The sequence below is a fragment of the Protomyctophum parallelum genome (assembly GCF_964188405.1).
Source record: "Protomyctophum parallelum genome assembly, chromosome: 23".
Classification (NCBI taxonomy): domain Eukaryota; kingdom Metazoa; phylum Chordata; class Actinopteri; order Myctophiformes; family Myctophidae; genus Protomyctophum; species Protomyctophum parallelum.
This window is the reverse complement of record NC_139715.1, coordinates 2,691,269-2,763,357: the sequence shown is the minus strand read 5'-3', so window position 1 is coordinate 2,763,357 and position 72,089 is coordinate 2,691,269.

Genomic DNA, 72,089 nt, shown 5'->3' with positions numbered 1-72,089 from the left:
CAATTTCTGGTAGTGGGGGACTGCGTTCGCGCTCTCCCCTGATTAAGTGTTGAAAACATGTGGATAGTGCTGGAGAGGAGCCCTGCGGGCTGCTGCTTACGACCATACCACCCTGGAAATGACCGATCTTGTAATATAAGCAGGGCAAGCGCACAGGCCACGCCTTCATCATTAAACCACCCCCAGTCCGACAGGCCCCGCTTTCGACCCGGACACCCGCTCTTAGCCACCCACCCAAGACGCCCTAAACCCAGCCGCGGGAGCACAGAGCCACCTCGGACTGTGAAATAACGCACGTGCTGTGTCGCGGGGCTGCCCACGCCAAGTGTGTGCGTGCACACGCGCCGTCAAGGGCTTGACCGGCGCGGCTAGAGGCTTCGCCGGCCGCCGTAGCAAGCGGGCAGAATTACTCGGGTCTCTCTTCATGACGAATAAGCCTTTCGCCTTTTACTAAAGACTTCCGTGGAGAGGGACGTTGATGAGTTATGGCTATTTTTGGAAGGCCTTGCCCATCGGACAAGGCCAGCTCAGCTGTTGAAGAAAATGACAGGGAGCACAGTGGTGCACTTGGCCGTCTGAGTGCAAATAGGTGTGAGCGCTTTAACTAATAGTATCGAAGGTTTTCAAAATGTGTCAAAGTTTTAAGATCTACAAGCTCACATACTGCCACTGTGTCTTGTTATGTGTGCTTAAGACATGGCTGTTGGGTACCGCAAAGGGGCCATTGTTACGCCCACGTGGAGGGGACTAGTCGTTGTCTGACCGGCAGGGGACTGGTATGTGGAGGAGTGCTTTCCTCTATGGCCAGCATGTACAACTCATACTTACCTGGCAGGGGAGACACCATGATCACGAAGGTCGGTTCACCCTCGGCGAGGCTCAGCCATTGCACGCCGTGCTTTGCTGACCCGGGCGAATTCCCCAAATGTGGGAATCTCGACTGCACAATTTCTGGTAGTGGGGGACTGCGTTCGCGCTCTCCCCTGATTAAGTGTTGAAAACATGTGGATAGTGCTGGAGAGGAGCCCTGCGGGCTGCTGCTTACGACCATACCACCCTGGAAATGACCGATCTTGTAATATAAGCAGGGCAAGCGCACAGGCCACGCCTTCATCATTAAACCACCCCCAGTCCGACAGGCCCCGCTTTCGACCCGGACACCCGCTCTTAGCCACCCACCCAAGACGCCCTAAACCCAGCCGCGGGAGCACAGAGCCACCTCGGACTGTGAAATAACGCACGTGCTGTGTCGCGGGGCTGCCCACGCCAAGTGTGTGCGTGCACACGCGCCGTCAAGGGCTTGACCGGCGCGGCTAGAGGCTTCGCCGGCCGCCGTAGCAAGCGGGCAGAATTACTCGGGTCTCTCTTCATGACGAATAAGCCTTTCGCCTTTTACTAAAGACTTCCGTGGAGAGGGACGTTGATGAGTTATGGCTATTTTTGGAAGGCCTTGCCCATCGGACAAGGCCAGCTCAGCTGTTGAAGAAAATGACAGGGAGCACAGTGGTGCACTTGGCCGTCTGAGTGCAAATAGGTGTGAGCGCTTTAACTAATAGTATCGAAGGTTTTCAAAATGTGTCAAAGTGTTAAGATCTACAAGCTCACATACTGCCACTGTGTCTTGTTATGTGTGCTTAAGACATGGCTGTTGGGTACCGCAAAGGGGCCATTGTTACGCCCACGTGGAGGGGACTAGTCGTTGTCTGACCGGCAGGGGACTGGTATGTGGAGGAGTGCTTTCCTCTATGGCCAGCATGTACAACTCATACTTACCTGGCAGGGGAGACACCATGATCACGAAGGTCGGTTCACCCTCGGCGAGGCTCAGCCATTGCACGCCGTGCTTTGCTGACCCGGGCGAATTCCCCAAATGTGGGAATCTCGACTGCACAATTTCTGGTAGTGGGGGACTGCGTTCGCGCTCTCCCCTGATTAAGTGTTGAAAACATGTGGATAGTGCTGGAGAGGAGCCCTGCGGGCTGCTGCTTACGACCATACCACCCTGGAAATGACCGATCTTGTAATATAAGCAGGGCAAGCGCACAGGCCACGCCTTCATCATTAAACCACCCCCAGTCCGACAGGCCCCGCTTTCGACCCGGACACCCGCTCTTAGCCACCCACCCAAGACGCCCTAAACCCAGCCGCGGGAGCACAGAGCCACCTCGGACTGTGAAATAACGCACGTGCTGTGTCGCGGGGCTGCCCACGCCAAGTGTGTGCGTGCACACGCGCCGTCAAGGGCTTGACCGGCGCGGCTAGAGGCTTCGCCGGCCGCCGTAGCAAGCGGGCAGAATTACTCGGGTCTCTCTTCATGACGAATAAGCCTTTCGCCTTTTACTAAAGACTTCCGTGGAGAGGGACGTTGATGAGTTATGGCTATTTTTGGAAGGCCTTGCCCATCGGACAAGGCCAGCTCAGCTGTTGAAGAAAATGACAGGGAGCACAGTGGTGCGCTTGGCCGTCTGAGTGCAAATAGGTGTGAGCGCTTTAACTAATAGTATCGAAGGTTTTCAAAATGTGTCAAAGTGTTAAGATCTACAAGCTCACATACTGCCACTGTGTCTTGTTATGTGTGCTTAAGACATGGCTGTTGGGTACCGCAAAGGGGCCATTGTTACGCCCACGTGGAGGGGACTAGTCGTTGTCTGACCGGCAGGGGACTGGTATGTGGAGGAGTGCTTTCCTCTATGGCCAGCATGTACAACTCATACTTACCTGGCAGGGGAGACACCATGATCACGAAGGTCGGTTCACCCTCGGCGAGGCTCAGCCATTGCACGCCGTGCTTTGCTGACCCGGGCGAATTCCCCAAATGTGGGAATCTCGACTGCACAATTTCTGGTAGTGGGGGACTGCGTTCGCGCTCTCCCCTGATTAAGTGTTGAAAACATGTGGATAGTGCTGGAGAGGAGCCCTGCGGGCTGCTGCTTACGACCATACCACCCTGGAAATGACCGATCTTGTAATATAAGCAGGGCAAGCGCACAGGCCACGCCTTCATCATTAAACCACCCCCAGTCCGACAGGCCCCGCTTTCGACCCGGACACCCGCTCTTAGCCACCCACCCAAGACGCCCTAAACCCAGCCGCGGGAGCACAGAGCCACCTCGGACTGTGAAATAACGCACGTGCTGTGTCGCGGGGCTGCCCACGCCAAGTGTGTGCGTGCACACGCGCCGTCAAGGGCTTGACCGGCGCGGCTAGAGGCTTCGCCGGCCGCCGTAGCAAGCGGGCAGAATTACTCGGGTCTCTCTTCATGACGAATAAGCCTTTCGCCTTTTACTAAAGACTTCCGTGGAGAGGGACGTTGATGAGTTATGGCTATTTTTGGAAGGCCTTGCCCATCGGACAAGGCCAGCTCAGCTGTTGAAGAAAATGACAGGGAGCACAGTGGTGCGCTTGGCCGTCTGAGTGCAAATAGGTGTGAGCGCTTTAACTAATAGTATCGAAGGTTTTCAAAATGTGTCAAAGTGTTAAGATCTACAAGCTCACATACTGCCACTGTGTCTTGTTATGTGTGCTTAAGACATGGCTGTTGGGTACCGCAAAGGGGCCATTGTTACGCCCACGTGGAGGGGACTAGTCGTTGTCTGACCGGCAGGGGACTGGTATGTGGAGGAGTGCTTTCCTCTATGGCCAGCATGTACAACTCATACTTACCTGGCAGGGGAGACACCATGATCACGAAGGTCGGTTCACCCTCGGCGAGGCTCAGCCATTGCACGCCGTGCTTTGCTGACCCGGGCGAATTCCCCAAATGTGGGAATCTCGACTGCACAATTTCTGGTAGTGGGGGACTGCGTTCGCGCTCTCCCCTGATTAAGTGTTGAAAACATGTGGATAGTGCTGGAGAGGAGCCCTGCGGGCTGCTGCTTACGACCATACCACCCTGGAAATGACCGATCTTGTAATATAAGCAGGGCAAGCGCACAGGCCACGCCTTCATCATTAAACCACCCCCAGTCCGACAGGCCCCGCTTTCGACCCGGACACCCGCTCTTAGCCACCCACCCAAGACGCCCTAAACCCAGCCGCGGGAGCACAGAGCCACCTCGGACTGTGAAATAACGCACGTGCTGTGTCGCGGGGCTGCCCACGCCAAGTGTGTGCGTGCACACGCGCCGTCAAGGGCTTGACCGGCGCGGCTAGAGGCTTCGCCGGCCGCCGTAGCAAGCGGGCAGAATTACTCGGGTCTCTCTTCATGACGAATAAGCCTTTCGCCTTTTACTAAAGACTTCCGTGGAGAGGGACGTTGATGAGTTATGGCTATTTTTGGAAGGCCTTGCCCATCGGACAAGGCCAGCTCAGCTGTTGAAGAAAATGACAGGGAGCACAGTGGTGCACTTGGCCGTCTGAGTGCAAATAGGTGTGAGCGCTTTAACTAATAGTATCGAAGGTTTTCAAAATGTGTCAAAGTGTTAAGATCTACAAGCTCACATACTGCCACTGTGTCTTGTTATGTGTGCTTAAGACATGGCTGTTGGGTACCGCAAAGGGGCCATTGTTACGCCCACGTGGAGGGGACTAGTCGTTGTCTGACCGGCAGGGGACTGGTATGTGGAGGAGTGCTTTCCTCTATGGCCAGCATGTACAACTCATACTTACCTGGCAGGGGAGACACCATGATCACGAAGGTCGGTTCACCCTCGGCGAGGCTCAGCCATTGCACGCCGTGCTTTGCTGACCCGGGCGAATTCCCCAAATGTGGGAATCTCGACTGCACAATTTCTGGTAGTGGGGGACTGCGTTCGCGCTCTCCCCTGATTAAGTGTTGAAAACATGTGGATAGTGCTGGAGAGGAGCCCTGCGGGCTGCTGCTTACGACCATACCACCCTGGAAATGACCGATCTTGTAATATAAGCAGGGCAAGCGCACAGGCCACGCCTTCATCATTAAACCACCCCCAGTCCGACAGGCCCCGCTTTCGACCCGGACACCCGCTCTTAGCCACCCACCCAAGACGCCCTAAACCCAGCCGCGGGAGCACAGAGCCACCTCGGACTGTGAAATAACGCACGTGCTGTGTCGCGGGGCTGCCCACGCCAAGTGTGTGCGTGCACACGCGCCGTCAAGGGCTTGACCGGCGCGGCTAGAGGCTTCGCCGGCCGCCGTAGCAAGCGGGCAGAATTACTCGGGTCTCTCTTCATGACGAATAAGCCTTTCGCCTTTTACTAAAGACTTCCGTGGAGAGGGACGTTGATGAGTTATGGCTATTTTTGGAAGGCCTTGCCCATCGGACAAGGCCGGCTCAGCTGTTGAAGAAAATGACAGGGAGCACAGTGGTGCACTTGGCCGTCTGAGTGCAAATAGGTGTGAGCGCTTTAACTAATAGTATCGAAGGTTTTCAAAATGTGTCAAAGTGTTAAGATCTACAAGCTCACATACTGCCACTGTGTCTTGTTATGTGTGCTTAAGACATGGCTGTTGGGTACCGCAAAGGGGCCATTGTTACGCCCACGTGGAGGGGACTAGTCGTTGTCTGACCGGCAGGGGACTGGTATGTGGAGGAGTGCTTTCCTCTATGGCCAGCATGTACAACTCATACTTACCTGGCAGGGGAGACACCATGATCACGAAGGTCGGTTCACCCTCGGCGAGGCTCAGCCATTGCACGCCGTGCTTTGCTGACCCGGGCGAATTCCCCAAATGTGGGAATCTCGACTGCACAATTTCTGGTAGTGGGGGACTGCGTTCGCGCTCTCCCCTGATTAAGTGTTGAAAACATGTGGATAGTGCTGGAGAGGAGCCCTGCGGGCTGCTGCTTACGACCATACCACCCTGGAAATGACCGATCTTGTAATATAAGCAGGGCAAGCGCACAGGCCACGCCTTCATCATTAAACCACCCCCAGTCCGACAGGCCCCGCTTTCGACCCGGACACCCGCTCTTAGCCACCCACCCAAGACGCCCTAAACCCAGCCGCGGGAGCACAGAGCCACCTCGGACTGTGAAATAACGCACGTGCTGTGTCGCGGGGCTGCCCACGCCAAGTGTGTGCGTGCACACGCGCCGTCAAGGGCTTGACCGGCGCGGCTAGAGGCTTCGCCGGCCGCCGTAGCAAGCGGGCAGAATTACTCGGGTCTCTCTTCATGACGAATAAGCCTTTCGCCTTTTACTAAAGACTTCCGTGGAGAGGGACGTTGATGAGTTATGGCTATTTTTGGAAGGCCTTGCCCATCGGACAAGGCCGGCTCAGCTGTTGAAGAAAATGACAGGGAGCACAGTGGTGCACTTGGCCGTCTGAGTGCAAATAGGTGTGAGCGCTTTAACTAATAGTATCGAAGGTTTTCAAAATGTGTCAAAGTGTTAAGATCTACAAGCTCACATACTGCCACTGTGTCTTGTTATGTGTGCTTAAGACATGGCTGTTGGGTACCGCAAAGGGGCCATTGTTACGCCCACGTGGAGGGGACTAGTCGTTGTCTGACCGGCAGGGGACTGGTATGTGGAGGAGTGCTTTCCTCTATGGCCAGCATGTACAACTCATACTTACCTGGCAGGGGAGACACCATGATCACGAAGGTCGGTTCACCCTCGGCGAGGCTCAGCCATTGCACGCCGTGCTTTGCTGACCCGGGCGAATTCCCCAAATGTGGGAATCTCGACTGCACAATTTCTGGTAGTGGGGGACTGCGTTCGCGCTCTCCCCTGATTAAGTGTTGAAAACATGTGGATAGTGCTGGAGAGGAGCCCTGCGGGCTGCTGCTTACGACCATACCACCCTGGAAATGACCGATCTTGTAATATAAGCAGGGCAAGCGCACAGGCCACGCCTTCATCATTAAACCACCCCCAGTCCGACAGGCCCCGCTTTCGACCCGGACACCCGCTCTTAGCCACCCACCCAAGACGCCCTAAACCCAGCCGCGGGAGCACAGAGCCACCTCGGACTGTGAAATAACGCACGTGCTGTGTCGCGGGGCTGCCCACGCCAAGTGTGTGCGTGCACACGCGCCGTCAAGGGCTTGACCGGCGCGGCTAGAGGCTTCGCCGGCCGCCGTAGCAAGCGGGCAGAATTACTCGGGTCTCTCTTCATGACGAATAAGCCTTTCGCCTTTTACTAAAGACTTCCGTGGAGAGGGACGTTGATGAGTTATGGCTATTTTTGGAAGGCCTTGCCCATCGGACAAGGCCGGCTCAGCTGTTGAAGAAAATGACAGGGAGCACAGTGGTGCACTTGGCCGTCTGAGTGCAAATAGGTGTGAGCGCTTTAACTAATAGTATCGAAGGTTTTCAAAATGTGTCAAAGTGTTAAGATATACAAGCTCACATACTGCCACTGTGTCTTGTTATGTGTGCTTAAGACATGGCTGTTGGGTACCGCAAAGGGGCCATTGTTACGCCCACGTGGAGGGGACTAGTCGTTGTCTGACCGGCAGGGGACTGGTATGTGGAGGAGTGCTTTCCTCTATGGCCAGCATGTACAACTCATACTTACCTGGCAGGGGAGACACCATGATCACGAAGGTCGGTTCACCCTCGGCGAGGCTCAGCCATTGCACGCCGTGCTTTGCTGACCCGGGCGAATTCCCCAAATGTGGGAATCTCGACTGCACAATTTCTGGTAGTGGGGGACTGCGTTCGCGCTCTCCCCTGATTAAGTGTTGAAAACATGTGGATAGTGCTGGAGAGGAGCCCTGCGGGCTGCTGCTTACGACCATACCACCCTGGAAATGACCGATCTTGTAATATAAGCAGGGCAAGCGCACAGGCCACGCCTTCATCATTAAACCACCCCCAGTCCGACAGGCCCCGCTTTCGACCCGGACACCCGCTCTTAGCCACCCACCCAAGACGCCCTAAACCCAGCCGCGGGAGCACAGAGCCACCTCGGACTGTGAAATAACGCACGTGCTGTGTCGCGGGGCTGCCCACGCCAAGTGTGTGCGTGCACACGCGCCGTCAAGGGCTTGACCGGCGCGGCTAGAGGCTTCGCCGGCCGCCGTAGCAAGCGGGCAGAATTACTCGGGTCTCTCTTCATGACGAATAAGCCTTTCGCCTTTTACTAAAGACTTCCGTGGAGAGGGACGTTGATGATTTATGGCTATTTTTGGAAGGCCTTGCCCATCGGACAAGGCCAGCTCAGCTGTTGAAGAAAATGACAGGGAGCACAGTGGTGCACTTGGCCGTCTGAGTGCAAATAGGTGTGAGCGCTTTAACTAATAGTATCGAAGGTTTTCAAAATGTGTCAAAGTGTTAAGATCTACAAGCTCACATACTGCCACTGTGTCTTGTTATGTGTGCTTAAGACATGGCTGTTGGGTACCGCAAAGGGGCCATTGTTACGCCCACGTGGAGGGGACTAGTCGTTGTCTGACCGGCAGGGGACTGGTATGTGGAGGAGTGCTTTCCTCTATGGCCAGCATGTACAACTCATACTTACCTGGCAGGGGAGACACCATGATCACGAAGGTCGGTTCACCCTCGGCGAGGCTCAGCCATTGCACGCCGTGCTTTGCTGACCCGGGCGAATTCCCCAAATGTGGGAATCTCGACTGCACAATTTCTGGTAGTGGGGGACTGCGTTCGCGCTCTCCCCTGATTAAGTGTTGAAAACATGTGGATAGTGCTGGAGAGGAGCCCTGCGGGCTGCTGCTTACGACCATACCACCCTGGAAATGACCGATCTTGTAATATAAGCAGGGCAAGCGCACAGGCCACGCCTTCATCATTAAACCACCCCCAGTCCGACAGGCCCCGCTTTCGACCCGGACACCCGCTCTTAGCCACCCACCCAAGACGCCCTAAACCCAGCCGCGGGAGCACAGAGCCACCTCGGACTGTGAAATAACGCACGTGCTGTGTCGCGGGGCTGCCCACGCCAAGTGTGTGCGTGCACACGCGCCGTCAAGGGCTTGACCGGCGCGGCTAGAGGCTTCGCCGGCCGCCGTAGCAAGCGGGCAGAATTACTCGGGTCTCTCTTCATGACGAATAAGCCTTTCGCCTTTTACTAAAGACTTCCGTGGAGAGGGACGTTGATGAGTTATGGCTATTTTTGGAAGGCCTTGCCCATCGGACAAGGCCAGCTCAGCTGTTGAAGAAAATGACAGGGAGCACAGTGGTGCACTTGGCCGTCTGAGTGCAAATAGGTGTGAGCGCTTTAACTAATAGTATCGAAGGTTTTCAAAATGTGTCAAAGTGTTAAGATCTACAAGCTCACATACTGCCACTGTGTCTTGTTATGTGTGCTTAAGACATGGCTGTTGGGTACCACAAAGGGGCCATTGTTACGCCCACGTGGAGGGGACTAGTCGTTGTCTGACCGGCAGGGGACTGGTATGTGGAGGAGTGCTTTCCTCTATGGCCAGCATGTACAACTCATACTTACCTGGCAGGGGAGACACCATGATCACGAAGGTCGGTTCACCCTCGGCGAGGCTCAGCCATTGCACGCCGTGCTTTGCTGACCCGGGCGAATTCCCCAAATGTGGGAATCTCGACTGCACAATTTCTGGTAGTGGGGGACTGCGTTCGCGCTCTCCCCTGATTAAGTGTTGAAAACATGTGGATAGTGCTGGAGAGGAGCCCTGCGGGCTGCTGCTTACGACCATACCACCCTGGAAATGACCGATCTTGTAATATAAGCAGGGCAAGCGCACAGGCCACGCCTTCATCATTAAACCACCCCCAGTCCGACAGGCCCCGCTTTCGACCCGGACACCCGCTCTTAGCCACCCACCCAAGACGCCCTAAACCCAGCCGCGGGAGCACAGAGCCACCTCGGACTGTGAAATAACGCACGTGCTGTGTCGCGGGGCTGCCCACGCCAAGTGTGTGCGTGCACACGCGCCGTCAAGGGCTTGACCGGCGCGGCTAGAGGCTTCGCCGGCCGCCGTAGCAAGCGGGCAGAATTACTCGGGTCTCTCTTCATGACGAATAAGCCTTTCGCCTTTTACTAAAGACTTCCGTGGAGAGGGACGTTGATGAGTTATGGCTATTTTTGGAAGGCCTTGCCCATCGGACAAGGCCAGCTCAGCTGTTGAAGAAAATGACAGGGAGCACAGTGGTGCACTTGGCCGTCTGAGTGCAAATAGGTGTGAGCGCTTTAACTAATAGTATCGAAGGTTTTCAAAATGTGTCAAAGTGTTAAGATCTACAAGCTCACATACTGCCACTGTGTCTTGTTATGTGTGCTTAAGACATGGCTGTTGGGTACCGCAAAGGGGCCATTGTTACGCCCACGTGGAGGGGACTAGTCGTTGTCTGACCGGCAGGGGACTGGTATGTGGAGGAGTGCTTTCCTCTATGGCCAGCATGTACAACTCATACTTACCTGGCAGGGGAGACACCATGATCACGAAGGTCGGTTCACCCTCGGCGAGGCTCAGCCATTGCACACCGTGCTTTGCTGACCCGGGCGAATTCCCCAAATGTGGGAATCTCGACTGCACAATTTCTGGTAGTGGGGGACTGCGTTCGCGCTCTCCCCTGATTAAGTGTTGAAAACATGTGGATAGTGCTGGAGAGGAGCCCTGCGGGCTGCTGCTTACGACCATACCACCCTGGAAATGACCGATCTTGTAATATAAGCAGGGCAAGCGCACAGGCCACGCCTTCATCATTAAACCACCCCCAGTCCGACAGGCCCCGCTTTCGACCCGGACACCCGCTCTTAGCCACCCACCCAAGACGCCCTAAACCCAGCCGCGGGAGCACAGAGCCACCTCGGACTGTGAAATAACGCACGTGCTGTGTCGCGGGGCTGCCCACGCCAAGTGTGTGCGTGCACACGCGCCGTCAAGGGCTTGACCGGCGCGGCTAGAGGCTTCGCCGGCCGCCGTAGCAAGCGGGCAGAATTACTCGGGTCTCTCTTCATGACGAATAAGCCTTTCGCCTTTTACTAAAGACTTCCGTGGAGAGGGACGTTGATGAGTTATGGCTATTTTTGGAAGGCCTTGCCCATCGGACAAGGCCAGCTCAGCTGTTGAAGAAAATGACAGGGAGCACAGTGGTGCACTTGGCCGTCTGAGTGCAAATAGGTGTGAGCGCTTTAACTAATAGTATCGAAGGTTTTCAAAATGTGTCAAAGTGTTAAGATCTACAAGCTCACATACTGCCACTGTGTCTTGTTATGTGTGCTTAAGACATGGCTGTTGGGTACCGCAAAGGGGCCATTGTTACGCCCACGTGGAGGGGACTAGTCGTTGTCTGACCGGCAGGGGACTGGTATGTGGAGGAGTGCTTTCCTCTATGGCCAGCATGTACAACTCATACTTACCTGGCAGGGGAGACACCATGATCACGAAGGTCGGTTCACCCTCGGCGAGGCTCAGCCATTGCACACCGTGCTTTGCTGACCCGGGCGAATTCCCCAAATGTGGGAATCTCGACTGCACAATTTCTGGTAGTGGGGGACTGCGTTCGCGCTCTCCCCTGATTAAGTGTTGAAAACATGTGGATAGTGCTGGAGAGGAGCCCTGCGGGCTGCTGCTTACGACCATACCACCCTGGAAATGACCGATCTTGTAATATAAGCAGGGCAAGCGCACAGGCCACGCCTTCATCATTAAACCACCCCCAGTCCGACAGGCCCCGCTTTCGACCCGGACACCCGCTCTTAGCCACCCACCCAAGACGCCCTAAACCCAGCCGCGGGAGCACAGAGCCACCTCGGACTGTGAAATAACGCACGTGCTGTGTCGCGGGGCTGCCCACGCCAAGTGTGTGCGTGCACACGCGCCGTCAAGGGCTTGACCGGCGCGGCTAGAGGCTTCGCCGGCCGCCGTAGCAAGCGGGCAGAATTACTCGGGTCTCTCTTCATGACGAATAAGCCTTTCGCCTTTTACTAAAGACTTCCGTGGAGAGGGACGTTGATGAGTTATGGCTATTTTTGGAAGGCCTTGCCCATCGGACAAGGCCAGCTCAGCTGTTGAAGAAAATGACAGGGAGCACAGTGGTGCACTTGGCCGTCTGAGTGCAAATAGGTGTGAGCGCTTTAACTAATAGTATCGAAGGTTTTCAAAATGTGTCAAAGTGTTAAGATCTACAAGCTCACATACTGCCACTGTGTCTTGTTATGTGTGCTTAAGACATGGCTGTTGGGTACCGCAAAGGGGCCATTGTTACGCCCACGTGGAGGGGACTAGTCGTTGTCTGACCGGCAGGGGACTGGTATGTGGAGGAGTGCTTTCCTCTATGGCCAGCATGTACAACTCATACTTACCTGGCAGGGGAGACACCATGATCACGAAGGTCGGTTCACCCTCGGCGAGGCTCAGCCATTGCACGCCGTGCTTTGCTGACCCGGGCGAATTCCCCAAATGTGGGAATCTCGACTGCACAATTTCTGGTAGTGGGGGACTGCGTTCGCGCTCTCCCCTGATTAAGTGTTGAAAACATGTGGATAGTGCTGGAGAGGAGCCCTGCGGGCTGCTGCTTACGACCATACCACCCTGGAAATGACCGATCTTGTAATATAAGCAGGGCAAGCGCACAGGCCACGCCTTCATCATTAAACCACCCCCAGTCCGACAGGCCCCGCTTTCGACCCGGACACCCGCTCTTAGCCACCCACCCAAGACGCCCTAAACCCAGCCGCGGGAGCACAGAGCCACCTCGGACTGTGAAATAACGCACGTGCTGTGTCGCGGGGCTGCCCACGCCAAGTGTGTGCGTGCACACGCGCCGTCAAGGGCTTGACCGGCGCGGCTAGAGGCTTCGCCGGCCGCCGTAGCAAGCGGGCAGAATTACTCGGGTCTCTCTTCATGACGAATAAGCCTTTCGCCTTTTACTAAAGACTTCCGTGGAGAGGGACGTTGATGAGTTATGGCTATTTTTGGAAGGCCTTGCCCATCGGACAAGGCCAGCTCAGCTGTTGAAGAAAATGACAGGGAGCACAGTGGTGCACTTGGCCGTCTGAGTGCAAATAGGTGTGAGCGCTTTAACTAATAGTATCGAAGGTTTTCAAAATGTGTCAAAGTGTTAAGATCTACAAGCTCACATACTGCCACTGTGTCTTGTTATGTGTGCTTAAGACATGGCTGTTGGGTACCGCAAAGGGGCCATTGTTACGCCCACGTGGAGGGGACTAGTCGTTGTCTGACCGGCAGGGGACTGGTATGTGGAGGAGTGCTTTCCTCTATGGCCAGCATGTACAACTCATACTTACCTGGCAGGGGAGACACCATGATCACGAAGGTCGGTTCACCCTCGGCGAGGCTCAGCCATTGCACGCCGTGCTTTGCTGACCCGGGCGAATTCCCCAAATGTGGGAATCTCGACTGCACAATTTCTGGTAGTGGGGGACTGCGTTCGCGCTCTCCCCTGATTAAGTGTTGAAAACATGTGGATAGTGCTGGAGAGGAGCCCTGCGGGCTGCTGCTTACGACCATACCACCCTGGAAATGACCGATCTTGTAATATAAGCAGGGCAAGCGCACAGGCCACGCCTTCATCATTAAACCACCCCCAGTCCGACAGGCCCCGCTTTCGACCCGGACACCCGCTCTTAGCCACCCACCCAAGACGCCCTAAACCCAGCCGCGGGAGCACAGAGCCACCTCGGACTGTGAAATAACGCACGTGCTGTGTCGCGGGGCTGCCCACGCCAAGTGTGTGCGTGCACACGCGCCGTCAAGGGCTTGACCGGCGCGGCTAGAGGCTTCGCCGGCCGCCGTAGCAAGCGGGCAGAATTACTCGGGTCTCTCTTCATGACGAATAAGCATTTCGCCTTTTACTAAAGACTTCCGTGGAGAGGGACGTTGATGAGTTATGGCTATTTTTGGAAGGCCTTGCCCATCGGACAAGGCCAGCTCAGCTGTTGAAGAAAATGACAGGGAGCACAGTGGTGCACTTGGCCGTCTGAGTGCAAATAGGTGTGAGCGCTTTAACTAATAGTATCGAAGGTTTTCAAAATGTGTCAAAGTGTTAAGATCTACAAGCTCACATACTGCCACTGTGTCTTGTTATGTGTGCTTAAGACATGGCTGTTGGGTACCGCAAAGGGGCCATTGTTACGCCCACGTGGAGGGGACTAGTCGTTGTCTGACCGGCAGGGGACTGGTATGTGGAGGAGTGCTTTCCTCTATGGCCAGCATGTACAACTCATACTTACCTGGCAGGGGAGACACCATGATCACGAAGGTCGGTTCACCCTCGGCGAGGCTCAGCCATTGCACGCCGTGCTTTGCTGACCCGGGCGAATTCCCCAAATGTGGGAATCTCGACTGCACAATTTCTGGTAGTGGGGGACTGCGTTCGCGCTCTCCCCTGATTAAGTGTTGAAAACATGTGGATAGTGCTGGAGAGGAGCCCTGCGGGCTGCTGCTTACGACCATACCACCCTGGAAATGACCGATCTTGTAATATAAGCAGGGCAAGCGCACAGGCCACGCCTTCATCATTAAACCACCCCCAGTCCGACAGGCCCCGCTTTCGACCCGGACACCCGCTCTTAGCCACCCACCCAAGACGCCCTAAACCCAGCCGCGGGAGCACAGAGCCACCTCGGACTGTGAAATAACGCACGTGCTGTGTCGCGGGGCTGCCCACGCCAAGTGTGTGCGTGCACACGCGCCGTCAAGGGCTTGACCGGCGCGGCTAGAGGCTTCGCCGGCCGCCGTAGCAAGCGGGCAGAATTACTCGGGTCTCTCTTCATGACGAATAAGCCTTTCGCCTTTTACTAAAGACTTCCGTGGAGAGGGACGTTGATGAGTTATGGCTATTTTTGGAAGGCCTTGCCCATCGGACAAGGCCAGCTCAGCTGTTGAAGAAAATGACAGGGAGCACAGTGGTGCGCTTGGCCGTCTGAGTGCAAATAGGTGTGAGCGCTTTAACTAATAGTATCGAAGGTTTTCAAAATGTGTCAAAGTGTTAAGATCTACAAGCTCACATACTGCCACTGTGTCTTGTTATGTGTGCTTAAGACATGGCTGTTGGGTACCGCAAAGGGGCCATTGTTACGCCCACGTGGAGGGGACTAGTCGTTGTCTGACCGGCAGGGGACTGGTATGTGGAGGAGTGCTTTCCTCTATGGCCAGCATGTACAACTCATACTTACCTGGCAGGGGAGACACCATGATCACGAAGGTCGGTTCACCCTCGGCGAGGCTCAGCCATTGCACGCCGTGCTTTGCTGACCCGGGCGAATTCCCCAAATGTGGGAATCTCGACTGCACAATTTCTGGTAGTGGGGGACTGCGTTCGCGCTCTCCCCTGATTAAGTGTTGAAAACATGTGGATAGTGCTGGAGAGGAGCCCTGCGGGCTGTTGCTTACGACCATACCACCCTGGAAATGACCGATCTTGTAATATAAGCAGGGCAAGCGCACAGGCCACGCCTTCATCATTAAACCACCCCCAGTCCGACAGGCCCCGCTTTCGACCCGGACACCCGCTCTTAGCCACCCACCCAAGACGCCCTAAACCCAGCCGCGGGAGCACAGAGCCACCTCGGACTGTGAAATAACGCACGTGCTGTGTCGTGGGGCTGCCCACGCCAAGTGTGTGCGTGCACACGCGCCGTCAAGGGCTTGACCGGCGCGGCTAGAGGCTTCGCCGGCCGCCGTAGCAAGCGGGCAGAATTACTCGGGTCTCTCTTCATGACGAATAAGCCTTTCGCCTTTTACTAAAGACTTCCGTGGAGAGGGACGTTGATGAGTTATGGCTATTTTTGGAAGGCCTTGCCCATCGGACAAGGCCAGCTCAGCTGTTGAAGAAAATGACAGGGAGCACAGTGGTGCGCTTGGCCGTCTGAGTGCAAATAGGTGTGAGCGCTTTAACTAATAGTATCGAAGGTTTTCAAAATGTGTCAAAGTGTTAAGATCTACAAGCTCACATACTGCCACTGTGTCTTGTTATGTGTGCTTAAGACATGGCTGTTGGGTACCGCAAAGGGGCCATTGTTACGCCCACGTGGAGGGGACTAGTCGTTGTCTGACCGGCAGGGGACTGGTATGTGGAGGAGTGCTTTCCTCTATGGCCAGCATGTACAACTCATACTTACCTGGCAGGGGAGACACCATGATCACGAAGGTCGGTTCACCCTCGGCGAGGCTCAGCCATTGCACGCCGTGCTTTGCTGACCCGGGTGAATTCCCCAAATGTGGGAATCTCGACTGCACAATTTCTGGTAGTGGGGGACTGCGTTCGCGCTCTCCCCTGATTAAGTGTTGAAAACATGTGGATAGTGCTGGAGAGGAGCCCTGCGGGCTGCTGCTTACGACCATACCACCCTGGAAATGACCGATCTTGTAATATAAGCAGGGCAAGCGCACAGGCCACGCCTTCATCATTAAACCACCCCCAGTCCGACAGGCCCCGCTTTCGACCCGGACACCCGCTCTTAGCCACCCACCCAAGACGCCCTAAACCCAGCCGCGGGAGCACAGAGCCACCTCGGACTGTGAAATAACGCACGTGCTGTGTCGCGGGGCTGCCCACGCCAAGTGTGTGCGTGCACACGCGCCGTCAAGGGCTTGACCGGCGCGGCTAGAGGCTTCGCCGGCCGCCGTAGCAAGCGGGCAGAATTACTCGGGTCTCTCTTCATGACGAATAAGCCTTTCGCCTTTTACTAAAGACTTCCGTGGAGAGGGACGTTGATGAGTTATGGCTATTTTTGGAAGGCCTTGCCCATCGGACAAGGCCAGCTCAGCTGTTGAAGAAAATGACAGGGAGCACAGTGGTGCACTTGGCCGTCTGAGTGCAAATAGGTGTGAGCGCTTTAACTAATAGTATCGAAGGTTTTCAAAATGTGTCAAAGTGTTAAGATCTACAAGCTCACATACTGCCACTGTGTCTTGTTATGTGTGCTTAAGACATGGCTGTTGGGTACCGCAAAGGGGCCATTGTTACGCCCACGTGGAGGGGACTAGTCGTTGTCTGACCGGCAGGGGACTGGTATGTGGAGGAGTGCTTTCCTCTATGGCCAGCATGTACAACTCATACTTACCTGGCAGGGGAGACACCATGATCACGAAGGTCGGTTCACCCTCGGCGAGGCTCAGCCATTGCACGCCGTGCTTTGCTGACCCGGGCGAATTCCCCAAATGTGGGAATCTCGACTGCACAATTTCTGGTAGTGGGGGACTGCGTTCGCGCTCTCCCCTGATTAAGTGTTGAAAACATGTGGATAGTGCTGGAGAGGAGCCCTGCGGGCTGCTGCTTACGACCATACCACCCTGGAAATGACCGATCTTGTAATATAAGCAGGGCAAGCGCACAGGCCACGCCTTCATCATTAAACCACCCCCAGTCCGACAGGCCCCGCTTTCGACCCGGACACCCGCTCTTAGCCACCCACCCAAGACGCCCTAAACCCAGCCGCGGGAGCACAGAGCCACCTCGGACTGTGAAATAACGCACGTGCTGTGTCGCGGGGCTGCCCACGCCAAGTGTGTGCGTGCACACGCGCCGTCAAGGGCTTGACCGGCGCGGCTAGAGGCTTCGCCGGCCGCCGTAGCAAGCGGGCAGAATTACTCGGGTCTCTCTTCATGACGAATAAGCATTTCGCCTTTTACTAAAGACTTCCGTGGAGAGGGACGTTGATGAGTTATGGCTATTTTTGGAAGGCCTTGCCCATCGGACAAGGCCAGCTCAGCTGTTGAAGAAAATGACAGGGAGCACAGTGGTGCACTTGGCCGTCTGAGTGCAAATAGGTGTGAGCGCTTTAACTAATAGTATCGAAGGTTTTCAAAATGTGTCAAAGTGTTAAGATCTACAAGCTCACATACTGCCACTGTGTCTTGTTATGTGTGCTTAAGACATGGCTGTTGGGTACCGCAAAGGGGCCATTGTTACGCCCACGTGGAGGGGACTAGTCGTTGTCTGACCGGCAGGGGACTGGTATGTGGAGGAGTGCTTTCCTCTATGGCCAGCATGTACAACTCATACTTACCTGGCAGGGGAGACACCATGATCACGAAGGTCGGTTCACCCTCGGCGAGGCTCAGCCATTGCACGCCGTGCTTTGCTGACCCGGGCGAATTCCCCAAATGTGGGAATCTCGACTGCACAATTTCTGGTAGTGGGGGACTGCGTTCGCGCTCTCCCCTGATTAAGTGTTGAAAACATGTGGATAGTGCTGGAGAGGAGCCCTGCGGGCTGCTGCTTACGACCATACCACCCTGGAAATGACCGATCTTGTAATATAAGCAGGGCAAGCGCACAGGCCACGCCTTCATCATTAAACCACCCCCAGTCCGACAGGCCCCGCTTTCGACCCGGACACCCGCTCTTAGCCACCCACCCAAGACGCCCTAAACCCAGCCGCGGGAGCACAGAGCCACCTCGGACTGTGAAATAACGCACGTGCTGTGTCGCGGGGCTGCCCACGCCAAGTGTGTGCGTGCACACGCGCCGTCAAGGGCTTGACCGGCGCGGCTAGAGGCTTCGCCGGCCGCCGTAGCAAGCGGGCAGAATTACTCGGGTCTCTCTTCATGACGAATAAGCCTTTCGCCTTTTACTAAAGACTTCCGTGGAGAGGGACGTTGATGAGTTATGGCTATTTTTGGAAGGCCTTGCCCATCGGACAAGGCCAGCTCAGCTGTTGAAGAAAATGACAGGGAGCACAGTGGTGCGCTTGGCCGTCTGAGTGCAAATAGGTGTGAGCGCTTTAACTAATAGTATCGAAGGTTTTCAAAATGTGTCAAAGTGTTAAGATCTACAAGCTCACATACTGCCACTGTGTCTTGTTATGTGTGCTTAAGACATGGCTGTTGGGTACCGCAAAGGGGCCATTGTTACGCCCACGTGGAGGGGACTAGTCGTTGTCTGACCGGCAGGGGACTGGTATGTGGAGGAGTGCTTTCCTCTATGGCCAGCATGTACAACTCATACTTACCTGGCAGGGGAGACACCATGATCACGAAGGTCGGTTCACCCTCGGCGAGGCTCAGCCATTGCACGCCGTGCTTTGCTGACCCGGGCGAATTCCCCAAATGTGGGAATCTCGACTGCACAATTTCTGGTAGTGGGGGACTGCGTTCGCGCTCTCCCCTGATTAAGTGTTGAAAACATGTGGATAGTGCTGGAGAGGAGCCCTGCGGGCTGTTGCTTACGACCATACCACCCTGGAAATGACCGATCTTGTAATATAAGCAGGGCAAGCGCACAGGCCACGCCTTCATCATTAAACCACCCCCAGTCCGACAGGCCCCGCTTTCGACCCGGACACCCGCTCTTAGCCACCCACCCAAGACGCCCTAAACCCAGCCGCGGGAGCACAGAGCCACCTCGGACTGTGAAATAACGCACGTGCTGTGTCGCGGGGCTGCCCACGCCAAGTGTGTGCGTGCACACGCGCCGTCAAGGGCTTGACCGGCGCGGCTAGAGGCTTCGCCGGCCGCCGTAGCAAGCGGGCAGAATTACTCGGGTCTCTCTTCATGACGAATAAGCCTTTCGCCTTTTACTAAAGACTTCCGTGGAGAGGGACGTTGATGAGTTATGGCTATTTTTGGAAGGCCTTGCCCATCGGACAAGGCCAGCTCAGCTGTTGAAGAAAATGACAGGGAGCACAGTGGTGCGCTTGGCCGTCTGAGTGCAAATAGGTGTGAGCGCTTTAACTAATAGTATCGAAGGTTTTCAAAATGTGTCAAAGTGTTAAGATCTACAAGCTCACATACTGCCACTGTGTCTTGTTATGTGTGCTTAAGACATGGCTGTTGGGTACCGCAAAGGGGCCATTGTTACGCCCACGTGGAGGGGACTAGTCGTTGTCTGACCGGCAGGGGACTGGTATGTGGAGGAGTGCTTTCCTCTATGGCCAGCATGTACAACTCATACTTACCTGGCAGGGGAGACACCATGATCACGAAGGTCGGTTCACCCTCGGCGAGGCTCAGCCATTGCACGCCGTGCTTTGCTGACCCGGGTGAATTCCCCAAATGTGGGAATCTCGACTGCACAATTTCTGGTAGTGGGGCACTGCGTTCGCGCTCTCCCCTGATTAAGTGTTGAAAACATGTGGATAGTGCTGGAGAGGAGCCCTGCGGGCTGCTGCTTACGACCATACCACCCTGGAAATGACCGATCTTGTAATATAAGCAGGGCAAGCGCACAGGCCACGCCTTCATCATTAAACCACCCCCAGTCCGACAGGCCCCGCTTTCGACCCGGACACCCGCTCTTAGCCACCCACCCAAGACGCCCTAAACCCAGCCGCGGGAGCACAGAGCCACCTCGGACTGTGAAATAACGCACGTGCTGTGTCGCGGGGCTGCCCACGCCAAGTGTGTGCGTGCACACGCGCCGTCAAGGGCTTGACCGGCGCGGCTAGAGGCTTCGCCGGCCGCCGTAGCAAGCGGGCAGAATTACTCGGGTCTCTCTTCATGACGAATAAGCCTTTCGCCTTTTACTAAAGACTTCCGTGGAGAGGGACGTTGATGAGTTATGGCTATTTTTGGAAGGCCTTGCCCATCGGACAAGGCCAGCTCAGCTGTTGAAGAAAATGACAGGGAGCACAGTGGTGCGCTTGGCCGTCTGAGTGCAAATAGGTGTGAGCGCTTTAACTAATAGTATCGAAGGTTTTCAAAATGTGTCAAAGTGTTAAGATCTACAAGCTCACATACTGCCACTGTGTCTTGTTATGTGTGCGTAAGACATGGCTGTTGGGTACCGCAAAGGGGCCATTGTTACGCCCACGTGGAGGGGACTAGTCGTTGTCTGACCGGCAGGGGACTGGTATGTGGAGGAGTGCTTTCCTCTATGGCCAGCATGTACAACTCATACTTACCTGGCAGGGGAGACACCATGATCACGAAGGTCGGTTCACCCTCGGCGAGGCTCAGCCATTGCACGCCGTGCTTTGCTGACCCGGGCGAATTCCCCAAATGTGGGAATCTCGACTGCACAATTTCTGGTAGTGGGGGACTGCGTTCGCGCTCTCCCCTGATTAAGTGTTGAAAACATGTGGATAGTGCTGGAGAGGAGCCCTGCGGGCTGCTGCTTACGACCATACCACCCTGGAAATGACCGATCTTGTAATATAAGCAGGGCAAGCGCACAGGCCACGCCTTCATCATTAAACCACCCCCAGTCCGACAGGCCCCGCTTTCGACCCGGACACCCGCTCTTAGCCACCCACCCAAGACGCCCTAAACCCAGCCGCGGGAGCACAGAGCCACCTCGGACTGTGAAATAACGCACGTGCTGTGTCGCGGGGCTGCCCACGCCAAGTGTGTGCGTGCACACGCGCCGTCAAGGGCTTGACCGGCGCGGCTAGAGGCTTCGCCGGCCGCCGTAGCAAGCGGGCAGAATTACTCGGGTCTCTCTTCATGACGAATAAGCCTTTCGCCTTTTACTAAAGACTTCCGTGGAGAGGGACGTTGATGAGTTATGGCTATTTTTGGAAGGCCTTGCCCATCGGACAAGGCCAGCTCAGCTGTTGAAGAAAATGACAGGGAGCACAGTGGTGCGCTTGGCCGTCTGAGTGCAAATAGGTGTGAGCGCTTTAACTAATAGTATCGAAGGTTTTCAAAATGTGTCAAAGTGTTAAGATCTACAAGCTCACATACTGCCACTGTGTCTTGTTATGTGTGCTTAAGACATGGCTGTTGGGTACCGCAAAGGGGCCATTGTTACGCCCACGTGGAGGGGACTAGTCGTTGTCTGACCGGCAGGGGACTGGTATGTGGAGGAGTGCTTTCCTCTATGGCCAGCATGTACAACTCATACTTACCTGGCAGGGGAGACACCATGATCACGAAGGTCGGTTCACCCTCGGCGAGGCTCAGCCATTGCACGCCGTGCTTTGCTGACCCGGGCGAATTCCCCAAATGTGGCAATCTCGACTGCACAATTTCTGGTAGTGGGGGACTGCGTTCGCGCTCTCCCCTGATTAAGTGTTGAAAACATGTGGATAGTGCTGGAGAGGAGCCCTGCGGGCTGCTGCTTACGACCATACCACCCTGGAAATGACCGATCTTGTAATATAAGCAGGGCAAGCGCACAGGCCACGCCTTCATCATTAAACCACCCCCAGTCCGACAGGCCCCGCTTTCGACCCGGACACCCGCTCTTAGCCACCCACCCAAGACGCCCTAAACCCAGCCGCGGGAGCACAGAGCCACCTCGGACTGTGAAATAACGCACGTGCTGTGTCGCGGGGCTGCCCACGCCAAGTGTGTGCGTGCACACGCGCCGTCAAGGGCTTGACCGGCGCGGCTAGAGGCTTCGCCGGCCGCCGTAGCAAGCGGGCAGAATTACTCGGGTCTCTCTTCATGACGAATAAGCCTTTCGCCTTTTACTAAAGACTTCCGTGGAGAGGGACGTTGATGAGTTATGGCTATTTTTGGAAGGCCTTGCCCATCGGACAAGGCCAGCTCAGCTGTTGAAGAAAATGACAGGGAGCACAGTGGTGCACTTGGCCGTCTGAGTGCAAATAGGTGTGAGCGCTTTAACTAATAGTATCGAAGGTTTTCAAAATGTGTCAAAGTGTTAAGATCTACAAGCTCACATACTGCCACTGTGTCTTGTTATGTGTGCTTAAGACATGGCTGTTGGGTACCGCAAAGGGGCCATTGTTACGCCCACGTGGAGGGGACTAGTCGTTGTCTGACCGGCAGGGGACTGGTATGTGGAGGAGTGCTTTCCTCTATGGCCAGCATGTACAACTCATACTTACCTGGCAGGGGAGACACCATGATCACGAAGGTCGGTTCACCCTCGGCGAGGCTCAGCCATTGCACGCCGTGCTTTGCTGACCCGGGCGAATTCCCCAAATGTGGGAATCTCGACTGCACAATTTCTGGTAGTGGGGGACTGCGTTCGCGCTCTCCCCTGATTAAGTGTTGAAAACATGTGGATAGTGCTGGAGAGGAGCCCTGCGGGCTGCTGCTTACGACCATACCACCCTGGAAATGACCGATCTTGTAATATAAGCAGGGCAAGCGCACAGGCCACGCCTTCATCATTAAACCACCCCCAGTCCGACAGGCCCCGCTTTCGACCCGGACACCCGCTCTTAGCCACCCACCCAAGACGCCCTAAACCCAGCCGCGGGAGCACAGAGCCACCTCGGACTGTGAAATAACGCACGTGCTGTGTCGCGGGGCTGCCCACGCCAAGTGTGTGCGTGCACACGCGCCGTCAAGGGCTTGACCGGCGCGGCTAGAGGCTTCGCCGGCCGCCGTAGCAAGCGGGCAGAATTACTCGGGTCTCTCTTCATGACGAATAAGCCTTTCGCCTTTTACTAAAGACTTCCGTGGAGAGGGACGTTGATGAGTTATGGCTATTTTTGGAAGGCCTTGCCCATCGGACAAGGCCAGCTCAGCTGTTGAAGAAAATGACAGGGAGCACAGTGGTGCACTTGGCCGTCTGAGTGCAAATAGGTGTGAGCGCTTTAACTAATAGTATCGAAGGTTTTCAAAATGTGTCAAAGTGTTAAGATCTACAAGCTCACATACTGCCACTGTGTCTTGTTATGTGTGCTTAAGACATGGCTGTTGGGTACCGCAAAGGGGCCATTGTTACGCCCACGTGGAGGGGACTAGTCGTTGTCTGACCGGCAGGGGACTGGTATGTGGAGGAGTGCTTTCCTCTATGGCCAGCATGTACAACTCATACTTACCTGGCAGGGGAGACACCATGATCACGAAGGTCGGTTCACCCTCGGCGAGGCTCAGCCATTGCACGCCGTGCTTTGCTGACCCGGGCGAATTCCCCAAATGTGGGAATCTCGACTGCACAATTTCTGGTAGTGGGGGACTGCGTTCGCGCTCTCCCCTGATTAAGTGTTGAAAACATGTGGATAGTGCTGGAGAGGAGCCCTGCGGGCTGCTGCTTACGACCATACCACCCTGGAAATGACCGATCTTGTAATATAAGCAGGGCAAGCGCACAGGCCACGCCTTCATCATTAAACCACCCCCAGTCCGACAGGCCCCGCTTTCGACCCGGACACCCGCTCTTAGCCACCCACCCAAGACGCCCTAAACCCAGCCGCGGGAGCACAGAGCCACCTCGGACTGTGAAATAACGCACGTGCTGTGTCGCGGGGCTGCCCACGCCAAGTGTGTGCGTGCACACGCGCCGTCAAGGGCTTGACCGGCGCGGCTAGAGGCTTCGCCGGCCGCCGTAGCAAGCGGGCAGAATTACTCGGGTCTCTCTTCATGACGAATAAGCCTTTCGCCTTTTACTAAAGACTTCCGTGGAGAGGGACGTTGATGAGTTATGGCTATTTTTGGAAGGCCTTGCCCATCGGACAAGGCCAGCTCAGCTGTTGAAGAAAATGACAGGGAGCACAGTGGTGCACTTGGCCGTCTGAGTGCAAATAGGTGTGAGCGCTTTAACTAATAGTATCGAAGGTTTTCAAAATGTGTCAAAGTGTTAAGATCTACAAGCTCACATACTGCCACTGTGTCTTGTTATGTGTGCTTAAGACATGGCTGTTGGGTACCGCAAAGGGGCCATTGTTACGCCCACGTAGAGGGGACTAGTCGTTGTCTGACCGGCAGGGGACTGGTATGTGGAGGAGTGCTTTCCTCTATGGCCAGCATGTACAACTCATACTTACCTGGCAGGGGAGACACCATGATCACGAAGGTCGGTTCACCCTCGGCGAGGCTCAGCCATTGCACGCCGTGCTTTGCTGACCCGGGCGAATTCCCCAAATGTGGGAATCTCGACTGCACAATTTCTGGTAGTGGGGGACTGCGTTCGCGCTCTCCCCTGATTAAGTGTTGAAAACATGTGGATAGTGCTGGAGAGGAGCCCTGCGGGCTGCTGCTTACGACCATACCACCCTGGAAATGACCGATCTTGTAATATAAGCAGGGCAAGTGCACAGGCCACGCCTTCATCATTAAACCACCCCCAGTCCGACAGGCCCCGCTTTCGACCCGGACACCCGCTCTTAGCCACCCACCCAAGACGCCCTAAACCCAGCCGCGGGAGCACAGAGCCACCTCGGACTGTGAAATAACGCACGTGCTGTGTCGCGGGGCTGCCCACGCCAAGTGTGTGCGTGCACACGCGCCGTCAAGGGCTTGACCGGCGCGGCTAGAGGCTTCGCCGGCCGCCGTAGCAAGCGGGCAGAATTACTCGGGTCTCTCTTCATGACGAATAAGCCTTTCGCCTTTTACTAAAGACTTCCGTGGAGAGGGACGTTGATGAGTTATGGCTATTTTTGGAAGGCCTTGCCCATCGGACAAGGCCAGCTCAGCTGTTGAAGAAAATGACAGGGAGCACAGTGGTGCGCTTGGCCGTCTGAGTGCAAATAGGTGTGAGCGCTTTAACTAATAGTATCGAAGGTTTTCAAAATGTGTCAAAGTGTTAAGATCTACAAGCTCACATACTGCCACTGTGTCTTGTTATGTGTGCTTAAGACATGGCTGTTGGGTACCGCAAAGGGGCCATTGTTACGCCCACGTGGAGGGGACTAGTCGTTGTCTGACCGGCAGGGGACTGGTATGTGGAGGAGTGCTTTCCTCTATGGCCAGCATGTACAACTCATACTTACCTGGCAGGGGAGACACCATGATCACGAAGGTCGGTTCACCCTCGGCGAGGCTCAGCCATTGCACGCCGTGCTTTGCTGACCCGGGCGAATTCCCCAAATGTGGCAATCTCGACTGCACAATTTCTGGTAGTGGGGGACTGCGTTCGCGCTCTCCCCTGATTAAGTGTTGAAAACATGTGGATAGTGCTGGAGAGGAGCCCTGCGGGCTGCTGCTTACGACCATACCACCCTGGAAATGACCGATCTTGTAATATAAGCAGGGCAAGCGCACAGGCCACGCCTTCATCATTAAACCACCCCCAGTCCGACAGGCCCCGCTTTCGACCCGGACACCCGCTCTTAGCCACCCACCCAAGACGCCCTAAACCCAGCCGCGGGAGCACAGAGCCACCTCGGACTGTGAAATAACGCACGTGCTGTGTCGCGGGGCTGCCCACGCCAAGTGTGTGCGTGCACACGCGCCGTCAAGGGCTTGACCGGCGCGGCTAGAGGCTTCGCCGGCCGCCGTAGCAAGAGGGCAGAATTACTCGGGTCTCTCTTCATGACGAATAAGCCTTTCGCCTTTTACTAAAGACTTCCGTGGAGAGGGACGTTGATGAGTTATGGCTATTTTTGGAAGGCCTTGCCCATCGGACAAGGCCAGCTCAGCTGTTGAAGAAAATGACAGGGAGCACAGTGGTGCACTTGGCCGTCTGAGTGCAAATAGGTGTGAGCGCTTTAACTAATAGTATCGAAGGTTTTCAAAATGTGTCAAAGTGTTAAGATCTACAAGCTCACATACTGCCACTGTGTCTTGTTATGTGTGCTTAAGACATGGCTGTTGGGTACCGCAAAGGGGCCATTGTTACGCCCACGTGGAGGGGACTAGTCGTTGTCTGACCGGCAGGGGACTGGTATGTGGAGGAGTGCTTTCCTCTATGGCCAGCATGTACAACTCATACTTACCTGGCAGGGGAGACACCATGATCACGAAGGTCGGTTCACCCTCGGCGAGGCTCAGCCATTGCACGCCGTGCTTTGCTGACCCGGGCGAATTCCCCAAATGTGGGAATCTCGACTGCACAATTTCTGGTAGTGGGGGACTGCGTTCGCGCTCTCCCCTGATTAAGTGTTGAAAACATGTGGATAGTGCTGGAGAGGAGCCCTGCGGGCTGCTGCTTACGACCATACCACCCTGGAAATGACCGATCTTGTAATATAAGCAGGGCAAGCGCACAGGCCACGCCTTCATCATTAAACCACCCCCAGTCCGACAGGCCCCGCTTTCGACCCGGACACCCGCTCTTAGCCACCCACCCAAGACGCCCTAAACCCAGCCGCGGGAGCACAGAGCCACCTCGGACTGTGAAATAACGCACGTGCTGTGTCGCGGGGCTGCCCACGCCAAGTGTGTGCGTGCACACGCGCCGTCAAGGGCTTGACCGGCGCGGCTAGAGGCTTCGCCGGCCGCCGTAGCAAGCGGGCAGAATTACTCGGGTCTCTCTTCATGACGAATAAGCCTTTCGCCTTTTACTAAAGACTTCCGTGGAGAGGGACGTTGATGAGTTATGGCTATTTTTGGAAGGCCTTGCCCATCGGACAAGGCCAGCTCAGCTGTTGAAGAAAATGACAGGGAGCACAGTGGTGCACTTGGCCGTCTGAGTGCAAATAGGTGTGAGCGCTTTAACTAATAGTATCGAAGGTTTTCAAAATGTGTCAAAGTGTTAAGATCTACAAGCTCACATACTGCCACTGTGTCTTGTTATGTGTGCTTAAGACATGGCTGTTGGGTACCGCAAAGGGGCCATTGTTACGCCCACGTGGAGGGGACTAGTCGTTGTCTGACCGGCAGGGGACTGGTATGTGGAGGAGTGCTTTCCTCTATGGCCAGCATGTACAACTCATACTTACCTGGCAGGGGAGACACCATGATCACGAAGGTCGGTTCACCCTCGGCGAGGCTCAGCCATTGCACGCCGTGCTTTGCTGACCCGGGCGAATTCCCCAAATGTGGGAATCTCGACTGCACAATTTCTGGTAGTGGGGGACTGCGTTCGCGCTCTCCCCTGATTAAGTGTTGAAAACATGTGGATAGTGCTGGAGAGGAGCCCTGCGGGCTGCTGCTTACGACCATACCACCCTGGAAATGACCGATCTTGTAATATAAGCAGGGCAAGCGCACAGGCCACGCCTTCATCATTAAACCACCCCCAGTCCGACAGGCCCCGCTTTCGACCCGGACACCCGCTCTTAGCCACCCACCCAAGACGCCCTAAACCCAGCCGCGGGAGCACAGAGCCACCTCGGACTGTGAAATAACGCACGTGCTGTGTCGCGGGGCTGCCCACGCCAAGTGTGTGCGTGCACACGCGCCGTCAAGGGCTTGACCGGCGCGGCTAGAGGCTTCGCCGGCCGCCGTAGCAAGCGGGCAGAATTACTCGGGTCTCTCTTCATGACGAATAAGCCTTTCGCCTTTTACTAAAGACTTCCGTGGAGAGGGACGTTGATGAGTTATGGCTATTTTTGGAAGGCCTTGCCCATCGGACAAGGCCAGCTCAGCTGTTGAAGAAAATGACAGGGAGCACAGTGGTGCACTTGGCCGTCTGAGTGCAAATAGGTGTGAGCGCTTTAACTAATAGTATCGAAGGTTTTCAAAATGTGTCAAAGTGTTAAGATCTACAAGCTCACATACTGCCACTGTGTCTTGTTATGTGTGCTTAAGACATGGCTGTTGGGTACCGCAAAGGGGCCATTGTTACGCCCACGTGGAGGGGACTAGTCGTTGTCTGACCGGCAGGGGACTGGTATGTGGAGGAGTGCTTTCCTCTATGGCCAGCATGTACAACTCATACTTACCTGGCAGGGGAGACACCATGATCACGAAGGTCGGTTCACCCTCGGCGAGGCTCAGCCATTGCACGCCGTGCTTTGCTGACCCGGGCGAATTCCCCAAATGTGGGAATCTCGACTGCACAATTTCTGGTAGTGGGGGACTGCGTTCGCGCTCTCCCCTGATTAAGTGTTGAAAACATGTGGATAGTGCTGGAGAGGAGCCCTGCGGGCTGCTGCTTACGACCATACCACCCTGGAAATGACCGATCTTGTAATATAAGCAGGGCAAGCGCACAGGCCACGCCTTCATCATTAAACCACCCCCAGTCCGACAGGCCCCGCTTTCGACCCGGACACCCGCTCTTAGCCACCCACCCAAGACGCCCTAAACCCAGCCGCGGGAGCACAGAGCCACCTCGGACTGTGAAATAACGCACGTGCTGTGTCGCGGGGCTGCCCACGCCAAGTGTGTGCGTGCACACGCGCCGTCAAGGGCTTGACCGGCGCGGCTAGAGGCTTCGCCGGCCGCCGTAGCAAGCGGGCAGAATTACTCGGGTCTCTCTTCATGACGAATAAGCCTTTCGCCTTTTACTAAAGACTTCCGTGGAGAGGGACGTTGATGAGTTATGGCTATTTTTGGAAGGCCTTGCCCATCGGACAAGGCCAGCTCAGCTGTTGAAGAAAATGACAGGGAGCACAGTGGTGCACTTGGCCGTCTGAGTGCAAATAGGTGTGAGCGCTTTAACTAATAGTATCGAAGGTTTTCAAAATGTGTCAAAGTGTTAAGATCTACAAGCTCACATACTGCCACTGTGTCTTGTTATGTGTGCTTAAGACATGGCTGTTGGGTACCGCAAAGGGGCCATTGTTACGCCCACGTGGAGGGGACTAGTCGTTGTCTGACCGGCAGGGGACTGGTATGTGGAGGAGTGCTTTCCTCTATGGCCAGCATGTACAACTCATACTTACCTGGCAGGGGAGACACCATGATCACGAAGGTCGGTTCACCCTCGGCGAGGCTCAGCCATTGCACGCCGTGCTTTGCTGACCCGGGCGAATTCCCCAAATGTGGGAATCTCGACTGCACAATTTCTGGTAGTGGGGGACTGCGTTCGCGCTCTCCCCTGATTAAGTGTTGAAAACATGTGGATAGTGCTGGAGAGGAGCCCTGCGGGCTGCTGCTTACGACCATACCACCCTGGAAATGACCGATCTTGTAATATAAGCAGGGCAAGCGCACAGGCCACGCCTTCATCATTAAACCACCCCCAGTCCGACAGGCCCCGCTTTCGACCCGGACACCCGCTCTTAGCCACCCACCCAAGACGCCCTAAACCCAGCCGCGGGAGCACAGAGCCACCTCGGACTGTGAAATAACGCACGTGCTGTGTCGCGGGGCTGCCCACGCCAAGTGTGTGCGTGCACACGCGCCGTCAAGGGCTTGACCGGCGCGGCTAGAGGCTTCGCCGGCCGCCGTAGCAAGCGGGCAGAATTACTCGGGTCTCTCTTCATGACGAATAAGCCTTTCGCCTTTTACTAAAGACTTCCGTGGAGAGGGACGTTGATGAGTTATGGCTATTTTTGGAAGGCCTTGCCCATCGGACAAGGCCAGCTCAGCTGTTGAAGAAAATGACAGGGAGCACAGTGGTGCACTTGGCCGTCTGAGTGCAAATAGGTGTGAGCGCTTTAACTAATAGTATCGAAGGTTTTCAAAATGTGTCAAAGTGTTAAGATCTACAAGCTCACATACTGCCACTGTGTCTTGTTATGTGTGCTTAAGACATGGCTGTTGGGTACCGCAAAGGGGCCATTGTTACGCCCACGTGGAGGGGACTAGTCGTTGTCTGACCGGCAGGGGACTGGTATGTGGAGGAGTGCTTTCCTCTATGGCCAGCATGTACAACTCATACTTACCTGGCAGGGGAGACACCATGATCACGAAGGTCGGTTCACCCTCGGCGAGGCTCAGCCATTGCACGCCGTGCTTTGCTGACCCGGGCGAATTCCCCAAATGTGGGAATCTCGACTGCACAATTTCTGGTAGTGGGGGACTGCGTTCGCGCTCTCCCCTGATTAAGTGTTGAAAACATGTGGATAGTGCTGGAGAGGAGCCCTGCGGGCTGCTGCTTACGACCATACCACCCTGGAAATGACCGATCTTGTAATATAAGCAGGGCAAGCGCACAGGCCACGCCTTCATCATTAAACCACCCCCAGTCCGACAGGCCCCGCTTTCGACCCGGACACCCGCTCTTAGCCACCCACCCAAGACGCCCTAAACCCAGCCGCGGGAGCACAGAGCCACCTCGGACTGTGAAATAACGCACGTGCTGTGTCGCGGGGCTGCCCACGCCAAGTGTGTGCGTGCACACGCGCCGTCAAGGGCTTGACCGGCGCGGCTAGAGGCTTCGCCGGCCGCCGTAGCAAGCGGGCAGAATTACTCGGGTCTCTCTTCATGACGAATAAGCCTTTCGCCTTTTACTAAAGACTTCCGTGGAGAGGGACGTTGATGAGTTATGGCTATTTTTGGAAGGCCTTGCCCATCGGACAAGGCCAGCTCAGCTGTTGAAGAAAATGACAGGGAGCACAGTGGTGCACTTGGCCGTCTGAGTGCAAATAGGTGTGAGCGCTTTAACTAATAGTATCGAAGGTTTTCAAAATGTGTCAAAGTGTTAAGATCTACAAGCTCACATACTGCCACTGTGTCTTGTTATGTGTGCTTAAGACATGGCTGTTGGGTACCGCAAAGGGGCCATTGTTACGCCCACGTGGAGGGGACTAGTCGTTGTCTGACCGGCAGGGGACTGGTATGTGGAGGAGTGCTTTCCTCTATGGCCAGCATGTACAACTCATACTTACCTGGCAGGGGAGACACCATGATCACGAAGGTCGGTTCACCCTCGGCGAGGCTCAGCCATTGCACGCCGTGCTTTGCTGACCCGGGCGAATTCCCCAAATGTGGGAATCTCGACTGCACAATTTCTGGTAGTGGGGGACTGCGTTCGCGCTCTCCCCTGATTAAGTGTTGAAAACATGTGGATAGTGCTGGAGAGGAGCCCTGCGGGCTGCTGCTTACGACCATACCACCCTGGAAATGACCGATCTTGTAATATAAGCAGGGCAAGCGCACAGGCCACGCCTTCATCATTAAACCACCCCCAGTCCGACAGGCCCCGCTTTCGACCCGGACACCCGCTCTTAGCCACCCACCCAAGACGCCCTAAACCCAGCCGCGGGAGCACAGAGCCACCTCGGACTGTGAAATAACGCACGTGCTGTGTCGCGGGGCTGCCCACGCCAAGTGTGTGCGTGCACACGCGCCGTCAAGGGCTTGACCGGCGCGGCTAGAGGCTTCGCCGGCCGCCGTAGCAAGCGGGCAGAATTACTCGGGTCTCTCTTCATGACGAATAAGCCTTTCGCCTTTTACTAAAGACTTCCGTGGAGAGGGACGTTGATGAGTTATGGCTATTTTTGGAAGGCCTTGCCCATCGGACAAGGCCAGCTCAGCTGTTGAAGAAAATGACAGGGAGCACAGTGGTGCACTTGGCCGTCTGAGTGCAAATAGGTGTGAGCGCTTTAACTAATAGTATCGAAGGTTTTCAAAATGTGTCAAAGTGTTAAGATCTACAAGCTCACATACTGCCACTGTGTCTTGTTATGTGTGCTTAAGACATGGCTGTTGGGTACCGCAAAGGGGCCATTGTTACGCCCACGTGGAGGGGACTAGTCGTTGTCTGACCGGCAGGGGACTGGTATGTGGAGGAGTGCTTTCCTCTATGGCCAGCATGTACAACTCATACTTACCTGGCAGGGGAGACACCATGATCAAGCAGGTGAAGGTGGTTCACCTGCCACAGTTCTTAAATATTGATTTATCTGGCCGAGCGGTGTATGGGGCAAAGATAAAGGAGTCTGGCGGTAGTTGCTTGCCGTTGCTGTACGGAGGAGGAGAATCCTTCGGCGTCGACCACACCAATGGCTTCAGCGCAAACCCAGAGTAGGCGCAATGCTGTCAGATTTGAGCTCCAGGGCGAGCTCGAGATGGATCGTTTGCAGTTCTCAAGGAATGTATTGCAGGCTGAGCTTGGTTTTTCAGCACAGCAGCTGGATTATATCTTCGCTCTCCCAGGAAAGAAGGTATTTGAAGTCATCTTCGGCACGTTTGGATGTTTTGAGCAGTGTGTTGACAGATTTCGTCAGAGAAAAGAGAACAACCCAAGGTTCCAGAACATCAGACTCATTCCACTCTCGGAGAGAGATGCAAAAACAGTGACAGTGATAATGTATTCTGAAAATGTCACAACTGCTGATATAGAAACGTGGTTGAAATTCAAATGTGACGTGCAGAGAGGCCTGGAACTGAGGGACCAGGACGGCATCCGTACAGGTGCGCGGCGTGTTTACGTCAAACTAAGGAGAGACGTGAAAAGTGGGCTACTGCAACACCTCCCGTCAACCATCCAGCTGGGGAGAGTGAGAGGTAATATCTTCTACCAAGGCCAGCCCAAAACTTGTAGGAAGTGCGGCTCACTGGGCCACCTAGCGGCTGACTGCATAAACAACTACTGCAAGAACTGCAAAACGGCCAGTCATACAACGAGGGACTGCGACCAGCCAATGAGGTGCAACCTCTGCGGGTCCTCCACCCACACCTTCAGGACATGCCCGAAGTCGTACGCCAACAAAATCAGGCAGTCAGAGCCAGATTTGCTGCACTCAGATGACGAGGAAGACCATGCTACAGACCCTGCTCCAGGACAACAAGCTCAGCAGGAAGGGACAGCTCAGCAGGAAGGGAGAGCTTCCAACAACCACCCAGCTGAGCCAGCCCAGGACGATCATGGAGAGCCCCCCACAGCCAGCGCTGGACCCCCAGCATCAGCGGCAGCGGAGGCCACCGAGCAACCCGGTGAGAGCGGGCACCCCGGCGAGAGTGACCTACCTGGAGAGAGTGGAAAGCTGGACTGGAGCACCCCCCCGGATGAGGACGACGACACCAGCCTGCAGGAGATCCGATTGGACCTCCCGGAGCGGCTGGCAAACTCCACCACAATCTGCTCTAGTGACTGCAGATACCTCCTGGACAACCTGATGGCGGGGATCCCAGCAACCCTCGAGGGTCTCCCCGATTCCAACAAGGCGTGGGGTAGATCCGAGGGAGACGGAGGACCTCCCCAGCCTACGCCTCTGGTTCCAGGCTACACGAATCACCCACAGCCTGAATCCCAGAAGCGCCCGAACCAGGACTCAAGGGAAGAGACAATGTTCTCAGAATCCCTGGTATGGCCATCCCCTTCTTCCACTTCTGTTTCCTTTCTGGATGTACAGAGCCTAAATGACTTCTCCACCGCCACTCAAATGAAGGTGGCGGGGGAGGAGGGAATTTGGAATAAAAAGTCGAGCAAGAAAAGACGGAAGAGAAGAGATGGCACCGCCTCCCCTAGTTTTGACTCCCCAGATCATGCCCCCTAAGTCTTTAGACCCCCTCCCAATGTATAATTATGGCTACTACATCTATTGGCTCCCTCAACACTAGAGGCCTGAACGACCCTGTTAAATGCTTAACAGCATTCAACTTCCTGCAGGCAGAAAGTAGTGACATATTCCTATTACAGGAGTGTAATATTCCTTACAGAGACAACTATAAGATCTATGAGGAGAGATGGACTTGGGGCCAATCAGTATGGTCAGGGGATAACAACAACAGGTCATCAGGGGTGGCCATATTGTTTAAAGGTTGGGGAGTAAACATACAGAGGGTCCAGCATGTCATTCATGGGAGGGTATTATGTGTGGATGTGGAACTGAACAATACCAGGTTGAGGATTATAAATGTGTACTGTCCAGTAGATCTGCAAGATCGCCTAGAGACCTTAAGGGCCATACAGCCTCTCTTGGTGTGTGGTAAGGAGGTGGTCTTAGGGGGCGATTTTAACTGTTTGTTAGACAGCAAGGACAGGTTAACCACCAGTACAGTCAGGTTGGACTCTAGTTCAGAGACACTGAAAAACATTGTGAAGGATTTCAAATTGACTGACACTTATCGTGCCATAAATCCCAGTAGGCCGGGATACACATGGACAAATGGTAGAACCCATTCAAGGATAGACTTCCTTTTTGCTTCACAAGGTTTACAGGTCACAAAGGCCTCAGCTACACCTGTCTTCTTTACAGACCATCAAAAAATTGAATGTACTTTTGTTCTGAAAGGAAAAACGGAAAAAGGGAAAGGGTCATGGAAGTTAAATACTTCCTTGCTCCAAGACAAAAATATGGTCAGCAGACTAAAAGAAAAACTGAAGCAGTGGTCTTCCTTACAGTTTGCCTTTGACAATATGGGTGAATGGTGGGAGGACTTGAAGGGGAGAGTCAAAGGTTTTTTCATAGAGGTGGGCAAAAAAACAGCAAAAAACAAACGATTTAGGTTAAAAAAGCAGCAGGCCAAGCTACAGCGGCTGTATACAATGGCACATTCATGTTTCAATGTTTCAGAAGAAATAGCTAATTTAAAGCGTGAAATGCTACGACTATCCACAGAGGCTAGTCGTGGACTATTGACACGCTGTAGAGTACAACATATGGAGGAAAATGAAAAGTGTACTAGATATTTTTTTAGAAAGTTAGCCCGTCCGAGAAATGTAATGGAAGTAATAAAAGATAAAGATGGTAATGAAAAGAAAGAAACAAAAGAAATACTTGCCTGTGTACAGAGCTTTTACTCAGACCTCTATAATGGAGAAGACCTAGATAGAGGGTCTTTAGATAGACTACTGTCAAAGGTAGATAAAAAGGTAAATGATTTTAATGAGTTGTTGGAGAGCGATATAACAATAAATGAACTGACTAAGGCTGTGAAGAGCATGCAGGACAATAAGGCACCGGGAGCTGATGGCCTGCCTAAGGAGTTTTACACTACCTTTTGGGAAGAAATAAAGGCCCCCCTTTTGGAAGTGTATAATGAGAGCCTCCACATGGGTAAACTCCCATCATCCCTGAGGGAAGGCATCATTTCATTGTTATTTAAAAAGGGTGAAAAAAATGATTTAAAAAATTGGAGACCACTGACATTGTTGGGGGTAGATCGTAAAATCCTAGCAAAAGCCCTCTTTTTCAGGCTGCAGGAGGTGGCAGGAAAAGTGGTTGGAGAGGAGCAGACTTGTGTGATACCGGGGAGGTCCATGGGTGATAGCCTTGCCTTGGTTAGAGACTCCTTTCTCTATGCAGTTGATCGTAGGGTCCCCCTCTGTATAGCCGGTCTTGACCTAGAAAAGGCTTTTGACCGGATCAACCATGCATATCTAAAGGAGGTGATGGTGGCTTTTGGTTTTGGACCAAAAATAAGGGCCTGGATAGACTTATTGTACAATGAGTGCACTAGTAGAGTGGTAATACATGGTAATAGCACAAACACCTTCAAGGTACAGTCAGGGGTCAGACAAGGGTGCCCACTCTCCGTGGTTCTTTTCATCTTGGCCATGGAGCCTCTGGCTTGTGCCATACGCCAAGATCACTCCATCCGAGGTCTTCTTGTTCCAGGCAGCAGGGGCAGGGAGGCCAAGCTGACCCTGTACATGGATGACATGAATATCCTATGCAAAGATAACAGCTCAGTGGTCAAGGCCCTCGGGTGGAGTGACTGTTTTTCCAGAGCATCAGGGGCCAAGCTCAATAGAGCTAAAAGTGAATGCTTGTACATAAATTGACATGAGAACAAGTTAGATTTGGGCCTAAAAGAGCAAAAAGAAAGAATCAAAGTTTTGGGAATTGAGATTGGAAAGGATATGACAAAAGTAAATTGGGAGTCTCGACTCCCAATTATAAAAGGAAAATTGTTAAGATGGGAAGATAGAGAGCTCACCATGACAGGTAAAGTGCTGGTGATTAAAGCTGAAATTTATGCCTCCCTAACATTTTTGGCTGCCACCCTGCCGGTGCCCAGGGAATTCCTTACAGCACTAAGAAGGGCAGTGTTCCAATTCGTATGGGGTTCTCAGCAGGAGAGAGTCAAAAGGGAAATCATGTACCGACCCAACGAAAAGGGGGGGAAAGCAGTGCCAGAGCTAGGTACAAAACTAGAAGCCTTGTTTTTAACCCCTATTATGAACTCTGTTTTAATGGACAGTAATACAAGTCTATGGTCTAAATTCGCAAAGTTTTGGGTGGGGCAAATAATTTCAAGTAGATTAGGGAAAAGATTACCACTAGACACACCGCATGCAGAAACTAGACCACAAGTTTATGAGAAGGCAATTACACTGTTTAAGTCTGCGTTTGGGTGTGGAAATTCAATAGGCAAGGTGAACAGGGGTATGGTGGAAATGAGACTGTCACCACAAACAACTAGACTTGTGCCTGTTGGCATCTTAATTGGAACGGAATGTATTCAAGTCTGGAAAAATGTTAACTCAAAATACCTGTTGAATGTACAAAAGGATGTGGCCTGGAGTGCAGTGCACAACTGCCTGCCAACCAGAGCCTTTCTGTATTCGAGAAGGTGCTCTGGAAGCAGCAAATGCCCCAGAGTGAACTGTAATGTTGATGAAAATGTACGTCATTTGTTTTGGTTCTGCCAGCATTCTCAGAGGGTGTGGGGAGTCCTGAGGCCCTGGTTGAAGGACCTCTATAGGGACCCCACTGTTAACGATGTCATGTATGGCGAACTACATTGCAAAGACAGTGCAAAATGGTTAAGATGGTGGGCCGTTATTAACAGTACAAAGGAAGCCATATGGAAATGCAGGAATGTATTTGTTTTTAAGAAGTTCAGTATGCCACCAGAGACAGTAGCAAAACTTGCAGTGACTATAGCACGAGATTACATTCTCAAAGATAAAACAGAATTTGAAAACAGGGAAGTAACAGAAATGTGGAAAGTGGGAAATGGGTTTGTACACGACATTTTGAAAGATGTAATGTGAACATGACATGTAAATATGTATGTGTTTTTATTATTGACATGCTACTAAGGATGATATTATGAACAATTGAACATGTTTTGTTTTTGAAATTCCTGTAAATTTGTGACTGAATCAAATAAAGAGTCTAAAAAGTGAAAAGTGGTTCACCCTCGGCGAGGCTCAGCCATTGCACGCCGTGCTTTGCTGACCCGGGCGAATTCCCCAAATGTGGGAATCTCGACTGCACAATTTCTGGTAGTGGGGGACTGCGTTCGCGCTCTCCCCTGATTAAGTGTTGAAAACATGTGGATAGTGCTGGAGAGGAGCCCTGCGGGCTGCTGCTTACGACCATACCACCCTGGAAATGACCGATCTTGTAATATAAGCAGGGCAAGCGCACAGGCCACGCCTTCATCATTAAACCACCCCCAGTCCGACAGGCCCCGCTTTCGACCCGGACACCCGCTCTTAGCCACCCACCCAAGACGCCCTAAACCCAGCCGCGGGAGCACAGAGCCACCTCGGACTGTGAAATAACGCACGTGCTGTGTCGCGGGGCTGCCCACGCCAAGTGTGTGCGTGCACACGCGCCGTCAAGGGCTTGACCGGCGCGGCTAGAGGCTTCGCCGGCCGCCGTAGCAAGCGGGCAGAATTACTCGGTTCTCTCTTCATGACGAATAAGCCTTTCGCCTTTTACTAAAGACTTCCGTGGAGAGGGACGTTGATGAGTTATGGCTATTTTTGGAAGGCCTTGCCCATCGGACAAGGCCAGCTCAGCTGTTGAAGAAAATGACAGGGAGCACAGTGGTGCGCTTGGCCGTCTGAGTGCAAATAGGTGTGAACGCTTTAACTAATAGTATCGAAGGTTTTCAAAATGTGTCAAAGTGTTAAGATCTACAAGCTCACATACTGCCACTGTGTCTTGTTATGTGTGCTTAAGACATGGCTGTTGGGTACCGCAAAGGGGCCATTGTTACGCCCACGTGGAGGGGACTAGTCGTTGTCTGACCGGCAGGGGACTGGTATGTGGAGGAGTGCTTTCCTCTATGGCCAGCATGTACAACTCATACTTACCTGGCAGGGGAGACACCATGATCACGAAGGTCGGTTCACCCTCGGCGAGGCTCAGCCATTGCACGCCGTGCTTTGCTGACCCGGGCGAATTCCCCAAATGTGGGAATCTCGACTGCACAATTTCTGGTAGTGGGGGACTGCGTTCGCGCTCTCCCCTGATTAAGTGTTGAAAACATGTGGATAGTGCTGGAGAGGAGCCCTGCGGGCTGCTGCTTACGACCATACCACCCTGGAAATGACCGATCTTGTAATATAAGCAGGGCAAGCGCACAGGCCACGCCTTCATCATTAAACCACCCCCAGTCCGACAGGCCCCGCTTTCGACCCGGACACCCGCTCTTAGCCACCCACCCAAGACGCCCTAAACCCAGCCGCGGGAGCACAGAGCCACCTCGGACTGTGAAATAACGCACGTGCTGTGTCGCGGGGCTGCCCACGCCAAGTGTGTGCGTGCACACGCGCCGTCAAGGGCTTGACCGGCGCGGCTAGAGGCTTCGCCGGCCGCCGTAGCAAGCGGGCAGAATTACTCGGGTCTCTCTTCATGACGAATAAGCCTTTCGCCTTTTACTAAAGACTTCCGTGGAGAGGGACGTTGATGAGTTATGGCTATTTTTGGAAGGCCTTGCCCATCGGACAAGGCCAGCTCAGCTGTTGAAGAAAATGACAGGGAGCACAGTGGTGCGCTTGGCCGTCTGAGTGCAAATAGGTGTGAGCGCTTTAACTAATAGTATCGAAGGTTTTCAAAATGTGTCAAAGTGTTAAGATCTACAAGCTCACATACTGCCACTGTGTCTTGTTATGTGTGCTTAAGACATGGCTGTTGGGTACCGCAAAGGGGCCATTGTTACGCCCACGTGGAGGGGACTAGTCGTTGTCTGACCGGCAGGGGACTGGTATGTGGAGGAGTGCTTTCCTCTATGGCCAGCATGTACAACTCATACTTACCTGGCAGGGGAGACACCATGATCACGAAGGTCGGTTCACCCTCGGCGAGGCTCAGCCATTGCACGCCGTGCTTTGCTGACCCGGGCGAATTCCCCAAATGTGGGAATCTCGACTGCACAATTTCTGGTAGTGGGGGACTGCGTTCGCGCTCTCCCCTGATTAAGTGTTGAAAACATGTGGATAGTGCTGGAGAGGAGCCCTGCGGGCTGCTGCTTACGACCATACCACCCTGGAAATGACCGATCTTGTAATATAAGCAGGGCAAGCGCACAGGCCACGCCTTCATCATTAAACCACCCCCAGTCCGACAGGCCCCGCTTTCGACCCGGACACCCGCTCTTAGCCACCCACCCAAGACGCCCTAAACCCAGCCGCGGGAGCACAGAGCCACCTCGGACTGTGAAATAACGCACGTGCTGTGTCGCGGGGCTGCCCACGCCAAGTGTGTGCGTGCACACGCGCCGTCAAGGGCTTGACCGGCGCGGCTAGAGGCTTCGCCGGCCGCCGTAGCAAGCGGGCAGAATTACTCGGGTCTCTCTTCATGACGAATAAGCCTTTCGCCTTTTACTAAAGACTTCCGTGGAGAGGGACGTTGATGAGTTATGGCTATTTTTGGAAGTCCTTGCCCATCGGACAAGGCCAGCTCAGCTGTTGAAGAAAATGACAGGGAGCACAGTGGTGCGCTTGGCCGTCTGAGTGCAAATAGGTGTGAGCGCTTTAACTAATAGTATCGAAGGTTTTCAAAATGTGTCAAAGTGTTAAGATCTACAAGCTCACATACTGCCACTGTGTCTTGTTATGTGTGCTTAAGACATGGCTGTTGGGTACCGCAAAGGGGCCATTGTTACGCCCACGTGGAGGGGACTAGTCGTTGTCTGACCGGCAGGGGACTGGTATGTGGAGGAGTGCTTTCCTCTATGGCCAGCATGTACAACTCATACTTACCTGGCAGGGGAGACACCATGATCACGAAGGTCGGTTCACCCTCGGCGAGGCTCAGCCATTGCACGCCGTGCTTTGCTGACCCGGGCGATTTCCCCAAATGTGGGAATCTCGACTGCACAATTTCTGGTAGTGGGGGACTGCGTTCGCGCTCTCCCCTGATTAAGTGTTGAAAACATGTGGATAGTGCTGGAGAGGAGCCCTGCGGGCTGCTGCTTACGACCATACCACCCTGGAAATGACCGATCTTGTAATATAAGCAGGGCAAGCGCACAGGCCACGCCTTCATCATTAAACCACCCCCAGTCCGACAGGCCCCGCTTTCGACCCGGACACCCGCTCTTAGCCACCCACCCAAGACGCCCTAAACCCAGCCGCGGGAGCACAGAGCCACCTCGGACTGTGAAATAACGCACGTGCTGTGTCGCGGGGCTGCCCACGCCAAGTGTGTGCGTGCACACGCGCCGCCAAGGGCTTGACCGGCGCGGCTAGAGGCTTCGCCGGCCGCCGTAGCAAGCGGGCAGAATTACTCGGGTCTCTCTTCATGACGAATAAGCCTTTCGCCTTTTACTAAAGACTTCCGTGGAGAGGGACGTTGATGAGTTATGGCTATTTTTGGAAGGCCTTGCCCATCGGACAAGGCCAGCTCAGCTGTTGAAGAAAATGACAGGGAGCACAGTGGTGCACTTGGCCGTCTGAGTGCAAATAGGTGTGAGCGCTTTAACTAATAGTATCGAAGGTTTTCAAAATGTGTCAAAGTGTTAAGATCTACAAGCTCACATACTGCCACTGTGTCTTGTTATGTGTGCTTAAGACATGGCTGTTGGGTACCGCAAAGGGGCCATTGTTACGCCCACGTGGAGGGGACTAGTCGTTGTCTGACCGGCAGGGGACTGGTATGTGGAGGAGTGCTTTCCTCTATGGCCAGCATGTACAACTCATACTTACCTGGCAGGGGAGACACCATGATCACGAAGGTCGGTTCACCCTCGGCGAGGCTCAGCCATTGCACGCCGTGCTTTGCTGACCCGGGCGAATTCCCCAAATGTGGGAATCTCGACTGCACAATTTCTGGTAGTGGGGGACTGCGTTCGCGCTCTCCCCTGATTAAGTGTTGAAAACATGTGGATAGTGCTGGAGAGGAGCCCTGCGGGCTGCTGCTTACGACCATACCACCCTGGAAATGACCGATCTTGTAATATAAGCAGGGAAAGAGCACAGGCCACGCCTTCATCATTAAACCACCCCCAGTCCGACAGGCCCCGCTTTCGACCCGGACACCCGCTCTTAGCCACCCACCCAAGACGCCCTAAACCCAGCCGCGGGAGCACAGAGCCACCTCGGACTGTGAAATAACGCACGTGCTGTGTCGCGGGGCTGCCCACGCCAAGTGTGTGCGTGCACACGCGCCGTCAAGGGCTTGACCGGCGCGGCTAGAGGCTTCGCCGGCCGCCGTAGCAAGCGGGCAGAATTACTCGGGTCTCTCTTCATGACGAATAAGCCTTTCGCCTTTTACTAAAGACTTCCGTGGAGAGGGACGTTGATGAGTTATGGCTATTTTTGGAAGGCCTTGCCCATCGGACAAGGCCAGCTCAGCTGTTGAAGAAAATGACAGGGAGCACAGTGGTGCACTTGGCCGTCTGAGTGCAAATAGGTGTGAGCGCTTTAACTAATAGTATCGAAGGTTTTCAAAATGTGTCAAAGTGTTAAGATCTACAAGCTCACATACTGCCACTGTGTCTTGTTATGTGTGCTTAAGACATGGCTGTTGGGTACCGCAAAGGGGCCATTGTTACGCCCACGTGGAGGGGACTAGTCGTTGTCTGACCGGCAGGGGACTGGTATGTGGAGGAGTGCTTTCCTCTATGGCCAGCATGTACAACTCATACTTACCTGGCAGGGGAGACACCATGATCACGAAGGTCGGTTCACCCTCGGCGAGGCTCAGCCATTGCACGCCGTGCTTTGCTGACCCGGGCGAATTCCCCAAATGTGGGAATCTCGACTGCACAATTTCTGGTAGTGGGGGACTGCGTTCGCGCTCTCCCCTGATTAAGTGTTGAAAACATGTGGATAGTGCTGGAGAGGAGCCCTGCGGGCTGCTGCTTACGACCATACCACCCTGGAAATGACCGATCTTGTAATATAAGCAGGGCAAGCGCACAGGCCACGCCTTCATCATTAAACCACCCCCAGTCCGACAGGCCCCGCTTTCGACCCGGACACCCGCTCTTAGCCACCCACCCAAGACGCCCTAAACCCAGCCGCGGGAGCACAGAGCCACCTCGGACTGTGAAATAACGCACGTGCTGTGTCGCGGGGCTGCCCACGCCAAGTGTGTGCGTGCACACGCGCCGTCAAGGGCTTGACCGGCGCGGCTAGAGGCTTCGCCGGCCGCCGTAGCAAGCGGGCAGAATTACTCGGGTCTCTCTTCATGACGAATAAGCCTTTCGCCTTTTACTAAAGACTTCCGTGGAGAGGGACGTTGATGAGTTATGGCTATTTTTGGAAGGCCTTGCCCATCGGACAAGGCCAGCTCAGCTGTTGAAGAAAATGACAGGGAGCACAGTGGTGCACTTGGCCGTCTGAGTGCAAATAGGTGTGAGCGCTTTAACTAATAGTATCGAAGGTTTTCAAAATGTGTCAAAGTGTTAAGATCTACAAGCTCACATACTGCCACTGTGTCTTGTTATGTGTGCTTAAGACATGGCTGTTGGGTACCGCAAAGGGGCCATTGTTACGCCCACGTGGAGGGGACTAGTCGTTGTCTGACCGGCAGGGGACTGGTATGTGGAGGAGTGCTTTCCTCTATGGCCAGCATGTACAACTCATACTTACCTGGCAGGGGAGACACCATGATCACGAAGGTCGGTTCACCCTCGGCGAGGCTCAGCCATTGCACGCCGTGCTTTGCTGACCCGGGCGAATTCCCCAAATGTGGGAATCTCGACTGCACAATTTCTGGTAGTGGGGGACTGCGTTCGCGCTCTCCCCTGATTAAGTGTTGAAAACATGTGGATAGTGCTGGAGAGGAGCCCTGCGGGCTGCTGCTTACGACCATACCACCCTGGAAATGACCGATCTTGTAATATAAGCAGGGCAAGCGCACAGGCCACGCCTTCATCATTAAACCACCCCCAGTCCGACAGGCCCCGCTTTCGACCCGGACACCCGCTCTTAGCCACCCACCCAAGACGCCCTAAACCCAGCCGCGGGAGCACAGAGCCACCTCGGACTGTGAAATAACGCACGTGCTGTGTCGCGGGGCTGCCCACGCCAAGTGTGTGCGTGCACACGCGCCGTCAAGGGCTTGACCGGCGCGGCTAGAGGCTTCGCCGGCCGCCGTAGCAAGCGGGCAGAATTACTCGGGTCTCTCTTCATGACGAATAAGCCTTTCGCCTTTTACTAAAGACTTCCGTGGAGAGGGACGTTGATGAGTTATGGCTATTTTTGGAAGGCCTTGCCCATCGGACAAGGCCAGCTCAGCTGTTGAAGAAAATGACAGGGAGCACAGTGGTGCACTTGGCCGTCTGAGTGCAAATAGGTGTGAGCGCTTTAACTAATAGTATCGAAGGTTTTCAAAATGTGTCAAAGTGTTAAGATCTACAAGCTCACATACTGCCACTGTGTCTTGTTATGTGTGCTTAAGACATGGCTGTTGGGTACCGCAAAGGGGCCATTGTTACGCCCACGTGGAGGGGACTAGTCGTTGTCTGACCGGCAGGGGACTGGTATGTGGAGGAGTGCTTTCCTCTATGGCCAGCATGTACAACTCATACTTACCTGGCAGGGGAGACACCATGATCACGAAGGTCGGTTCACCCTCGGCGAGGCTCAGCCATTGCACGCCGTGCTTTGCTGACCCGGGCGAATTCCCCAAATGTGGGAATCTCGACTGCACAATTTCTGGTAGTGGGGGACTGCGTTCGCGCTCTCCCCTGATTAAGTGTTGAAAACATGTGGATAGTGCTGGAGAGGAGCCCTGCGGGCTGCTGCTTACGACCATACCACCCTGGAAATGACCGATCTTGTAATATAAGCAGGGCAAGCGCACAGGCCACGCCTTCATCATTAAACCACCCCCAGTCCGACAGGCCCCGCTTTCGACCCGGACACCCGCTCTTAGCCACCCACCCAAGACGCCCTAAACCCAGCCGCGGGAGCACAGAGCCACCTCGGACTGTGAAATAACGCACGTGCTGTGTCGCGGGGCTGCCCACGCCAAGTGTGTGCGTGCACACGCGCCGTCAAGGGCTTGACCGGCGCGGCTAGAGGCTTCGCCGGCCGCCGTAGCAAGCGGGCAGAATTACTCGGGTCTCTCTTCATGACGAATAAGCCTTTCGCCTTTTACTAAAGACTTCCGTGGAGAGGGACGTTGATGAGTTATGGCTATTTTTGGAAGGCCTTGCCCATCGGACAAGGCCAGCTCAGCTGTTGAAGAAAATGACAGGGAGCACAGTGGTGCACTTGGCCGTCTGAGTGCAAATAGGTGTGAGCGCTTTAACTAATAGTATTGAAGGTTTTCAAAATGTGTCAAAGTGTTAAGATCTACAAGCTCACATACTGCCACTGTGTCTTGTTATGTGTGCTTAAGACATGGCTGTTGGGTACCGCAAAGGGGCCATTGTTACGCCCACGTGGAGGGGACTAGTCGTTGTCTGACCGGCAGGGGACTGGTATGTGGAGGAGTGCTTTCCTCTATGGCCAGCATGTACAACTCATACTTACCTGGCAGGGGAGACACCATGATCACGAAGGTCGGTTCACCCTCGGCGAGGCTCAGCCATTGCACGCCGTGCTTTGCTGACCCGGGCGAATTCCCCAAATGTGGGAATCTCGACTGCACAATTTCTGGTAGTGGGGGACTGCGTTCGCGCTCTCCCCTGATTAAGTGTTGAAAACATGTGGATAGTGCTGGAGAGGAGCCCTGCGGGCTGCTGCTTACGACCATACCACCCTGGAAATGACCGATCTTGTAATATAAGCAGGGCAAGCGCACAGGCCACGCCTTCATCATTAAACCACCCCCAGTCCGACAGGCCCCGCTTTCGACCCGGACACCCGCTCTTAGCCACCCACCCAAGACGCCCTAAACCCAGCCGCGGGAGCACAGAGCCACCTCGGACTGTGAAATAACGCACGTGCTGTGTCGCGGGGCTGCCCACGCCAAGTGTGTGCGTGCACACGCGCCGTCAAGGGCTTGACCGGCGCGGCTAGAGGCTTCGCCGGCCGCCGTAGCAAGCGGGCAGAATTACTCGGGTCTCTCTTCATGACGAATAAGCCTTTCGCCTTTTACTAAAGACTTCCGTGGAGAGGGACGTTGATGAGTTATGGCTATTTTTGGAAGGCCTTGCCCATCGGACAAGGCCAGCTCAGCTGTTGAAGAAAATGACAGGGAGCACAGTGGTGCGCTTGGCCGTCTGAGTGCAAATAGGTGTGAGCGCTTTAACTAATAGTATCGAAGGTTTTCAAAATGTGTCAAAGTGTTAAGATCTACAAGCTCACATACTGCCACTGTGTCTTGTTATGTGTGCTTAAGACATGGCTGTTGGGTACCGCAAAGGGGCCATTGTTACGCCCACGTGGAGGGGACTAGTCGTTGTCTGACCGGCAGGGGACTGGTATGTGGAGGAGTGCTTTCCTCTATGGCCAGCATGTACAACTCATACTTACCTGGCAGGGGAGACACCATGATCACGAAGGTCGGTTCACCCTCGGCGAGGCTCAGCCATTGCACGCCGTGCTTTGCTGACCCGGGCGAATTCCCCAAATGTGGGAATCTCGACTGCACAATTTCTGGTAGTGGGGGACTGCGTTCGCGCTCTCCCCTGATTAAGTGTTGAAAACATGTGGATAGTGCTGGAGAGGAGCCCTGCGGGCTGCTGCTTACGACCATACCACCCTGGAAATGACCGATCTTGTAATATAAGCAGGGCAAGCGCACAGGCCACGCCTTCATCATTAAACCACCCCCAGTCCGACAGGCCCCGCTTTCGACCCGGACACCCGCTCTTAGCCACCCACCCAAGACGCCCTAAACCCAGCCGCGGGAGCACAGAGCCACCTCGGACTGTGAAATAACGCACGTGCTGTGTCGCGGGGCTGCCCACGCCAAGTGTGTGCGTGCACACGCGCCGTCAAGGGCTTGACCGGCGCGGCTAGAGGCTTCGCCGGCCGCCGTAGCAAGCGGGCAGAATTACTCGGGTCTCTCTTCATGACGAATAAGCCTTTCGCCTTTTACTAAAGACTTCCGTGGAGAGGGACGTTGATGAGTTATGGCTATTTTTGGAAGGCCTTGCCCATCGGACAAGGCCAGCTCAGCTGTTGAAGAAAATGACAGGGAGCACAGTGGTGCGCTTGGCCGTCTGAGTGCAAATAGGTGTGAGCGCTTTAACTAATAGTATCGAAGGTTTTCAAAATGTGTCAAAGTGTTAAGATCTACAAGCTCACATACTGCCACTGTGTCTTGTTATGTGTGCTTAAGACATGGCTGTTGGGTACCGCAAAGGGGCCATTGTTACGCCCACGTGGAGGGGACTAGTCGTTGTCTGACCGGCAGGGGACTGGTATGTGGAGGAGTGCTTTCCTCTATGGCCAGCATGTACAACTCATACTTACCTGGCAGGGGAGACACCATGATCACGAAGGTCGGTTCACCCTCGGCGAGGCTCAGCCATTGCACGCCGTGCTTTGCTGACCCGGGCGAATTCCCCAAATGTGGGAATCTCGACTGCACAATTTCTGGTAGTGGGGGACTGCGTTCGCGCTCTCCCCTGATTAAGTGTTGAAAACATGTGGATAGTGCTGGAGAGGAGCCCTGCGGGCTGCTGCTTACGACCATACCACCCTGGAAATGACCGATCTTGTAATATAAGCAGGGCAAGCGCACAGGCCACGCCTTCATCATTAAACCACCCCCAGTCCGACAGGCCCCGCTTTCGACCCGGACACCCGCTCTTAGCCACCCACCCAAGACGCCCTAAACCCAGCCGCGGGAGCACAGAGCCACCTCGGACTGTGAAATAACGCACGTGCTGTGTCGCGGGGCTGCCCACGCCAAGTGTGTGCGTGCACACGCGCCGTCAAGGGCTTGACCGGCGCGGCTAGAGGCTTCGCCGGCCGCCGTAGCAAGCGGGCAGAATTACTCGGGTCTCTCTTCATGACGAATAAGCCTTTCGCCTTTTACTAAAGACTTCCGTGGAGAGGGACGTTGATGAGTTATGGCTATTTTTGGAAGGCCTTGCCCATCGGACAAGGCCAGCTCAGCTGTTGAAGAAAATGACAGGGAGCACAGTGGTGCGCTTGGCCGTCTGAGTGCAAATAGGTGTGAGCGCTTTAACTAATAGTATCGAAGGTTTTCAAAATGTGTCAAAGTGTTAAGATCTACAAGCTCACATACTGCCACTGTGTCTTGTTATGTGTGCTTAAGACATGGCTGTTGGGTACCGCAAAGGGGCCATTGTTACGCCCACGTGGAGGGGACTAGTCGTTGTCTGACCGGCAGGGGACTGGTATGTGGAGGAGTGCTTTCCTCTATGGCCAGCATGTACAACTCATACTTACCTGGCAGGGGAGACACCATGATCACGAAGGTCGGTTCACCCTCGGCGAGGCTCAGCCATTGCACGCCGTGCTTTGCTGACCCGGGCGAATTCCCCAAATGTGGGAATCTCGACTGCACAATTTCTGGTAGTGGGGGACTGCGTTCGCGCTCTCCCCTGATTAAGTGTTGAAAACATGTGGATAGTGCTGGAGAGGAGCCCTGCGGGCTGCTGCTTACGACCATACCACCCTGGAAATGACCGATCTTGTAATATAAGCAGGGCAAGCGCACAGGCCACGCCTTCATCATTAAACCACCCCCAGTCCGACAGGCCCCGCTTTCGACCCGGACACCCGCTCTTAGCCACCCACCCAAGACGCCCTAAACCCAGCCGCGGGAGCACAGAGCCACCTCGGACTGTGAAATAACGCACGTGCTGTGTCGCGGGGCTGCCCACGCCAAGTGTGTGCGTGCACACGCGCCGTCAAGGGCTTGACCGGCGCGGCTAGAGGCTTCGCCGGCCGCCGTAGCAAGCGGGCAGAATTACTCGGGTCTCTCTTCATGACGAATAAGCCTTTCGCCTTTTACTAAAGACTTCCGTGGAGAGGGACGTTGATGAGTTATGGCTATTTTTGGAAGGCCTTGCCCATCGGACAAGGCCAGCTCAGCTGTTGAAGAAAATGACAGGGAGCACAGTGGTGCACTTGGCCGTCTGAGTGCAAATAGGTGTGAGCGCTTTAACTAATAGTATCGAACGTTTTCAAAATGTGTCAAAGTGTTAAGATCTACAAGCTCACATACTGCCACTGTGTCTTGTTATGTGTGCTTAAGACATGGCTGTTGGGTACCGCAAAGGGGCCATTGTTACGCCCACGTGGAGGGGACTAGTCGTTGTCTGACCGGCAGGGGACTGGTATGTGGAGGAGTGCTTTCCTCTATGGCCAGCATGTACAACTCATACTTACCTGGCAGGGGAGACACCATGATCACGAAGGTCGGTTCACCCTCGGCGAGGCTCAGCCATTGCACGCCGTGCTTTGCTGACCCGGGCGAATTCCCCAAATGTGGGAATCTCGACTGCACAATTTCTGGTAGTGGGGGACTGCGTTCGCGCTCTCCCCTGATTAAGTGTTGAAAACATGTGGATAGTGCTGGAGAGGAGCCCTGCGGGCTGCTGCTTACGACCATACCACCCTGGAAATGACCGATCTTGTAATATAAGCAGGGCAAGCGCACAGGCCACGCCTTCATCATTAAACCACCCCCAGTCCGACAGGCCCCGCTTTCGACCCGGACACCCGCTCTTAGCCACCCACCCAAGACGCCCTAAACCCAGCCGCGGGAGCACAGAGCCACCTCGGACTGTGAAATAACGCACGTGCTGTGTCGCGGGGCTGCCCACGCCAAGTGTGTGCGTGCACACGCGCCGTCAAGGGCTTGACCGGCGCGGCTAGAGGCTTCGCCGGCCGCCGTAGCAAGCGGGCAGAATTACTCGGGTCTCTCTTCATGACGAATAAGCCTTTCGCCTTTTACTAAAGACTTCCGTGGAGAGGGACGTTGATGAGTTATGGCTATTTTTGGAAGGCCTTGCCCATCGGACAAGGCCAGCTCAGCTGTTGAAGAAAATGACAGGGAGCACAGTGGTGCGCTTGGCCGTCTGAGTGCAAATAGGTGTGAGCGCTTTAACTAATAGTATCGAAGGTTTTCAAAATGTGTCAAAGTGTTAAGATCTACAAGCTCACATACTGCCACTGTGTCTTGTTATGTGTGCTTAAGACATGGCTGTTGGGTACCGCAAAGGGGCCATTGTTACGCCCACGTGGAGGGGACTAGTCGTTGTCTGACCGGCAGGGGACTGGTATGTGGAGGAGTGCTTTCCTCTATGGCCAGCATGTACAACTCATACTTACCTGGCAGGGGAGACACCATGATCACGAAGGTCGGTTCACCCTCGGCGAGGCTCAGCCATTGCACGCCGTGCTTTGCTGACCCGGGCGAATTCCCCAAATGTGGGAATCTCGACTGCACAATTTCTGGTAGTGGGGGACTGCGTTCGCGCTCTCCCCTGATTAAGTGTTGAAAACATGTGGATAGTGCTGGAGAGGAGCCCTGCGGGCTGCTGCTTACGACCATACCACCCTGGAAATGACCGATCTTGTAATATAAGCAGGGCAAGCGCACAGGCCACGCCTTCATCATTAAACCACCCCCAGTCCGACAGGCCCCGCTTTCGACCCGGACACCCGCTCTTAGCCACCCACCCAAGACGCCCTAAACCCAGCCGCGGGAGCACAGAGCCACCTCGGACTGTGAAATAACGCACGTGCTGTGTCGCGGGGCTGCCCACGCCAAGTGTGTGCGTGCACACGCGCCGTCAAGGGCTTGACCGGCGCGGCTAGAGGCTTCGCCGGCCGCCGTAGCAAGCGGGCAGAATTACTCGGGTCTCTCTTCATGACGAATAAGCCTTTCGCCTTTTACTAAAGACTTCCGTGGAGAGGGACGTTGATGAGTTATGGCTATTTTTGGAAGGCCTTGCCCATCGGACAAGGCCAGCTCAGCTGTTGAAGAAAATGACAGGGAGCACAGTGGTGCACTTGGCCGTCTGAGTGCAAATAGGTGTGAGCGCTTTAACTAATAGTATCGAAGGTTTTCAAAATGTGTCAAAGTGTTAAGATCTACAAGCTCACATACTGCCACTGTGTCTTGTTATGTGTGCTTAAGACATGGCTGTTGGGTACCGCAAAGGGGCCATTGTTACGCCCACGTGGAGGGGACTAGTCGTTGTCTGACCGGCAGGGGACTGGTATGTGGAGGAGTGCTTTCCTCTATGGCCAGCATGTATAACTCATACTTACCTGGCAGGGGAGACACCATGATCACGAAGGTCGGTTCACCCTCGGCGAGGCTCAGCCATTGCACGCCGTGCTTTGCTGACCCGGGCGAATTCCCCAAATGTGGGAATCTCGACTGCACAATTTCTGGTAGTGGGGGACTGCGTTCGCGCTCTCCCCTGATTAAGTGTTGAAAACATGTGGATAGTGCTGGAGAGGAGCCCTGCGGGCTGCTGCTTACGACCATACCACCCTGGAAATGACCGATCTTGTAATATAAGCAGGGCAAGCGCACAGGCCACGCCTTCATCATTAAACCACCCCCAGTCCGACAGGCCCCGCTTTCGACCCGGACACCCGCTCTTAGCCACCCACCCAAGACGCCCTAAACCCAGCCGCGGGAGCACAGAGCCACCTCGGACTGTGAAATAACGCACGTGCTGTGTCGCGGGGCTGCCCACGCCAAGTGTGTGCGTGCACACGCGCCGTCAAGGGCTTGACCGGCGCGGCTAGAGGCTTCGCCGGCCGCCGTAGCAAGCGGGCAGAATTACTCGGGTCTCTCTTCATGACGAATAAGCCTTTCGCCTTTTACTAAAGACTTCCGTGGAGAGGGACGTTGATGAGTTATGGCTATTTTTGGAAGGCCTTGCCCATCGGACAAGGCCAGCTCAGCTGTTGAAGAAAATGACAGGGAGCACAGTGGTGCACTTGGCCGTCTGAGTGCAAATAGGTGTGAGCGCTTTAACTAATAGTATCGAAGGTTTTCAAAATGTGTCAAAGTGTTAAGATCTACAAGCTCACATACTGCCACTGTGTCTTGTTATGTGTGCTTAAGACATGGCTGTTGGGTACCGCAAAGGGGCCATTGTTACGCCCACGTGGAGGGGACTAGTCGTTGTCTGACCGGCAGGGGACTGGTATGTGGAGGAGTGCTTTCCTCTATGGCCAGCATGTACAACTCATACTTACCTGACAGGGGAGACACCATGATCACGAAGGTCGGTTCACCCTCGGCGAGGCTCAGCCATTGCACGCCGTGCTTTGCTGACCCGGGCGAATTCCCCAAATGTGGGAATCTCGACTGCACAATTTCTGGTAGTGGGGGACTGCGTTCGCGCTCTCCCCTGATTAAGTGTTGAAAACATGTGGATAGTGCTGGAGAGGAGCCCTGCGGGCTGCTGCTTACGACCATACCACCCTGGAAATGACCGATCTTGTAATATAAGCAGGGCAAGCGCACAGGCCACGCCTTCATCATTAAACCACCCCCAGTCCGACAGGCCCCGCTTTCGACCCGGACACCCGCTCTTAGCCACCCACCCAAGACGCCCTAAACCCAGCCGCGGGAGCACAGAGCCACCTCGGACTGTGAAATAACGCACGTGCTGTGTCGCGGGGCTGCCCACGCCAAGTGTGTGCGTGCACACGCGCCGTCAAGGGCTTGACCGGCGCGGCTAGAGGCTTCGCCGGCCGCCGTAGCAAGCGGGCAGAATTACTCGGGTCTCTCTTCATGACGAATAAGCCTTTCGCCTTTTACTAAAGACTTCCGTGGAGAGGGACGTTGATGAGTTATGGCTATTTTTGGAAGGCCTTGCCCATCGGACAAGGCCAGCTCAGCTGTTGAAGAAAATGACAGGGAGCACAGTGGTGCACTTGGCCGTCTGAGTGCAAATAGGTGTGAGCGCTTTAACTAATAGTATCGAAGGTTTTCAAAATGTGTCAAAGTGTTAAGATCTACAAGCTCACATACTGCCACTGTGTCTTGTTATGTGTGCTTAAGACATGGCTGTTGGGTACCGCAAAGGGGCCATTGTTACGCCCACGTGGAGGGGACTAGTCGTTGTCTGACCGGCAGGGGACTGGTATGTGGAGGAGTGCTTTCCTCTATGGCCAGCATGTACAACTCATACTTACCTGGCAGGGGAGACACCATGATCACGAAGGTCGGTTCACCCTCGGCGAGGCTCAGCCATTGCACGGCGTGCTTTGCTGACCCGGGCGAATTCCCCAAATGTGGGAATCTCGACTGCACAATTTCTGGTAGTGGGGGACTGCGTTCGCGCTCTCCCCTGATTAAGTGTTGAAAACATGTGGATAGTGCTGGAGAGGAGCCCTGCGGGCTGCTGCTTACGACCATACCACCCTGGAAATGACCGATCTTGTAATATAAGCAGGGCAAGCGCACAGGCCACGCCTTCATCATTAAACCACCCCCAGTCCGACAGGCCCCACTTTCGACCCGGACACCCGCTCTTAGCCACCCACCCAAGACGCCCTAAACCCAGCCGCGGGAGCACAGAGCCACCTCGGACTGTGAAATAACGCACGTGCTGTGTCGCGGGGCTGCCCACGCCAAGTGTGTGCGTGCACACGCGCCGTCAAGGGCTTGACCGGCGCGGCTAGAGGCTTCGCCGGCCGCCGTAGCAAGCGGGCAGAATTACTCGGGTCTCTCTTCATGACGAATAAGCCTTTCGCCTTTTACTAAAGACTTCCGTGGAGAGGGACGTTGATGAGGTATGGCTATTTTTGGAAGGCCTTGCCCATCGGACAAGGCCAGCTCAGCTGTTGAAGAAAATGACAGGGAGCACAGTGGTGCACTTGGCCGTCTGAGTGCAAATAGGTGTGAGCGCTTTAACTAATAGTATCGAAGGTTTTCAAAATGTGTCAAAGTGTTAAGATCTACAAGCTCACATACTGCCACTGTGTCTTGTTATGTGTGCTTAAGACATGGCTGTTGGGTACCGCAGAGGGGCCATTGTTACGCCCACGTGGAGGGGACTAGTCGTTGTCTGACCGGCAGGGTACTGGTATGTGGAGGAGTGCTTTCCTCTATGGCCAGCATGTACAACTCATACTTACCTGGCAGGGGAGACACCATGATCACGAAGGTCGGTTCACCCTCGGCGAGGCTCAGCCATTGCACGCCGTGCTTTGCTGACCCGGGCGAATTCCCCAAATGTGGGAATCTCGACTGCACAATTTCTGGTAGTGGGGGACTGCGTTCGCGCTCTCCCCTGATTAAGTGTTGAAAACATGTGGATAGTGCTGGAGAGGAGCCCTGCGGGCTGCTGCTTACGACCATACCACCCTGGAAATGACCGATCTTGTAATATAAGCAGGGCAAGTGCACAGGCCACGCCTTCATCATTAAACCACCCCCAGTCCGACAGGCCCCGCTTTCGACCCGGACACCCGCTCTTAGCCACCCACCCAAGACGCCCTAAACCCAGCCGCGGGAGCACAGAGCCACCTCGGACTGTGAAATAACGCACGTGCTGTGTCGCGGGGCTGCCCACGCCAAGTGTGTGCGTGCACACGCGCCGTCAAGGGCTTGACCGGCGCGGCTAGAGGCTTCGCCGGCCGCCGTAGCAAGCGGGCAGAATTACTCGGGTCTCTCTTCATGACGAATAAGCCTTTCGCCTTTTACTAAAGACTTCCGTGGAGAGGGACGTTGATGAGTTATGGCTATTTTTGGAAGGCCTTGCCCATCGGACAAGGCCAGCTCAGCTGTTGAAGAAAATGACAGGGAGCACAGTGGTGCACTTGGCCGTCTGAGTGCAAATAGGTGTGAGCGCTTTAACTAATAGTATCGAAGGTTTTCAAAATGTGTCAAAGTGTTAAGATCTACAAGCTCACATACTGCCACTGTGTCTTGTTATGTGTGCTTAAGACATGGCTGTTGGGTACCGCAAAGGGGCCATTGTTACGCCCACGTGGAGGGGACTAGTCGTTGTCTGACCGGCAGGGGACTGGTATGTGGAGGAGTGCTTTCCTCTATGGCCAGCATGTACAACTCATACTTACCTGGCAGGGGAGACACCATGATCACGAAGGTCGGTTCACCCTCGGCGAGGCTCAGCCATTGCACGCCGTGCTTTGCTGACTCGGGCGAATTCCCCAAATGTGGGAATCTCGACTGCACAATTTCTGGTAGTGGGGGACTGCGTTCGCGCTCTCCCCTGATTAAGTGTTGAAAACATGTGGATAGTGCTGGAGAGGAGCCCTGCGGGCTGCTGCTTACGACCATACCACCCTGGAAATGACCGATCTTGTAATATAAGCAGGGCAAGCGCACAGGCCACGCCTTCATCATTAAACCACCCCCAGTCCGACAGGCCCCGCTTTCGACCCGGACACCCGCTCTTAGCCACCCACCCAAGACGCCCTAAACCCAGCCGCGGGAGCACAGAGCCACCTCGGACTGTGAAATAACGCACGTGCTGTGTCGCGGGGCTGCCCACGCCAAGTGTGTGCGTGCACACGCGCCGTCAAGGGCTTGACCGGCGCGGCTAGAGGCTTCGCCGGCCGCCGTAGCAAGCGGGCAGAATTACTCGGGTCTCTCTTCATGACGAATAAGCCTTTCGCCTTTTACTAAAGACTTCCGTGGAGAGGGACGTTGATGAGTTATGGCTATTTTTGGAAGGCCTTGCCCATCGGACAAGGCCAGCTCAGCTGTTGAAGAAAATGACAGGGAGCACAGTGGTGCGCTTGGCCGTCTGAGTGCAAATAGGTGTGAGCGCTTTAACTAATAGTATCGAAGGTTTTCAAAATGTGTCAAAGTGTTAAGATCTACAAGCTCACATACTGCCACTGTGTCTTGTTATGTGTGCTTAAGACATGGCTGTTGGGTACCGCAAAGGGGCCATTGTTACGCCCACGTGGAGGGGACTAGTCGTTGTCTGACCGGCAGGGGACTGGTATGTGGAGGAGTGCTTTCCTCTATGGCCAGCATGTACAACTCATACTTACCTGGCAGGGGAGACACCATGATCACGAAGGTCGGTTCACCCTCGGCGAGGCTCAGCCATTGCACGCCGTGCTTTGCTGACCCGGGCGAATTCCCCAAATGTGGGAATCTCGACTGCACAATTTCTGGTAGTGGGGGACTGCGTTCGCGCTCTCCCCTGATTAAGTGTTGAAAACATGTGGATAGTGCTGGAGAGGAGCCCTGCGGGCTGCTGCTTACGACCATACCACCCTGGAAATGACCGATCTTGTAATATAAGCAGGGCAAGCGCACAGGCCACGCCTTCATCATTAAACCACCCCCAGTCCGACAGGCCCCGCTTTCGACCCGGACACCCGCTCTTAGCCACCCACCCAAGACGCCCTAAACCCAGCCGCGGGAGCACAGAGCCACCTCGGACTGTGAAATAACGCACGTGCTGTGTCGCGGGGCTGCCCACGCCAAGTGTGTGCGTGCACACGCGCCGTCAAGGGCTTGACCGGCGCGGCTAGAGGCTTCGCCGGCCGCCGTAGCAAGCGGGCAGAATTACTCGGGTCTCTCTTCATGACGAATAAGCCTTTCGCCTTTTACTAAAGACTTCCGTGGAGAGGGACGTTGATGAGTTATGGCTATTTTTGGAAGGCCTTGCCCATCGGACAAGGCCAGCTCAGCTGTTGAAGAAAATGACAGGGAGCACAGTGGTGCGCTTGGCCGTCTGAGTGCAAATAGGTGTGAGCGCTTTAACTAATAGTATCGAAGGTTTTCAAAATGTGTCAAAGTGTTAAGATCTACAAGCTCACATACTGCCACTGTGTCTTGTTATGTGTGCTTAAGACATGGCTGTTGGGTACCGCAAAGGGGCCATTGTTACGCCCACGTGGAGGGGACTAGTCGTTGTCTGACCGGCAGGGGACTGGTATGTGGAGGAGTGCTTTCCTCTATGGCCAGCATGTACAACTCATACTTACCTGGCAGGGGAGACACCATGATCACGAAGGTCGGTTCACCCTCGGCGAGGCTCAGCCATTGCACGCCGTGCTTTGCTGACCCGGGCGAATTCCCCAAATGTGGGAATCTCGACTGCACAATTTCTGGTAGTGGGGGACTGCGTTCGCGCTCTCCCCTGATTAAGTGTTGAAAACATGTGGATAGTGCTGGAGAGGAGCCCTGCGGGCTGCTGCTTACGACCATACCACCCTGGAAATGACCGATCTTGTAATATAAGCAGGGCAAGCGCACAGGCCACGCCTTCATCATTAAACCACCCCCAGTCCGACAGGCCCCGCTTTCGACCCGGACACCCGCTCTTAGCCACCCACCCAAGACGCCCTAAACCCAGCCGCGGGAGCACAGAGCCACCTCGGACTGTGAAATAACGCACGTGCTGTGTCGCGGGGCTGCCCACGCCAAGTGTGTGCGTGCACACGCGCCGTCAAGGGCTTGACCGGCGCGGCTAGAGGCTTCGCCGGCCGCCGTAGCAAGCGGGCAGAATTACTCGGGTCTCTCTTCATGACGAATAAGCCTTTCGCCTTTTACTAAAGACTTCCGTGGAGAGGGACGTTGATGAGTTATGGCTATTTTTGGAAGGCCTTGCCCATCGGACAAGGCCAGCTCAGCTGTTGAAGAAAATGACAGGGAGCACAGTGGTGCACTTGGCCGTCTGAGTGCAAATAGGTGTGAGCGCTTTAACTAATAGTATCGAAGGTTTTCAAAATGTGTCAAAGTGTTAAGATCTACAAGCTCACATACTGCCACTGTGTCTTGTTATGTGTGCTTAAGACATGGCTGTTGGGTACCGCAAAGGGGCCATTGTTACGCCCACGTGGAGGGGACTAGTCGTTGTCTGACCGGCAGGGGACTGGTATGTGGAGGAGTGCTTTCCTCTATGGCCAGCATGTACAACTCATACTTACCTGGCAGGGGAGACACCATGATCACGAAGGTCGGTTCACCCTCGGCGAGGCTCAGCCATTGCACGCCGTGCTTTGCTGACCCGGGCGAATTCCCCAAATGTGGGAATCTCGACTGCACAATTTCTGGTAGTGGGGGACTGCGTTCGCGCTCTCCCCTGATTAAGTGTTGAAAACATGTGGATAGTGCTGGAGAGGAGCCCTGCGGGCTGCTGCTTACGACCATACCACCCTGGAAATGACCGATCTTGTAATATAAGCAGGGCAAGCGCACAGGCCACGCCTTCATCATTAAACCACCCCCAGTCCGACAGGCCCCGCTTTCGACCCGGACACCCGCTCTTAGCCACCCACCCAAGACGCCCTAAACCCAGCCGCGGGAGCACAGAGCCACCTCGGACTGTGAAATAACGCACGTGCTGTGTCGCGGGGCTGCCCACGCCAAGTGTGTGCGTGCACACGCGCCGTCAAGGGCTTGACCGGCGCGGCTAGAGGCTTCGCCGGCCGCCGTAGCAAGCGGGCAGAATTACTCGGGTCTCTCTTCATGACGAATAAGCCTTTCGCCTTTTACTAAAGACTTCCGTGGAGAGGGACGTTGATGAGTTATGGCTATTTTTGGAAGGCCTTGCCCATCGGACAAGGCCAGCTCAGCTGTTGAAGAAAATGACAGGGAGCACAGTGGTGCACTTGGCCGTCTGAGTGCAAATAGGTGTGAGCGCTTTAACTAATAGTATCGAAGGTTTTCAAAATGTGTCAAAGTGTTAAGATCTACAAGCTCACATACTGCCACTGTGTCTTGTTATGTGTGCTTAAGACATGGCTGTTGGGTACCGCAAAGGGGCCATTGTTACGCCCACGTGGAGGGGACTAGTCGTTGTCTGACCGGCAGGGGACTGGTATGTGGAGGAGTGCTTTCCTCTATGGCCAGCATGTACAACTCATACTTACCTGGCAGGGGAGACACCATGATCACGAAGGTCGGTTCACCCTCGGCGAGGCTCAGCCATTGCACGCCGTGCTTTGCTGACCCGGGCGAATTCCCCAAATGTGGGAATCTCGACTGCACAATTTCTGGTAGTGGGGGACTGCGTTCGCGCTCTCCCCTGATTAAGTGTTGAAAACATGTGGATAGTGCTGGAGAGGAGCCCTGCGGGCTGCTGCTTACGACCATACCACCCTGGAAATGACCGATCTTGTAATATAAGCAGGGCAAGCGCACAGGCCACGCCTTCATCATTAAACCACCCCCAGTCCGACAGGCCCCGCTTTCGACCCGGACACCCGCTCTTAGCCACCCACCCAAGACGCCCTAAACCCAGCCGCGGGAGCACAGAGCCACCTCGGACTGTGAAATAACGCACGTGCTGTGTCGCGGGGCTGCCCACGCCAAGTGTGTGCGTGCACACGCGCCGTCAAGGGCTTGACCGGCGCGGCTAGAGGCTTCGCCGGCCGCCGTAGCAAGCGGGCAGAATTACTCGGGTCTCTCTTCATGACGAATAAGCCTTTCGCCTTTTACTAAAGACTTCCGTGGAGAGGGACGTTGATGAGTTATGGCTATTTTTGGAAGGCCTTGCCCATCGGACAAGGCCAGCTCAGCTGTTGAAGAAAATGACAGGGAGCACAGTGGTGCACTTGGCCGTCTGAGTGCAAATAGGTGTGAGCGCTTTAACTAATAGTATCGAAGGTTTTCAAAATGTGTCAAAGTGTTAAGATCTACAAGCTCACATACTGCCACTGTGTCTTGTTATGTGTGCTTAAGACATGGCTGTTGGGTACCGCAAAGGGGCCATTGTTACGCCCACGTGGAGGGGACTAGTCGTTGTCTGACCGGCAGGGGACTGGTATGTGGAGGAGTGCTTTCCTCTATGGCCAGCATGTACAACTCATACTTACCTGGCAGGGGAGACACCATGATCACGAAGGTCGGTTCACCCTCGGCGAGGCTCAGCCATTGCACGCCGTGCTTTGCTGACCCGGGCGAATTCCCCAAATGTGGGAATCTCGACTGCACAATTTCTGGTAGTGGGGGACTGCGTTCGCGCTCTCCCCTGATTAAGTGTTGAAAACATGTGGATAGTGCTGGAGAGGAGCCCTGCGGGCTGCTGCTTACGACCATACCACCCTGGAAATGACCGATCTTGTAATATAAGCAGGGCAAGCGCACAGGCCACGCCTTCATCATTAAACCACCCCCAGTCCGACAGGCCCCGCTTTCGACCCGGACACCCGCTCTTAGCCACCCACCCAAGACGCCCTAAACCCAGCCGCGGGAGCACAGAGCCACCTCGGACTGTGAAATAACGCACGTGCTGTGTCGCGGGGCTGCCCACGCCAAGTGTGTGCGTGCACACGCGCCGTCAAGGGCTTGACCGGCGCGGCTAGAGGCTTCGCCGGCCGCCGTAGCAAGCGGGCAGAATTACTCGGGTCTCTCTTCATGACGAATAAGCCTTTCGCCTTTTACTAAAGACTTCCGTGGAGAGGGACGTTGATGAGTTATGGCTATTTTTGGAAGGCCTTGCCCATCGGACAAGGCCAGCTCAGCTGTTGAAGAAAATGACAGGGAGCACAGTGGTGCACTTGGCCGTCTGAGTGCAAATAGGTGTGAGCGCTTTAACTAATAGTATCGAAGGTTTTCAAAATGTGTCAAAGTGTTAAGATCTACAAGCTCACATACTGCCACTGTGTCTTGTTATGTGTGCTTAAGACATGGCTGTTGGGTACCGCAAAGGGGCCATTGTTACGCCCACGTGGAGGGGACTAGTCGTTGTCTGACCGGCAGGGGACTGGTATGTGGAGGAGTGCTTTCCTCTATGGCCAGCATGTACAACTCATACTTACCTGGCAGGGGAGACACCATGATCACGAAGGTCGGTTCACCCTCGGCGAGGCTCAGCCATTGCACGCCGTGCTTTGCTGACCCGGGCGAATTCCCCAAATGTGGGAATCTCGACTGCACAATTTCTGGTAGTGGGGGACTGCGTTCGCGCTCTCCCCTGATTAAGTGTTGAAAACATGTGGATAGTGCTGGAGAGGAGCCCTGCGGGCTGCTGCTTACGACCATACCACCCTGGAAATGACCGATCTTGTAATATAAGCAGGGCAAGCGCACAGGCCACGCCTTCATCATTAAACCACCCCCAGTCCGACAGGCCCCGCTTTCGACCCGGACACCCGCTCTTAGCCACCCACCCAAGACGCCCTAAACCCAGCCGCGGGAGCACAGAGCCACCTCGGACTGTGAAATAACGCACGTGCTGTGTCGCGGGGCTGCCCACGCCAAGTGTGTGCGTGCACACGCGCCGTCAAGGGCTTGACCGGCGCGGCTAGAGGCTTCGCCGGCCGCCGTAGCAAGCGGGCAGAATTACTCGGGTCTCTCTTCATGACGAATAAGCCTTTCGCCTTTTACTAAAGACTTCCGTGGAGAGGGACGTTGATGAGTTATGGCTATTTTTGGAAGGCCTTGCCCATCGGACAAGGCCAGCTCAGCTGTTGAAGAAAATGACAGGGAGCACAGTGGTGCACTTGGCCGTCTGAGTGCAAATAGGTGTGAGCGCTTTAACTAATAGTATCGAAGGTTTTCAAAATGTGTCAAAGTGTTAAGATCTACAAGCTCACATACTGCCACTGTGTCTTGTTATGTGTGCTTAAGACATGGCTGTTGGGTACCGCAGAGGGGCCATTGTTACGCCCACGTGGAGGGGACTAGTCGTTGTCTGACCGGCAGGGTACTGGTATGTGGAGGAGTGCTTTCCTCTATGGCCAGCATGTACAACTCATACTTACCTGGCAGGGGAGACACCATGATCACGAAGGTCGGTTCACCCTCGGCGAGGCTCAGCCATTGCACGCCGTGCTTTGCTGACCCGGGCGAATTCCCCAAATGTGGGAATCTCGACTGCACAATTTCTGGTAGTGGCGGACTGCGTTCGCGCTCTCCCCTGATTAAGTGTTGAAAACATGTGGATAGTGCTGGAGAGGAGCCCTGCGGGCTGCTGCTTACGACCATACCACCCTGGAAATGACCGATCTTGTAATATAAGCAGGGCAAGCGCACAGGCCACGCCTTCATCATTAAACCACCCCCAGTCCGACAGGCCCCGCTTTCGACCCGGACACCCGCTCTTAGCCACCCACCCAAGACGCCCTAAACCCAGCCGCGGGAGCACAGAGCCACCTCGGACTGTGAAATAACGCACGTGCTGTGTCGCGGGGCTGCCCACGCCAAGTGTGTGCGTGCACACGCGCCGTCAAGGGCTTGACCGGCGCGGCTAGAGGCTTCGCCGGCCGCCGTAGCAAGCGGGCAGAATTACTCGGGTCTCTCTTCATGACGAATAAGCCTTTCGCCTTTTACTAAAGACTTCCGTGGAGAGGGACGTTGATGAGTTATGGCTATTTTTGGAAGGCCTTGCCCATCGGACAAGGCCAGCTCAGCTGTTGAAGAAAATGACAGGGAGCACAGTGGTGCACTTGGCCGTCTGAGTGCAAATAGGTGTGAGCGCTTTAACTAATAGTATCGAAGGTTTTCAAAATGTGTCAAAGTGTTAAGATCTACAAGCTCACATACTGCCACTGTGTCTTGTTATGTGTGCTTAAGACATGGCTGTTGGGTACCGCAAAGGGGCCATTGTTACGCCCACGTGGAGGGGACTAGTCGTTGTCTGACCGGCAGGGGACTGGTATGTGGAGGAGTGCTTTCCTCTATGGCCAGCATGTATAACTCATACTTACCTGGCAGGGGAGACACCATGATCACGAAGGTCGGTTCACCCTCGGCGAGGCTCAGCCATTGCACGCCGTGCTTTGCTGACCCGGGCGAATTCCCCAAATGTGGGAATCTCGACTGCACAATTTCTGGTAGTGGGGGACTGCGTTCGCGCTCTCCCCTGATTAAGTGTTGAAAACATGTGGATAGTGCTGGAGAGGAGCCCTGCGGGCTGCTGCTTACGACCATACCACCCTGGAAATGACCGATCTTGTAATATAAGCAGGGCAAGCGCACAGGCCACGCCTTCATCATTAAACCACCCCCAGTCCGACAGGCCCCGCTTTCGACCCGGACACCCGCTCTTAGCCACCCACCCAAGACGCCCTAAACCCAGCCGCGGGAGCACAGAGCCACCTCGGACTGTGAAATAACGCACGTGCTGTGTCGCGGGGCTGCCCACGCCAAGTGTGTGCGTGCACACGCGCCGTCAAGGGCTTGACCGGCGCGGCTAGAGGCTTCGCCGGCCGCCGTAGCAAGCGGGCAGAATTACTCGGGTCTCTCTTCATGACGAATAAGCCTTTCGCCTTTTACTAAAGACTTCCGTGGAGAGGGACGTTGATGAGTTATGGCTATTTTTGGAAGGCCTTGCCCATCGGACAAGGCCAGCTCAGCTGTTGAAGAAAATGACAGGGAGCACAGTGGTGCACTTGGCCGTCTGAGTGCAAATAGGTGTGAGCGCTTTAACTAATAGTATCGAAGGTTTTCAAAATGTGTCAAAGTGTTAAGATCTACAAGCTCACATACTGCCACTGTGTCTTGTTATGTGTGCTTAAGACATGGCTGTTGGGTACCGCAAAGGGGCCATTGTTACGCCCACGTGGAGGGGACTAGTCGTTGTCTGACCGGCAGGGGACTGGTATGTGGAGGAGTGCTTTCCTCTATGGCCAGCATGTACAACTCATACTTACCTGGCAGGGGAGACACCATGATCACGAAGGTCGGTTCACCCTCGGCGAGGCTCAGCCATTGCACGCCGTGCTTTGCTGACCCGGGCGAATTCCCCAAATGTGGGAATCTCGACTGCACAATTTCTGGTAGTGGGGGACTGCGTTCGCGCTCTCCCCTGATTAAGTGTTGAAAACATGTGGATAGTGCTGGAGAGGAGCCCTGCGGGCTGCTGCTTACGACCATACCACCCTGGAAATGACCGATCTTGTAATATAAGCAGGGCAAGCGCACAGGCCACGCCTTCATCATTAAACCACCCCCAGTCCGACAGGCCCCGCTTTCGACCCGGACACCCGCTCTTAGCCACCCACCCAAGACGCCCTAAACCCAGCCGCGGGAGCACAGAGCCACCTCGGACTGTGAAATAACGCACGTGCTGTGTCGCGGGGCTGCCCACGCCAAGTGTGTGCGTGCACACGCGCCGTCAAGGGCTTGACCGGCGCGGCTAGAGGCTTCGCCGGCCGCCGTAGCAAGCGGGCAGAATTACTCGGGTCTCTCTTCATGACGAATAAGCCTTTCGCCTTTTACTAAAGACTTCCGTGGAGAGGGACGTTGATGAGTTATGGCTATTTTTGGAAGGCCTTGCCCATCGGACAAGGCCAGCTCAGCTGTTGAAGAAAATGACAGGGAGCACAGTGGTGCACTTGGCCGTCTGAGTGCAAATAGGTGTGAGCGCTTTAACTAATAGTATCGAAGGTTTTCAAAATGTGTCAAAGTGTTAAGATCTACAAGCTCACATACTGCCACTGTGTCTTGTTATGTGTGCTTAAGACATGGCTGTTGGGTACCGCAAAGGGGCCATTGTTACGCCCACGTGGAGGGGACTAGTCGTTGTCTGACCGGCAGGGGACTGGTATGTGGAGGAGTGCTTTCCTCTATGGCCAGCATGTACAACTCATACTTACCTGGCAGGGGAGACACCATGATCACGAAGGTCGGTTCACCCTCGGCGAGGCTCAGCCATTGCACGCCGTGCTTTGCTGACCCGGGCGAATTCCCCAAATGTGGGAATCTCGACTGCACAATTTCTGGTAGTGGGGGACTGCGTTCGCGCTCTCCCCTGATTAAGTGTTGAAAACATGTGGATAGTGCTGGAGAGGAGCCCTGCGGGCTGCTGCTTACGACCATACCACCCTGGAAATGACCGATCTTGTAATATAAGCAGGGCAAGCGCACAGGCCACGCCTTCATCATTAAACCACCCCCAGTCCGACAGGCCCCACTTTCGACCCGGACACCCGCTCTTAGCCACCCACCCAAGACGCCCTAAACCCAGCCGCGGGAGCACAGAGCCACCTCGGACTGTGAAATAACGCACGTGCTGTGTCGCGGGGCTGCCCACGCCAAGTGTGTGCGTGCACACGCGCCGTCAAGGGCTTGACCGGCGCGGCTAGAGGCTTCGCCGGCCGCCGTAGCAAGCGGGCAGAATTACTCGGGTCTCTCTTCATGACGAATAAGCCTTTCGCCTTTTACTAAAGACTTCCGTGGAGAGGGACGTTGATGAGTTATGGCTATTTTTGGAAGGCCTTGCCCATCGGACAAGGCCAGCTCAGCTGTTGAAGAAAATGACAGGGAGCACAGTGGTGCACTTGGCCGTCTGAGTGCAAATAGGTGTGAGCGCTTTAACTAATAGTATCGAAGGTTTTCAAAATGTGTCAAAGTGTTAAGATCTACAAGCTCACATACTGCCACTGTGTCTTGTTATGTGTGCTTAAGACATGGCTGTTGGGTACCGCAGAGGGGCCATTGTTACGCCCACGTGGAGGGGACTAGTCGTTGTCTGACCGGCAGGGTACTGGTATGTGGAGGAGTGCTTTCCTCTATGGCCAGCATGTACAACTCATACTTACCTGGCAGGGGAGACACCATGATCACGAAGGTCGGTTCACCCTCGGCGAGGCTCAGCCATTGCACGCCGTGCTTTGCTGACCCGGGCGAATTCCCCAAATGTGGGAATCTCGACTGCACAATTTCTGGTAGTGGGGGACTGCGTTCGCGCTCTCCCCTGATTAAGTGTTGAAAACATGTGGATAGTGCTGGAGAGGAGCCCTGCGGGCTGCTGCTTACGACCATACCACCCTGGAAATGACCGATCTTGTAATATAAGCAGGGCAAGCGCACAGGCCACGCCTTCATCATTAAACCACCCCCAGTCCGACAGGCCCCGCTTTCGACCCGGACACCCGCTCTTAGCCACCCACCCAAGACGCCCTAAACCCAGCCGCGGGAGCACAGAGCCACCTCGGACTGTGAAATAACGCACGTGCTGTGTCGCGGGGCTGCCCACGCCAAGTGTGTGCGTGCACACGCGCCGTCAAGGGCTTGACCGGCGCGGCTAGAGGTTTCGCCGGCCGCCGTAGCAAGCGGGCAGAATTACTCGGGTCTCTCTTCATGACGAATAAGCCTTTCGCCTTTTACTAAAGACTTCCGTGGAGAGGGACGTTGATGAGTTATGGCTATTTTTGGAAGGCCTTGCCCATCGGACAAGGCCAGCTCAGCTGTTGAAGAAAATGACAGGGAGCACAGTGGTGCACTTGGCCGTCTGAGTGCAAATAGGTGTGAGCGCTTTAACTAATAGTATCGAAGGTTTTCAAAATGTGTCAAAGTCTTAAGATCTACAAGCTCACATACTGCCACTGTGTCTTGTTATGTGTGCTTAAGACATGGCTGTTGGGTACCGCAAAGGGGCCATTGTTACGCCCACGTGGAGGGGACTAGTCGTTGTCTGACCGGCAGGGGACTGGTATGTGGAGGAGTGCTTTCCTCTATGGCCAGCATGTATAACTCATACTTACCTGGCAGGGGAGACACCATGATCACGAAGGTCGGTTCACCCTCGGCGAGGCTCAGCCATTGCACGCCGTGCTTTGCTGACCCGGGCGAATTCCCCAAATGTGGGAATCTCGACTGCACAATTTCTGGTAGTGGGGGACTGCGTTCGCGCTCTCCCCTGATTAAGTGTTGAAAACATGTGGATAGTGCTGGAGAGGAGCCCTGCGGGCTGCTGCTTACGACCATACCACCCTGGAAATGACCGATCTTGTAATATAAGCAGGGCAAGCGCACAGGCCACGCCTTCATCATTAAACCACCCCCAGTCCGACAGGCCCCGCTTTCGACCCGGACACCCGCTCTTAGCCACCCACCCAAGACGCCCTAAACCCAGCCGCGGGAGCACAGAGCCACCTCGGACTGTGAAATAACGCACGTGCTGTGTCGCGGGGCTGCCCACGCCAAGTGTGTGCGTGCACACGCGCCGTCAAGGGCTTGACCGGCGCGGCTAGAGGCTTCGCCGGCCGCCGTAGCAAGCGGGCAGAATTACTCGGGTCTCTCTTCATGACGAATAAGCCTTTCGCCTTTTACTAAAGACTTCCGTGGAGAGGGACGTTGATGAGTTATGGCTATTTTTGGAAGGCCTTGCCCATCGGACAAGGCCAGCTCAGCTGTTGAAGAAAATGACAGGGAGCACAGTGGTGCACTTGGCCGTCTGAGTGCAAATAGGTGTGAGCGCTTTAACTAATAGTATCGAAGGTTTTCAAAATGTGTCAAAGTGTTAAGATCTACAAGCTCACATACTGCCACTGTGTCTTGTTATGTGTGCTTAAGACATGGCTGTTGGGTACCGCAAAGGGGCCATTGTTACGCCCATGTGGAGGGGACTAGTCGTTGTCTGACCGGCAGGGGACTGGTATGTGGAGGAGTGCTTTCCTCTATGGCCAGCATGTACAACTCATACTTACCTGGCAGGGGAGACACCATGATCACGAAGGTCGGTTCACCCTCGGCGAGGCTCAGCCATTGCACGCCGTGCTTTGCTGACCCGGGCGAATTCCCCAAATGTGGGAATCTCGACTGCACAATTTCTGGTAGTGGGGGACTGCGTTCGCGCTCTCCCCTGATTAAGTGTTGAAAACATGTGGATAGTGCTGGAGAGGAGCCCTGCGGGCTGCTGCTTACGACCATACCACCCTGGAAATGACCGATCTTGTAATATAAGCAGGGCAAGCGCACAGGCCACGCCTTCATCATTAAACCACCCCCAGTCCGACAGGCCCCGCTTTCGACCCGGACACCCGCTCTTAGCCACCCACCCAAGACGCCCTAAACCCAGCCGCGGGAGCACAGAGCCACCTCGGACTGTGAAATAACGCACGTGCTGTGTCGCGGGGCTGCCCACGCCAAGTGTGTGCGTGCACACGCGCCGTCAAGGGCTTGACCGGCGCGGCTAGAGGCTTCGCCGGCCGCCGTAGCAAGCGGGCAGAATTACTCGGGTCTCTCTTCATGACGAATAAGCCTTTCGCCTTTTACTAAAGACTTCCGTGGAGAGGGACGTTGATGAGTTATGGCTATTTTTGGAAGGCCTTGCCCATCGGACAAGGCCAGCTCAGCTGTTGAAGAAAATGACAGGGAGCACAGTGGTGCACTTGGCCGTCTGAGTGCAAATAGGTGTGAGCGCTTTAACTAATAGTATCGAAGGTTTTCAAAATGTGTCAAAGTGTTAAGATCTACAAGCTCACATACTGCCACTGTGTCTTGTTATGTGTGCTTAAGACATGGCTGTTGGGTACCGCAAAGGGGCCATTGTTACGCCCACGTGGAGGGGACTAGTCGTTGTCTGACCGGCAGGGGACTGGTATGTGGAGGAGTGCTTTCCTCTATGGCCAGCATGTACAACTCATACTTACCTGGCAGGGGAGACACCATGATCACGAAGGTCGGTTCACCCTCGGCGAGGCTCAGCCATTGCACGCCGTGCTTTGCTGACCCGGGCGAATTCCCCAAATGTGGGAATCTCGACTGCACAATTTCTGGTAGTGGGGGACTGCGTTCGCGCTCTCCCCTGATTAAGTGTTGAAAACATGTGGATAGTGCTGGAGAGGAGCCCTGCGGGCTGCTGCTTACGACCATACCACCCTGGAAATGACCGATCTTGTAATATAAGCAGGGCAAGCGCACAGGCCACGCCTTCATCATTAAACCACCCCCAGTCCGACAGGCCCCACTTTCGACCCGGACACCCGCTCTTAGCCACCCACCCAAGACGCCCTAAACCCAGCCGCGGGAGCACAGAGCCACCTCGGACTGTGAAATAACGCACGTGCTGTGTCGCGGGGCTGCCCACGCCAAGTGTGTGCGTGCACACGCGCCGTCAAGGGCTTGACCGGCGCGGCTAGAGGCTTCGCCGGCCGCCGTAGCAAGCGGGCAGAATTACTCGGGTCTCTCTTCATGACGAATAAGCCTTTCGCCTTTTACTAAAGACTTCCGTGGAGAGGGACGTTGATGAGTTATGGCTATTTTTGGAAGGCCTTGCCCATCGGACAAGGCCAGCTCAGCTGTTGAAGAAAATGACAGGGAGCACAGTGGTGCACTTGGCCGTCTGAGTGCAAATAGGTGTGAGCGCTTTAACTAATAGTATCGAAGGTTTTCAAAATGTGTCAAAGTGTTAAGATCTACAAGCTCACATACTGCCACTGTGTCTTGTTATGTGTGCTTAAGACATGGCTGTTGGGTACCGCAGAGGGGCCATTGTTACGCCCACGTGGAGGGGACTAGTCGTTGTCTGACCGGCAGGGGACTGGTATGTGGAGGAGTGCTTTCCTCTATGGCCAGCATGTACAACTCATACTTACCTGGCAGGGGAGACACCATGATCACGAAGGTCGGTTCACCCTCGGCGAGGCTCAGCCATTGCACGCCGTGCTTTGCTGACCCGGGCGAATTCCCCAAATGTGGGAATCTCGACTGCACAATTTCTGGTAGTGGGGGACTGCGTTCGCGCTCTCCCCTGATTAAGTGTTGAAAACATGTGGATAGTGCTGGAGAGGAGCCCTGCGGGCTGCTGCTTACGACCATACCACCCTGGAAATGACCGATCTTGTAATATAAGCAGGGCAAGCGCACAGGCCACGCCTTCATCATTAAACCACCCCCAGTCCGACAGGCCCCGCTTTCGACCCGGACACCCGCTCTTAGCCACCCACCCAAGACGCCCTAAACCCAGCCGCGGGAGCACAGAGCCACCTCGGACTGTGAAATAACGCACGTGCTGTGTCGCGGGGCTGCCCACGCCAAGTGTGTGCGTGCACACGCGCCGTCAAGGGCTTGACCGGCGCGGCTAGAGGCTTCGCCGGCCGCCGTAGCAAGCGGGCAGAATTACTCGGGTCTCTCTTCATGACGAATAAGCCTTTCGCCTTTTACTAAAGACTTCCGTGGAGAGGGACGTTGATGAGTTATGGCTATTTTTGGAAGGCCTTGCCCATCGGACAAGGCCAGCTCAGCTGTTGAAGAAAATGACAGGGAGCACAGTGGTGCACTTGGCCGTCTGAGTGCAAATAGGTGTGAGTGCTTTAACTAATAGTATCGAAGGTTTTCAAAATGTGTCAAAGTGTTAAGATCTACAAGCTCACATACTGCCACTGTGTCTTGTTATGTGTGCTTAAGACATGGCTGTTGGGTACCGCAGAGGGGCCATTGTTACGCCCACGTGGAGGGGACTAGTCGTTGTCTGACCGGCAGGGTACTGGTATGTGGAGGAGTGCTTTCCTCTATGGCCAGCATGTACAACTCATACTTACCTGGCAGGGGAGACACCATGATCACGAAGGTCGGTTCACCCTCGGCGAGGCTCAGCCATTGCACGCCGTGCTTTGCTGACCCGGGCGAATTCCCCAAATGTGGGAATCTCGACTGCACAATTTCTGGTAGTGGGGGACTGCGTTCGCGCTCTCCCCTGATTAAGTGTTGAAAACATGTGGATAGTGCTGGAGAGGAGCCCTGCGGGCTGCTGCTTACGACCATACCACCCTGGAAATGACCGATCTTGTAATATAAGCAGGGCAAGCGCACAGGCCACGCCTTCATCATTAAACCACCCCCAGTCCGACAGGCCCCGCTTTCGACCCGGACACCCGCTCTTAGCCACCCACCCAAGACGCCCTAAACCCAGCCGCGGGAGCACAGAGCCACCTCGGACTGTGAAATAACGCACGTGCTGTGTCGCGGGGCTGCCCACGCCAAGTGTGTGCGTGCACACGCGCCGTCAAGGGCTTGACCGGCGCGGCTAGAGGCTTCGCCGGCCGCCGTAGCAAGCGGGCAGAATTACTCGGGTCTCTCTTCATGACGAATAAGCCTTTCGCCTTTTACTAAAGACTTCCGTGGAGAGGGACGTTGATGAGTTATGGCTATTTTTGGAAGGCCTTGCCCATCGGACAAGGCCAGCTCAGCTGTTGAAGAAAATTACAGGGAGCACAGTGGTGCACTTGGCCGTCTGAGTGCAAATAGGTGTGAGCGCTTTAACTAATAGTATCGAAGGTTTTCAAAATGTGTCAAAGTGTTAAGATCTACAAGCTCACATACTGCCACTGTGTCTTGTTATGTGTGCTTAAGACATGGCTGTTGGGTACCGCAGAGGGGCCATTGTTACGCCCACGTGGAGGGGACTAGTCGTTGTCTGACCGGCAGGGTACTGGTATGTGGAGGAGTGCTTTCCTCTATGGCCAGCATGTACAACTCATACTTACCTGGCAGGGGAGACACCATGATCACGAAGGTCGGTTCACCCTCGGCGAGGCTCAGCCATTGCACGCCGTGCTTTGCTGACCCGGGCGAATTCCCCAAATGTGGGAATCTCGACTGCACAATTTCTGGTAGTGGGGGACTGCGTTCGCGCTCTCCCCTGATTAAGTGTTGAAAACATGTGGATAGTGCTGGAGAGGAGCCCTGCGGGCTGCTGCTTATGACCATACCACCCTGGAAATGACCGATCTTGTAATATAAGCAGGGCAAGCGCACAGGCCACGCCTTCATCATTAAACCACCCCCAGTCCGACAGGCCCCGCTTTCGACCCGGACACCCGCTCTTAGCCACCCACCCAAGACGCCCTAAACCCAGCCGCGGGAGCACAGAGCCACCTCGGACTGTGAAATAACGCACGTGCTGTGTCGCGGGGCTGCCCACGCCAAGTGTGTGCGTGCACACGCGCCGTCAAGGGCTTGACCGGCGCGGCTAGAGGCTTCGCCGGCCGCCGTAGCAAGCGGGCAGAATTACTCGGGTCTCTCTTCATGACGAATAAGCCTTTCGCCTTTTACTAAAGACTTCCGTGGAGAGGGACGTTGATGAGTTATGGCTATTTTTGGAAGGCCTTGCCCATCGGACAAGGCCAGCTCAGCTGTTGAAGAAAATGACAGGGAGCACAGTGGTGCACTTGGCCGTCTGAGTGCAAATAGGTGTGAGCGCTTTAACTAATAGTATCGAAGGTTTTCAAAATGTGTCAAAGTGTTAAGATCTACAAGCTCACATACTGCCACTGTGTCTTGTTATGTGTGCTTAAGACATGGCTGTTGGGTACCGCAAAGGGGCCATTGTTACGCCCACGTGGAGGGGACTAGTCGTTGTCTGACCGGCAGGGGACTGGTATGTGGAGGAGTGCTTTGCTCTATGGCCAGCATGTACAACTCATACTTACCTGGCAGGGGAGACACCATGATCACGAAGGTCGGTTCACCCTCGGCGAGGCTCAGCCATTGCACGCCGTGCTTTGCTGACCCGGGCGAATTCCCCAAATGTGGGAATCTCGACTGCACAATTTCTGGTAGTGGGGGACTGCGTTCGCGCTCTCCCCTGATTAAGTGTTGAAAACATGTGGATAGTGCTGGAGAGGAGCCCTGCGGGCTGCTGCTTACGACCATACCACCCTGGAAATGACCGATCTTGTAATATAAGCAGGGCAAGCGCACAGGCCACGCCTTCATCATTAAACCACCCCCAGTCCGACAGGCCCCGCTTTCGACCCGGACACCCGCTCTTAGCCACCCACCCAAGACGCCCTAAACCCAGCCGCGGGAGCACAGAGCCACCTCGGACTGTGAAATAACGCACGGGGCTGCCCACGCCAAGTGTGTGCGTGCACACGCGCCGTCAAGGGCTTGACCGGCGCGGCTAGAGGCTTCGCCGGCCGCCGTAGCAAGCGGGCAGAATTACTCGGGTCTCTCTTCATGACGAATAAGCCTTTCGCCTTTTACTAAAGACTTCCGTGGAGAGGGACGTTGATGAGTTATGGCTATTTTTGGAAGGCCTTGCCCATCGGACAAGGCCAGCTCAGCTGTTGAAGAAAATGACAGGGAGCACAGTGGTGCACTTGGCCGTCTGAGTGCAAATAGGTGTGAGCGCTTTAACTAATAGTATCGAAGGTTTTCAAAATGTGTCAAAGTGTTAAGATCTACAAGCTCACATACTGCCACTGTGTCTTGTTATGTGTGCTTAAGACATGGCTGTTGGGTACCGCAAAGGGGCCATTGTT